Source organism: Pinus tabuliformis, chromosome 5_1, assembly GCF_031772625.1.
Source record: "Pinus tabuliformis cultivar Carrire ecotype Pingquan chromosome 5_1, CPIR1, whole genome shotgun sequence".
Lineage (NCBI taxonomy): Eukaryota > Viridiplantae > Streptophyta > Pinopsida > Pinales > Pinaceae > Pinus > Pinus tabuliformis.
In genome coordinates, this window is record NC_142305.1 from 83262343 (window position 1) to 83334431 (window position 72089).

Consider the following 72089-nt stretch of genomic DNA (forward strand, 5'->3'; position numbering starts at 1 on the left):
GGATCGAAGATCCTGAGGGATTCGCTAATCGTTCAGGTCTCTTGCGTTCTCCGTCACGGTATCCTGCGCTCTTTTCCTGGATTATTCGGCTCCAATTTTACTTGATCTTGTCCGCATCCGGTTCCCTGTCGACGGGGCAGCAGTTACTTTCCTTGCGCTTCTCGTTTTTACTCGATAATCCCCTATTTCTGCGTCCTTCTGCATAGAAAACATCGATTATTAGTGATTGAGCTTCGTTTGTCCATTTTCACATAATTTACCAAAACCCTTATGTTTTTAGGCTCAATATGCAGAAAAGTTTAGAAATAGTATTTGAAAAACCACTAGATTACTTATCAAAAAGCATACCTTCCAGGTGCTCCACACCCTCAACCCCAGGAACCCTTATTACTCCATTCCTCACCCTCAGAGCTCAATAGGGGAGAAGTGCATGCTAAGTATTCTCGATTGGTCAAGACCCTTACCCAAGAGGGGCATACCCATATGTCCAAGCTGAGCTCTAAAGACCAAGAACTTCCCTTTAGACAAACCTTAGTGAGTATATATGTTATCTGCTCATTAATTGAAATGTGATGGATTCGTACTGCTCCTATCTGCACCATATATTGAATATAACGATATCTAATCTCAATATGCGTGTACTTGTCATGAAATACAAGATTCTCTTCCAATCGGATCCCACTCTTGTTGTCGCAATATATCATGGTCATATCCAGGACCTACTCAAATAGTTCTCCAAAGAGCTTTCTCAACTAGACTGCCTCACAGCTAGCCATGCTAGCAACAATGTACTCCACCTCGGTCATGCTTAAAGCTATGTACTTTTGCTTCCTTCTCATCCAAGATATCATGGTGGAACCCAAATTAAAGTAGCACCTTAATGTTCTTTCATTCATCATAAAATGTATGTGTAAAGCGTTTTATAATGTTTCTTATGTTACTTTAATTTTCCAATCTTTCTTTGTATTACAACAAGTTTTCATATTTTCTATTTCTTCATATATGGTTTAGGGTTGTTTTAGCTCTATAATTCGTTTGATATTTTCAGCAGCAAGCAACACTTAATCACAGTTTTTATTTTTATAAGCATCTAAGTACTTTTTGAGTTGCGGTCTTATTGTGTTTGTGACTTCAAAAGATTTGAAATATTGCAACAACTATATATCTTGTAATTCTATCATGTTCTACATAAGAATTTTGATAGTCACTTAGGCTTAGATGTTTTAGCTAGCCTAGTAGAAGATAAAATAATTTAGGGTTTTATATTTCCTTGTATGCGCATATCATAACGTACTCCTATGGACAATATGAAGATAAATTTTATTAGAAGGAAAATACTTTTCATTTTCTTGGGTTGTAACATATATGCAAAGAGAAGTGTTGTCTCGGGTGAATTGGTACCCACACCTTTCCATATGTTATATCAGTAACATCTCTAATAGATTTAAAAATAAATTTCTTAAGTTTTTTAACAAATATTGAACACAACTGTTAAATATTAGGTTCCAAAAGATTTGATGTCATGGCTATTTACAACAATTTTCTCCATATCAAGATATTCCATTCCAAATTAATTAATGCCATGGATACTTGAGATTTTACAAGATTATATATTGTTATATTATGATTACAATTGGTTTGGATCCTTATGTTTAAGCAGTGTGAATTAAAATTTGAATCTTTATATTTACACGGTACAGAGTCAAATACAGATGAGTATGACCGCTACTATTTTTTTTCATATACACTGTTATTACACTTCACCTTATTATTTTTCCATTGTTCTATGTTGTTACAATCACTTTAGCCCAATTTTTATCTTCAATTAGCAATCATTAAAAACAATTCAATCTTCTAATGATTAATAGCAATTTTAGATAGAACAATAATTGCAAGGTACAATAGAAAGCAATCAAGAGCAATAACAAGAGATACCAAGATTGGTCAAAGACCAAGGAAAAACCCTACAAGCAGGAAAACCCTTTCGAATTTCTTCTTCTTATTAGATTGTCATAAAATGTTCAACTGAGAGAGTACATTGTCCCAATTCATAAATCAAGAGTCAAATTCAATCCTTTGACTATCCAAATAAACCAACCAAACAATACCCAAGTGATGAGCCCAATAGACAAATCTAATCAAATTAAAATTCTCCAAAAGTGATCAAAGTTTGTGGTCAATTGTCAACATAATTTTATGTCACTGTCGTTGGGACCTGGTGACAAAAAGTGTGGTTGTATCCCTCTAGCCACAGGGATCACCCTATCAAAGTAGTGGCTCGAGTCGAATTTTCTTCGATTAGACCCCTGACTCTAGCTTAAGTTCTTCTCCTCACACGTATGAGCTCGGATCCTACAATTTCGGACTTGTACAAACCAATCCAGAGAGAGAAGAAGATGATTGATGTGATTGGCCAAATGAGGTTGACTTGCCTTATATTTATATGCTTCCAAGTGGTGCCTAATTTTTCTTTAAAATCGACTTGTACCTTTGAGCACTTTTGGGTTTTCACATTAAAAATAATTTTTTCCTTGACCAAATTAAATTCTTTGAAGGGCTAGGAGGGGTATTTCTTGATGAGGAAGGTTGTCCAAAGGAGGGAATTTTCCCTTGAGATTCCAAATTGACACTCCCTCTCAACTAGAGATAAATTTCCAACTGCAACATATGTCCCATCTCAAATATCTCATCATTATCAAGTCAAATGTCGTCATTTATCATCTCTACTAAACACTCTCGAATCTAAAAGAAGAAGAGTTTGAAATCATAGGGGAGCTAAAGCTACCACCCTCTATCAATAGGCAAGATCTACTTACCATAAGGGAAATGATCACACTCTGTTCTATTGACCTAGGATAATAGGTGAGATATACTCAAGGATCACATTATATCTTATTGTCTAGTGATAATAGGCGAGATTGACTCGAGGATCACACTTTGTCCTATTGTCTGTTAATCCTCCATCGAGACCCTTAAGAGTCAAGTGGTAGAATACATGCATCGCATGACTTCAGTGAGAACGAATTACCTAGTCGGGTAAGGATCACCCCCTATTTGAAGTCACCTCAACCCATTGGCCAGATGGGGAGGATCAATCCCAACAATCCCAACTTATGGGTAGGATGCCAACTAGGGTATACTCTGTCAAAGCAATAATAGGTGAGATCGACTTACCAAAGGGGTAAGTATCACACCCTATCTTATTATCCATAGGTTACTCAACCCCAAGAGCCCTTACTACTCCATTCCTCACCCTTGGAGCTTAATAGAGGAGAAGAGCATGCTCAATGTTCTCAATTGGTCGAGACCCTTACCCAAGAGGCTCACATCCATTAGTCCAAGTTGAGCTCTAAAGACAAAGAACTTCCCTTTTCGTGAATCCTTGGTGAGTATATCTATTATCTACTCATTAATCAAAATGTGATGGAGCCTTACTACTCCTCTCTACACCATATCTCAATTATAGTGATATCTAATCTTAATATGCTTGGACTTGTCATGAAATACAAGATTCTCTGCCAAATGGATCCCACTTGTTGTCGCAATATATCACAATCATATCCAGGACCTGCTCAAATAGCTCTTCAAAGAGATTTCTCAACTATATTTCCTCACATCTATCCATGCTAGCAACAATGTACTCTACCTCAGTCATGCTTAAAGATATATACTTTCATTTCCTGTTCATCCAAGATATCATGATTGAACCCAAACTAAAGCAACACCCTGATGTTCTTTTCCTGTCAATAACATTTCCAACCCAGTCAACATTACTGTAACCATGAAGTCATACATATCTGACAGTATATATCATACCAAGTTTAATCATTCCATGCAAATATCTCAGTATGTTCTTGGTCGCAACCCAGTGTGCATGAAGCGGCTCAATCATGAATTGAATGTTCACTACAAAGCACATATCTGGATGGGTGTTCACAAGGAAAATCAATGACCCAATCAACTATCTGTACTCAGAAGGATTCACCAAATGAGTTCTAGTAGCATGTCATAACTTCTTGAAGTTCATCTCCATCATTATGGCTAGGGACTTTCATTTTACTATTCCAAATATTTCCAACAACTTCACGACATATTTTCCTTGGGAAAGGAAAATCTCACCGGTATTTTCCACACCACTAGTCCCATAAAGTAATGTATCATACCAAGATCCTTCATTTTAAACTCAAAGGCAATCTCCCTCTTATATTCGAGCATCAGGGGCTCACTACTTGTCAATAATACATCATCAACATATAAAACCAAAGTTAAATTCATACCTTAAACCACTTTGAAGTAGAGGTTTTGGTTAGCACTGATTCTTGTGAATCCAAGCTTCAACAAGTATTTTTTAATGCAAACATATTAGGATCTAGGGGCTTGCTTTAAACCATATAGTGCTTTCTTCAACCTGAAAACATGATCCTTATTGTCCTTCACTTCAAATCCCCGAGGCTATTCAACATATACTTCTTCCTATAGTATGCCATGAAGAAATGTCTCTTTTACACCCATCTGGTGAAGGGTCCATCCTTGACTAGTAGCAAGGGAAATAATTTATCTAATGGTAGTGTAGCAGGCAAGGAGAGAAAATATATTATCATAGTCTTCAACCTCTTTCTAAGAGAAACCTCAGGCCACGAATATTGCTTTATACTTTTCGATGCTTCCATAAACTCCATGCTTGATCTTGTATAACCATTTTGAAGTTACTACATACTTTCGTTTAGGTCTCGGAATAACATCCCATACATCATTCTTGATAATCAATTCGTACTCTTAGGCCATGGCATCCTTCCAAACCTGTTCTTTCACAGCTTCTTCAAAAGTAGGAGGTTCAACCTGAATGATAGTGATCATAGCTATAATTTATCCTTCGTAATGGCATGGCTTCTTGCTTTCTCTAATGGTCCCTTTGGTAGGAACATGACTCTCAATATCCTACAATGTATCACAAAGCCACAATGGTCTCTTCCTGTCTAGGGGATCACATGGAGGATGGTCCAAGGGGTCCATAGGATCCATGGGATCATCATAAACCTCTTTATCCATCTCAAGCATAGAGGGACCTTCTAGTAGGTTTATATCATCATCATTCTTCTCAGGAGGAGGCGGAGGAAGGTCCCTTACTTTTCCAAGGGAAACATCTTCATCAAAAGTTACATCCTTACTAAACTCAATCTTCCTTTGACCATATATATATATATATATATATATATATATATATATATATATATATATATATATATATATATATATATATATATATATATATATATATATATATATATATATATATATATATATATATATATATATTATAAATGCTTTAGAGTTTTCACATATTTAAAAAACATACCTTTCTTTCTAGAGGATTCCAACATGTTCATCTTGTCCTTCGGCACATGGAAATATATGAGGCAACTAAATATCCTGAGAAGTCCAATGTCAGGCTTCAATCCTATGAAAACTTCTTCGAGAGTGTTTTTATCCAAATCTTTATGAGGAACCATGTTTTGTACATAGATCGTTGTATTTGTAGCTTCTCCCAGAAGGAAATTATACAATTTTCGATCATGCAACATAGCTCATGAAGCTTCCACGATGGATTTGTTCTTTCTTTCAACCACTCCATTCTGCTTGGGATTATAAGGTATGATAGTTTCGTTCTTGATTTCATCCTAATTGCAAAAATCAATGAACTAATTTGACATATATTCTCCTCCATTAAAAGACCCGAAGGCCTTGATATTCTTCCCTATTTAATTGTCTATCAATGCCTTGAAGTCCTTTAACATATCAAAGGCCTCATATTTATGTTGAAGGTAAAATATCCATGTCCTCCTGGAGAAATAATCAATGAAGATTATGTAGTAGAGATGTCCACCAATAGAGTGCATTATCTTGGGTTTGCATAGGTCAGAATGAATGAGCCGAAGAATATCACTAGCCTTGTTCTTTCTAGAGGGGAATGGTCCCCTTTTCTTCTTTCCACTGGCACATCCCAGACATACTCCATCATGACTAGCTTGAACATCAGGCATCTCAGAGAGTACTTCAATTTTGGCAGGGCTTCATAATGTAGATGTGCCAACCTTTGGTGCCATAACTCACTTTGATGATTGATGTCATGGACCATTGTTAGTAGAGGTCTTTCATCAACTCCATAGAGTCATTCAACTCTAAATCCCAAGGTAAAAGCATCCCTCATGAAAGTTTCCATAGGCCAAGTGAGGAATTTCCCTCTTATGAAGGCTACTCTCATCCCTTTTTCTTCCAAGAAAATATAGATACCAAGTTCTTCTTTAGTCCCGGAACATACATCACATCATGAAGAAGAATATATTCACTAGAGTCCAAATGAAATCTGATTGAATGAAAACCCTTCATAGGATGAGTTGTGTTGTCTCCAAGGACGATTTTCAAATTTGTCTCCCTCTCAACTAGGTTTGAGAGGACTTCCCAGTATCCATAGAAATGTCTAGAAGCCCCACTATCTACCAACCAATTATCATATGATCTAGAGGAGAAGAACTAGAAAGAGTGGAAATAATGTTATATTCAGCATCATCTGGAGCATCTCTTCTTCTTCGATCATCTCCTCTTATTTGATCATTGAACCTATCGTTGTTGAAGCCTTGATTGTTTTTTTAGTTAGATCTTGAATCATTTCACATTTCCAGATAATCTCAATCATAATGACCATGCTTGTCGTAGTTGAAGAATTCAATTCTTCTTCCTCATCTATTAAAGTCCTTTGATTCAGGAGGAGGTCGACTTGAACCAAATGGTCTTCCTCTTTCTTTTCTCTTCTTATCTTGAGAAACAAATGCAGAGGGCTCTCCTTATTCATGCTTTTGAATCCTTCCTCTGGCAATCATCCTAGTCTCTTCTTGAGTGCATTTACCAACGAGCTCATCAAATGTCGAAAGAACATTATTGTTGCTTATAGTAGTAATGATGGTTTCCCAAATAGGAGGAAGACCTTGAAGGATCACCACCACCAGATCTCTGTCAAATATTTGTTCACCAACAAATTGCAATTGATCCCTTAGGTAGGATACTCTCATGATATTTGATTGCATGAATTCCCCCTTGTTCATCTTCATTTCTTTGAGTTGATTTTTTAAGGAGAGGATGTGATTCAAGTTGTTAACCTCATACATTCCAACCAACTTGTCATAAATATCCTTAGAATTATTCAAGCGACCAACATAAACAAGTAAATGATCTTGCAAACCATCAATGATAATTTTCTTGGCTTTGAGCCCACCTTTCTTATGCTTGGAGATGGCAACAACAGTAGCATTTTCTGGAGTGTTACACAATATTTTGTCACATCTCTTGCACTTCCCTGTGTCATACCCCGAAGAGCTCGAAACTTGGCAATCATGAAGTGTACCCATCCTGATATACAATTCAAATCCTCCTTGAAACCCTAATTTCAGGATCAACGCAAGTGTGACACTGAAAACTAGTGTTGGTCGCGATTTGCACTATACCGACCTTGCGCTGTCAGCATGATTTTTACTTGGATACTTGCGCTGATCCCTAAAAGACAAGTTTTACCAAAGAGGACAAGAAGCTTCATGATCTAGAGGCTTCTAGAATGATGAGATGGAGGTTGTTCAGTGTGGATGTGGTCGAATTCTCCCAATATTGCCTTTTAATCTTATCCCTATGAGCTACATCCTTGAGATGAGGACCTTCTCCTATCTTTGGAGAGATCCTAACTCCCATTCCCTGCCTATATATTCATCCTCTCCCATTCCTAAATGGTTGGTCTTTGGTTATTTTCACCCTTATTCTGAGATAGTGCCTACATGCTACTCATTTGGCTTGGAGAAGGAGTGCTTGGAGAGCTTAAGCTTGGACTTGGACATTCACTCAAGGAGAGCTTATTGAAATCAAGGCTTAGTTGTATGCTTCCTCCTTTATTTCATTAATATATACAACGGTTGGTTCACTTTCCATAAATGTTTGTGTTAATGCATCATTTATCTTAATGCTCCTTGATCTGTTAAGTGGATTACTTTCGATTATGCTTGTTGTACTTGTATGATTTGTTGTGTCTTTGATCTCTTGTGCAGGTATCCAAACGTTGTGAGTAGTAGAGTTGAGCCTGAGGTGCAAAAGTTTTGAGGTATTCAACAAAGGAGTACGTTATAGCATCAGAACAAGGTAGGCCATCTTCCTCTTCTCTCATTTCAATTGTAATTTAGGAAAGTTTCTTGTAGATTGTCACGTAGGTTACTAGTCCCACTCATTGGGCTAGAGGGATCGTCTCTGTCCGCAGAGAGGATTTTCTTAGACAACAAAATGGTGACTCCACTGGGGAAGTTATAATCCTTTCCCTCCATTCCTTTTATCATATTCTCTTATGAGTTTGACCAATCATTAGTTTCTTGGCTTGTGTGCACCATTGTAGCTATTTTCAATCACTGGTTATTCCCTGAGAATGTTTATCCTGGTCTGATCTTGAAGAGTTTTTATTTTTCTCGCCTAGCGTGTTTTCTACTCTAACAGAAGCACTAACAATGCTAATTTTCAAATTACAGTCGCGCTAATATGCCTTTCATTGCTCTTTTTCCTTTAACATGCACGTTGATCCTAGAGGATAGAAGAAAATTAGGGTTTCTTCTTGTTTTCAGTGTTTTTTTACCTCTGTCAATGATTTTCCAATGTTTCTACAGTGTGTTTGTCCTGATTTTCATCCTTGTGTGATTGCAATTTGTCTCTTGGATTTGTTGAAGTATTTTGAAGTTTGAGTGTTTTCTAGGGTTTCTAGGGTATCTAGGTCACCCTTCGCTCATTGCTTGGTCTGCCTCTCTAAGAATGATTGCTTCCATTCAAGATTCTTACTGCAGTCAGGACATCGTCCTCAACTTGCTTTCAGTGTGTGATTGTGAAGTTATTTTCATTAGTATTGAGTCATTTTGATGCTTTGATAATCACTTTTGTTCCATTTTCAAACATAGATTATAGTTGTTTGCTTTGGTAGGCTTGAAAGTGAAATATTGTTTTTATTTCTTTGTTTCGAAAATAAAAGTGAAAGATTTCGTTATTTAAGTATTTTTGAAACAATTTGCATTCAAAACCATAAGTGAATGGAATTTTCATTTTAGTTGTGTTAGATTGCATTTTTCCTTTTCTCATTGCATTAGTTTGCATTGTTGAGTAAAAGTGAAAAGAAAAGGAAAAAAAAGTTAGTGCATCTTGGTGAAAGGAAAGTGATTTTTGTTTCTCATAGGATTGCATCTTGGCATTTCATTTGTTTGTGAAAGTGAAAGATTAGATTTCATTTTTTCATTTTTCATTGGAAAGATAAAGATTTGCGTTTTGATGCATTTTGCTTGATTGATGCATTATTCGGTTGTCTCTCTTCCTTCATTATTTTAGCCTTCATCGAATGAAAATATTTCAATTTTATCATTTAGTTGCATCATAGGAATATAGGTGACATCGTTGAGCCATCAAATTGAAACTTAATTGAAGATAAACTTAAAATTTACCTCAATCAACCTAAGGAGCATTTGTAACCTAATGCAAATATCTAGAGGTCTAGGCTAGAGACGTGTTCCGATGTCTTTAAACATAGCAGTTGTCATTAACTGCCTGCATTGTATCCCGGGGGTGAAATCTTGTCCCAGTATGGAAGTATATCGAAGGTTCTCTAGTACTTTCAGGTATATAGGAGGCACTTCAGTATGGCAAGTATATAGGGATGCTCTCATCAAACGGTTATGCATTAGACAATGCTAACATGGACTTGTGATCCCTGTACTGTCGAGTATATATTGGGAGACCCCACTAGGTTGTTATCTTTTAGCCACAGGTAACCGAGTCAGCCGCCTTGTAAATGTGATACACCGAACACAGCATTCGGGGAGATCGGCCATCGTACGTCAAGTCCTTGGTTTTGGATAAGGTGTATATAACGGTTCACGGATACTTGGTAAACCCTCTTTCCTAGCATTACCTGTTTTGATTTATTTGTTGTTTCATGTCACAAAATTAACTGCCAATGATAACATGTCGAACGCATGAAGTTGCTTCTTAGTGTCACATTGAGTAAATTCCTTGTAAATTTTAATTTTAATCAACCCTCAACGAATCATCTCTTCTCTTTCTACTCTTGAGAGAAAGTCATCGTGGCTGAACCATTGAGTTCACCTCACAGTTCCCCTTCATTGTCTGATACTCAAGGGTCTTCATAAGGAGTTCATCCTGAACTTTCGTAGTCACTTGAAGCTCAATGCCTTGAACTTGGAATTGTCCCAAGTGTTCAAACCCTTGCTTCTCATCCTTCACCTCAAGATTCATCGTCATCTCAGGAGTCTGATCCATAAACCATTGATAGTCCACAGAGGTTTGTTTTGTACCCTCCGAATCTATTATTTGATCCATTTATAATATCTCCTTAATGTCATTATAGTCCATATGATCAATTGGGTGTTCCTTTGGAGTTATCTCCTCGTCCGTCTCGGATTCCTCCTCGCCAGCTATTTCCACCTATGGCTTTAGAAGGTGAGATTCCAACCTCTCCTCAAGGTCCTCTAGAAGTCTCTGCTACTCACACTCCTAATGTTGATAATGAGTCCGAATTTGACTTTCCTCCAAAAGGCTTTCCTTATGTAGGAAGAGTTCCATCTCAATCGCCTCTTGAAAATAGTGGGCCTATGCTTCCACATGGTTATACAACCTTAGCTCAATTAGTTTTAAGAACTCCCAGTGCTTCTTCATTATACCAAAATCCAATTTGGTCATCAAATGCTATGCCTACTTTTGGTCCGTTTATTCCTAACGTGACCTCTCAGATACCTGTGCAAACTGTCATCACTTCAGTTCCGATTCAACCAATGATTCCGTCACAACCGTTACCATCATTTCAACCTTCCATTCTAGTGCAACCGATAGTTTCATCTATAAGTTCCTCTGTCCCTCCCTCAAGTGGACAAATTGTACCACCACCTTATTCATAGCCTGGGGGGAAATCCCAACTTTCATATTGTGTTTGGTGGAACCCATGTGAGTGGATCACAACCTCACATGGTTGGAGTGAGTCAACCTAATCCTAGAGTTATTCCTAATCTCGTCGATCCATCCGAGGTAGGTGATTTCCAATATCAACAACCTTACATGGCCCAGATACCTCTCCAACAGTCTTATGTTCCATATGGTTCACAAGCACTGCAAAATCCACCTTACATTCCATAAGCTGGTCCTCATGTGCAACCTGGTCAAAATCCTATTCTGGGTGCATATGGTCAAATCCCAATTGGAACTTATCAATACCAACATGGGATCCCTCAAGGAACTATTCAACAATGTTAACAGCACCAAAGGAAACCTTTGTGGTAGCAACAGGGGAAACCTTTGTAACAATAGACACAATTTTTCTAACAACCCAACCAACCCTTGTATCTGCAAGACCATTGCAATAGCAAGGTCAACCCTTGCAGTGGCAAGCTCAACTTGTATATCAACAAGGTCAAAACTTGTAGACACAAGGTCAACCCATGCACCAACAGGGCCAACAGCTTTATTACTATGGTCAACACATGCAACAACTTTACAATCCATACGCAGCACATAATGTTTATCCTCCTTATGGTTATCAACGGCCTATTGCAGGTGAATATCAACCCTACCCTGGACAGAATCCACCTTATGGTTAGGTACCTCTCAGTGGGGGCAAAATCAAGCCCCTTATGGTCAAAATCCTCCACCTTGGGGGTAGAATCCTTACTAACAAGGTTGGAACCCGTAGACTGGGCCTTATCAAAGGCCTTATATTTCTTTTAACCCGCAATCACCATTTTTAGCGACGTTGGAACTATCTAATGTCTCAAGGCTTACTAATGATCCAATTCTTCATTTGTCTTATTGGCCTCCAATTCCCACTAAAATTCCAAGCGATTGCCCCAAATTTTAAGGAAAAGCTAAAGAGGACCCTCAAGCCCATGTGATGACATATCACTTATGGTGTTCTTCTAATTCCTACATTGACAATTTTGTTCGTCTCCACCTCTTTCAGCGAACCTTGACAGGTGCTGCCGCAAAGTGGTACATCGAGTTTCCTCGAGGTACCTATGTAGACTTCAACTCTTTGGCTATGGCCTTCCTCACCCACTTCCAGTTACCGGTTCGTTATGAAACTAGTACTCACTTGCTTACATCTCTAAAGTAGGATACTGTGACCCATATCTCCGATCACATCCATGAATGGAGACGTCAGTGTCGCCTCATCAAATTTGAAATCCCTGATGAGTTGTTGACCGAATGGTTTACCAAGTCATTCGTAAACAAAATCACTGCAGATATAGCAATGGGTGGTTGTGTTACTGAGGATCAGGCTATTACCTGTGCTGAATATTTGGATTGGGTTTATTCTCAATCTAGCACACTATATGAGATATTTCCTGATGCTCCAAGGCCATCTTCAGAGCCAACATCTTTGAAGTCTCCTGATGTGCCACCTGTTGATGGTGTCATTGGATCAGTATCTCAAAATTCCACTAAAGCTTCTTCGAAGCAAAAATCTATTTTGAATACTAGTTCCAGTCATCCTTAGAAAAACCCATCAAATCTTGGTAAAACCTCTGAGGTCAACGTCGTCCAGTCTACCGCGGCGAATAAAGCCTCGAAAGGTAAGAATAAGTGTAAGAGGAAAGCAAAATTCAATACCTCGAAATAGGATCCTCCTAAGCCATTTGTTGATGATGCCTCCAAACGAAAGCTGAAATATCCTTGCCTCATTTGTGAGGAAGATCATTACACCAAGGATTGTCCCCGACGTGCATAAGTTAGTCGTTTATTGAAAGGGACACTGACTGTATTGAAAGATCCATTCCCATCTCAACAGACTCAGTTAGTAGACCAACCACAATCCTCTGCCTCATCTGGTTCTCAAGTTTACATGATGATGGGTTTGTTACCTATCTTTGTAGCCACTCAATCAAAAGATTATCAAACCCCTCAAAAGAAGACGGTGGAAAAAGAAGCCACAGATATACCTTCTACTTCCACTCCACCCAGTTTTGGTCCTCTCCATATCGAGAGACCTAATAATGAATCTGTTATCTGACCACCTCCCAAAGGTGTGCTTCAGAAGTCATCCTATAACCCGAACGCTAGAGATGCTCAACATTACAGTATTGTCGAAGATTTAGCTCAAGCGCCTTCGACGATGTCTACTTTGGAAGTTCTCCAAACTTGTCCAACGCAGCAGAAATCATTATTGTCTTCTATTGGAGGCATTGATCCTACTGATTCGAGCTTGATTACTTTCGATCTTGAAAACCATGTTCCTCGTCTTCCTCATTAGATTTCCTTTTTGATTCAAGTCATTATAAAAGGAAAGATGATCCATCGGACTGTCATTGATGAAGGTGCTTCCACCTGCATCATGTTTGTTTCATGTTGGAAAGCTATTGGCTCTCCACCTCTCAAAAAGTCCCCGAATGCGTTGGAGGCCTTTGATGGCAGAGGCTCTCGTTCTTATGGTATTCTCACAAGTTTTCCTATCACTTTGTAAGGGAAGATTTTTAAGTTAGAAGTGGAAGTTGTAGATGCAAATTTGAATTACAACCTTCTACTTGGGCGAAGTTGGACCCATGCCATGCTTTGTGTGGTTTCCTCTTTTTTTCGGGTTCTCTGCTTTCCTCATGAAGGAAAAATTTCCATCGTCGATCAATTGTCCTTGTTCTATTCCCCTGCCTCAAATGGCAATGTCCCATATGTGGGAAATACCGATATTCCATATGAAAGCGTGGGGGCATGTCTTTTCAAAGATTTTTCTTTAATGGGAACTTTTTCTCTCCCACCTTTGCATGGTGCCTCGATCAACATGATCTCTATCTCTACTGATCCATGGGTCATTCCTTATCCGGATCAGCTTGATTCGTTTAGTGACATTATGCCGCTAAGTCCCTTACAACAAGCTTATCATGAAATTGTCTTGGCTTCAATGGCTTCTTCAGAAAGTCATGTTGTTCTCAGTATGTACCTAGATACCTATTCACAATCTCCTTGGCTTGGTTCTTGGGATTCTCCGAATCCCTTGAACGAGATATTATCCACTAAAGAGAGTATTGTTGAGGTTATGTCTCTTGAAAAAAATCCTTGGAATGATGCCCATCATTGTTACTTGTTTCTTCCAAGCCTAAGTGATATTCATTTGTGTCTTGAAGCTTTTGTTTCTCATAACCTGACGCACCCACTTCAAACACCTGTTCTGGTGCATGAAGTTTTGTCTGAAGGTAATATGGGAAATATTACTGCAACCATGCCAATCGACATTTCCATTAAACCTGGAATTGTTGAGAACATTCACATTGGGGTTTCCTGTTCTCCTGATGAGATACATTGACCTTTTCAAATAATTTCGCAATGTCTTCACTTGGTCGTATGAGGAAATTCCTGGTATTGATCCAGCTATTGTGGTGCATGAAATACCCACGTATCCTGATGCAAAGCCTGTTCGCCAATGGCTTCATCCTGTGCATCCTAAGAAGGCCGCTGCTATTAAGGGAGAAGTTGAAAAACTTCTAAAGGTTGGTTTTATTTACCCTATCCCATTGACAAATTAGGTCTCTAATATCGTACCTGTTACTAAAAAGCAGGGAACAATCCAACTTTGTGTTGATTACCACGACATCAACCACACATGCCTTAAAGATAACTATCCTACTCCCTTTATCAATAAAATCATTGATGAGTGCATTGGGAGTGAGATCTTCTCTTTTATGGATGGTTTTTCTAGTTACAACCAGATTAACATATTACCCGCTAATCAACACAAGACGACTTTCATCTGTCCATGGGGGACTTTTGCTTATAAGAAGCTCCCTTTTGGTCTTAAAAACACTGGTGCTACCTTCCAGAGAGCAATTTCATATGCCTTTCATGATATTAAACACATTGTTCAACCTTATCTAGACGACTTAGCAGCTCATTCTGCTAAGTGTCGTGACCATCCAGACCACGTTAGAGTAATATTTTTGTGTTGTCGACACTATAATATCCATCTTTATTTGCATAAATGTGTCTTCTGCATAGAATTTGGTCGACTCTTGGGTTTTGTTGTGTCCAAAGAAGGTATCCGAATATATCCTCTAAAAGTTGAGGCTATTGTAAATCTACCCCCTCCTTCATCACTGCACCAATTGCAGAGTTTGCAAGGAAAGGCTAATTTTCTTCGTCGCTTTGTCCCTAATTACACTGAGCTTGCCAAGGGATTTACTCGCTTGCTCAAAAAGGGGATCCCATTCATTTGGGATGAAATTTCCCAAAAATATTTCGATGCTCTAAAGAAAACACTCATTAATGCTCCTTTATTGCATCCCCCTAACTATCATCGTGATTATTTCCTATACTTGGTTGCGACTAACAATACCATTGCTATGGTGCTGGTCCAGGATGATGACAATGGAAATGAACATGTGGTTTATTATTTGAGTCAAAATCTTATTGACACTGAAACTCGATATGCTCATGTCAAGAAACTTGCCTTGGCAGTAGTCCATAGTGTTCAACGATTTCGCCATTACATTCTTCTATGGAAGACCATGGTGATTTTTTACTGTAACCCCATGAGTTATATTATGACTTGTCAATTGCTTGGGGTAAAATACTCTAAATGGATTGTTATCCTGCAAGAGTTTAATTTGGAGTTCACTGTCGTCAAATCAAAGAAATCACTCATTTTTGCCGAATTTTTCTGCACCCTTCCTTCCGCAAATACCTCCACTGATTTTACGTAGAAGATTCCTAATGAAACTTTGTTTCTCATCAACACTCTCGATTTGTGGTACAAAGATATCATTGTTTATCTTCAAACCCAAACTTTCTGATCTGAGTTGTCTCGATCCGACCGACACCTCATCCGGCATTAGTCTCAACCTTATTGGAATATTGGTGATACATTATACCGAGTCGGTGTTGATTTTGTTCTTCGCAAATGTCTAACACTTTTAGAGGCGGAACGAGTCTTGAATGACTGCCACTCTAGGGCATGTGGTGGTCACATGTCAGGCTATGCCATTGCTCAGAAGATCCTTCGCGCCAGTTATTTTTGGCCTTCTATCTTCAAAGATTGTATTCTGACCGTTCAAAAGTGCCATGAATGTCAGATTTATAATTGTAAACAGCGCGCCCCACCAGAACCCTTACACCCTGTCATTACCATTAGCCCATTTGCTAAATGGGACATAGATTTAATGACATATAGCCCTCACTCAGCCAGGGGGCATGGCTATATCATCGTCGCCATCGACTATTTTACTAAATGGGCCGAGGCGATGGCCACATATAATGCTGATGGTATCACTACTGTTTAGTTCCTCTTTAACCATGTCATAGTCTGTCTTGGCGTCCCTCAAGCCATTATCACTGATCACAGATCACATTTTCATCAGTACATGATGGAAGAGTTGACTGCTTAGTTGGGTCTTCACCATGATAGCTCAACTCCTTACTACCCATAGGCCAATGGCCAAGTTGAAGCAATTAACAAAGTCTTGATTACTATGCTTCAACAAACCATTGGGAAGCATAAAAAGGATTGGCATCTCATGCTATTATCGACTCTTTGGGCTTACCAAACATCAGCGAAGGCAACCACTGGTTTCACTCCATTGCATTTGGTTTATGGTTTAGAGGCGACACTCCCGATCGAGTGTGAAATTCCTTCGTTAAAATTAGCTATCGAGCTACTCCCTGATACCTCACCTGAAGAGGAGCGGTTACTTTATCTCGAGAGACTTGATGAGACCCATCGTATTGTTGTGGTGGTGATCGAAGCACAGAGAAAACAAGTTAAAGCTCATTTTGACCAAATTGTTTCTCCACACATTTTCGCTGAAGATGACTTGGTCTTGATGTATGACCAAGCCAACGATAAGTTGGGAGTTAAGAAGTTCGAACCTATGTGGCATGGGCCATATATCGTTAAACATGTCTTGCAAAAAGGCGCCTATGACCTGGTTGAATACGAAGGTAATGCATTATGACACCCCTGCAATGGTTTTTATTCTGAAATAGTATTATGTGTGAATTTCGTATAATTACTTTTGTACATTAATGTGTGAGTTTATTGGTGTGTAGTTTTGATTTTTTGGTGTGATTGTTTTCTTTGCAGACATGTTCCTTGGTCTTACCTTATGTTTCACTCGGTTTGTAGATGTTGTCAAACCATTATGTTGGTTATGCTGATGGTGCTTGTCGTAGCACTCAGAACTTATATTCCGCATCTTGGGCACTCTTTGCCCCAGATGGCGAGTTGATCGCTTTACAAGGTATTTTCCTGGGACGAACAACTAATAATATTTCCGAGTACAGTGCAGTTAATAAACTGTTATAAGAAGCGATTTCTCTTGGCATTAGAAATTTAGTTGTTAAGTTAGATTCACAACTCATTGTGTTATAATTGAATAGTCATTACTCAGTAAGAAATCCACAAATTTTGCGTATGTATCTACATGTTCGATTACTGGAAAGAAATTTAGATTATATCACATATCAAAACATTCCACAGAATTTGAATACACTAACATATGCTTTAGTGAATTATGTTCTTGATAGACATTTGTGTAAGTTATAAAACTAATCACATCATCATGATACACGAGCATATATATATATATATATATATATATATATATATATATATATATATATCTATATATATATATATATATATATATATATATATATATATATATATATATATATATATATATATATATATATATATATATATATATCGCGTCTATCAAAGTTTGTTCATCAAAATTTCAAAAAATAAGTGTTCTAGGACACATGGTTTTCAAAGCTTACAATAGTGTAAAAAACATGACTAGAAAAAGCTATTCGCCCACATGATGTTCACGATAGCATGAGACCACTCTAATCACTCGACCCAACAACCAACGCAGTCTCGCAGACACTCCTACTATATGCCTCTGGTATCGCAGTGGCACGTCATCTATAATTGCATATTCTGGAATCCCTTGGGTAATCACTTCCATATTTTGTTCCATCTCTACCATAAGATTTGCTCCTTCCTCGTATGGAGTATCTTCTATCTGGAGCATCTTCTATCTGACGTGCTACCCGTCGTGCTATTGGAAACATGCTAGGAGGCCTCTCTGGTCCTACATCTGCATATTTATCACAAATAAACCCTCATATACACTTTAACAAAAAAACTCATAAAACCTGCAAATTCCAAAAACAAGTTTTACCTGCATCAGTCCACTATTCACCATAGAAAATTTTAGGGGCGAATGTTTGCCCTTCGGCGAAATTAAGGAGTTTTAAATTTTTAGTGGGGAATATTTTGTATGATAGTACATTTTTACAAATCACCTCAAATAGCCCACCTTATTTTAAGGGAGAGGGTAAAAAAGGTAAATTTAGCCCTTGAAATTAGGAGTTACAACCTTCCATTCGCCCATTTTCAAGAATAGGTTTTATTTAAGTGAATCCATTCGCGCCCATTTTCAAGAATAGGTTTTATTTAAGTGAATACTATGGGCCAAATACCATATTTATAAGAGAGGTATGGTAAATTAATAAAAATATAAATAAATGAAAGGTATGGTAAATAAATAAAACATTTTTTATATTTACTCCATAAGTCACCTTATATACATGCAAGGGTGTAAACAAATAAAAATATAAGTAAAGTGGAGGTATGGTAAATAAATAAAACGTCTTTTTATACTTACTCAAAAGGTATGGTAAATAAATAAAAATATAAATAAACTAGACGTATGGTAAATAAATAAAACCTCTTTTTATATTTAGTCCATAACCCTCGTTCTATTTATGAAGGCTCAAGAAAGAGGTTTTATTTAAGTGAATCCTATGGGCCAAATACCATATTTGTAAAAGAGGTATGGTAAATTAATAAAATATAAATAAACGAGAGGTATGGTAAACAAATAAAACATTTTTTTATATTTACTCCATAAGTCACTTTATATTTACGAACACTCAAAAAATGCCTTATATTTAGGTGAAACCTATGGGAAAAATACTATGGGACAAATACCATGGACTAGATTGTTATTAATACCATGCAAAAAAACATTATTAACCCTAATATTAGTATTAATAAAAATAAAAATGGCACATGGTATTGACCCATGGTATTCACCAAAATGGCACATGGTATTGACCCATGGTATTCACCTGGAATGTAGCCTATTTAAATGGGGGAATTAAACCAACATAGATCCATCTTTACTCTGGATCTAATAACCCCCGAGAGGTATCAAATATCGTGATTTGGTAGATCAAGAGTAAAGATGGATGTTGTAATTTAATGTATGTTAAACATTTTAGCTTGGTTAAAATAAAAAATAAAATAAAAATCAACTATTAATTTTATTAATTTTTATAAATTACTAATAGTAGTTTTTAAGCTCCAGGTTTATGATAACCCATGGTAATACCAAGATCTTACAAGATTTTATAATTGAGTAAAATATTCGCCATGCTTGGTGAGAGATTCACCAAAAAATTATATACACATATTATATTATTGATAAAATCGCCTTCCATTTTTCTTATATACCATGGAGATTCGCCCATTTATTATAAATATAAATTTAGGGGTGGTTCTTAAAATTTTCCCTGCTATTCACCTGGTGGTAAAGGTAGATTTGGATCCCCTCTGAAGTCTGTGCTTGCATAGACATAGTCATCCAAAACGATCAGTTGTCTACATAGCCAACCGAAGAACGACGGAGGGAAATGCATCCGCTAACCCCCTCCTCCACGAGGCATGATCTCACTCCATCTGAGTAGCCTCAGATCTTGTGGAGTAGGATCTGGTACCTCTGTCCACTGATACTGAAATAGGGGCATACGCTCCAAAAAGAAAGTGACCAAAATTGAACCAAAGTCGAACTACTTCAAGTTTCCCAACTTGCCTTTGGTCAGTTGCCTCTTCATGTTGGCCAGCAGTCCCTTGCACCAGTTGAACACTGTTGGAGTAAGGCAATCCATTGCATACTAGAATTGTGATTTTGAGACCTTGTGCAAAGCCTGCAACCCAACTATATGAGCCATGGTGTGTAGAATTGTCCTCAAGGGAAGATTTTCGATGGTCAGTATCTTCACCTTCCCGCTCACAGTTGTCTCTACACTCGGGAAATGCCTTCTGATTAAGGCATTGGTGCTCTCACCTCCACCATGGGATCCAAAGAGTTGGACTCTTTCCCCTCTTCTAGATAATCTAGTAATGAAGTAGATATCAACTACTTCCAGCTCTAGTTCTTGGTCTCCAATGATGAATATTTTCTGATCAACATCCCATAGACTAATCAGATAGTGTAGCAGCTCATTTTGAGCTCTGAGTCCTAGGGTTCGGAAGAATTTCAATAACCCACAGTTCCTCAAAGTGTTGACACATTCAGCATTTTGGGCAGCCTGGTGATCTTCTGCCTCATGGCCCCTTTCCTTCCATTCGATGACCATGTTGTCGAAATCTCCTGCAAAACAACCATTTACATTTATTAAATGCCTTTTCATGGATCAAAAACTCAAAAATTTCGCTCAAGAGAGAAGATTTCTCTTCATTTTTCCGCCCTGCGGCTAGCACGACTGTTTTAATTGTTTCCACGATGGAAGCATGATAGCCTTTTGGGCTTAGGGGCTATCAATGCAGATCCGATGAATAGACTCGCGCTGATCGCTCTTGATTTTAAAATTCGAAATCCTCCCTTTTAACAAGCAAAATTCCTTAGAAAATGGCATAAAAGTAGAATGAAAAGTAAGAGAAAAGGAAGAGCTCTTACCTGTAGCTGACAATTCATGAAATGGTGCCCTGGATCTCTCACACTACTTGCCTAAAGAATCAAGGGAAATATGATAAAATGCACTCTCCAATTTACTCCAAGTGAAATGGCAAAAATGTTTTTACTTTTTGTGACTCTATTTATAAGTTTTTAAACACATTTTTACCAATATTTTGTTATTTTCCTCGATATTAGTAATGTGTGGTTGTCTTTGTGTAGTTACAGGTTCTTTTTGGTGGTTACAATGATCATTTTTTACTAATTCAATGAGTTTTTTTTTATCTCTTTTTCAAACTTGTTAAAAACAAATGAAAAAGGAACCCCCCTTGAGTCATCTTTAAGCTCTTTTCTGACTCTCTAAATATGAAAAGATTTTCGAGTGCTTGTCTTTTCGAACTCATTAAAATAAATGAATTGACATTGTCTTAGTATACATTTACCCCTTTTTGGGCTGGGATTGACTATTTACGAAAAAGGTACACCTTGGTCGACATAGTCAAGAGGTTCTCTCGAATATCATTTTCTACCTTTTCAGATTCGAGAGACAAATTACCAAAAGGGACATGATGGAGTTTTCTTTTTCATGTCTTTTTCAAACTCTCTAAATATGAAAAAGATACCGAGTTATTCTTCCGTCGGACTAGTTAAAAATTTAACGGCGAAAGACTTGTCACCATGACGAGATCATGTTTCTCCTTCCTAGGACTCGTAAAAATTATTAGGATAGATTCATTCGAAGAATGAACTTATACGACAAGCAGATGTTATCCCCTTCAAGCTTGTGATAAAAAATAATTGGGGTACTCGCTAGAAATAGTGGGGAAAACTGAAAGTGAAACATCTTTTATATAGGGAGCATGTCGCTCTTGAACATGACACTCATCTATTTTCTCGTATCGGGTTTGGGATATCCTCGCCTGGTCACTTGTATTTCCGAGTTTGGGTGATCCATTTTGCCTCTCATCTCACTATTCCATTTCGTCACCATGACCCAAGGTCCTATGTTGAGTCAAATGATGCCACACTTTGGAGTCGTATCGCCGATGTTGAAGAGAAGTCCTATCTGCAATTTGTTACCTATACATTGTCTAACCTTTTGCTATAGTCTTGGATCATACTCATTCATTTCACTTTATTCCTTGTTTCGTGTCGATGATGGGGGAATCATCATGGCCCTCCTTCAATGGTCACTCTTGTTGACTTCGGCTCATTATCCAGGAAGATGACTTAGGAAATCCCTTTTAGTACCTTAGATCTTTCATGCCTTAATGGCAAGTTCTTTACATCTAACGACATGTTTTCATCATTGGCCTTCGATCAGATGATTTCATGAGTGTTCGACTTCAGCTTCAATTTCACATTCACAGATTACACTGTTGTACCTTGAGCACCATCGTAATTATTGGTGGTTTCTCTTGTGCTTATTAACGATCCACATCATTGGCCAGTAATCAAGTAGTTTTCTAGCATGTTCGACTTCGACACATTCATTCGCATGTTAGAATTCGTACTTTGATTAGGTTAGGGATGGAGCACAAGACCCTGAGTTTTGTTTGATATAACTCAGGTTGCGAGGAGTTATGTATTATTCATAATTGTATACATTTTTCCTCTATACATATGGTTGTGACCATACCATGGGACTTTATATTTATGATGATAATCCTTCTATATCAAGTGGTTGCGTCCATACCTTGGATCTTAGACTTATAGATAATCCTTTTCATTTGGATGGTTGCGCCCATGCCGTGGATCCTTTCATATAGTCCTTTCTATTCGGATGGTTGTGTCCACACGATGGATTCGTGTTTTGGTATCAGATATGTATATGTATATGCCTCCTTGATTTGTAGGTCTCCTGACAGTGTGTGTTCTCGTCCTTGCGAAAGCTCGTAAAGCATCTCAGCCATCACTCCCTATTTTGCCTTCATGCTTCAGGGGGCATCTATTACATAATATTTTTTCACGCCTACTGCACTTCCTTGTGTCATACCTTGAAGTGCCTGAAACTTGGAAATCATGCTGTGTACCCATCTTGATATACAGTTCAGATCATCCCTGAAACACTGACGGAAACATGCCTTGAGCCTTCCCTGAAGAAGTAGGTTCTAAAACCCTAATTTCAAGATCAGTGTGAATGTGACACTGGCAACTAGTGCTAGTCGCGAGTTGCACTATACTAGCCTCGTGCTGCTAGCATGCTTTTTACTTGGATACTCACGCTGATCCCTAAAAGGAAAGTTTTCCCAAAGAGGACAAGAAGCTTCATGATCTAGAGGCTTCTAGAACGATGAGATGGAGGTTGTTTGGTGTGGATGTGGTTGAATTCTCCCAATATTTCCTTTTGATCTTATCCCTATGAGCTACCTCCTTGAGATGAGGGCCTTCTCCTATCTTTGGAGAGATCTTAACTCCCTTTCCCTGCCTATATATTCATCCTCTCCCATTCCCAAATGGTTGGTCTTTGGTTATTTGCACCCTTATGCTGAGATAGTGCCTACATGCTACTCATTTGGCTTGGAGAAGGAGTGATTGGAGAGCTTGAGATTGGACTTAGACATTCACTCAAGGAGAGCTTATTGACATCAAGGCTTGGTTGTATGCTTCCTCCTTTATTTCATTAATATATACAATTGTTGGTTCACTTTCCATAAATGTTTGTGTTAATGCATCATTTATCTTAATGCTCCTTGATCTATTAAGTGGATTACTTTTGATTATGCTTGTTGTACTTGTATGCTTTGTTGTGTCTTTGATCTCTTGTGCAGGTATCCAAATGCTGTGAGCAGTAGAGCTGAGCCTGAGGCACAAGCGATTCGAGGTCTTCAACAAAGGAGTACATTATAGCATCAGAATGAGGTAGGCCATCTTCCTCTTCTCTCATTTCGATTGTAATTTAGGAAAGTGTCTTGTAGATTGTCACATAGGTTGTTAGTCCCACTCATTGGGCTAGAGGGATCGTCTCTATTTGCAAAGAGGATTTTCCTAGACAACATAGAGGTACATGAATTTTTCCTTTCACGTATTCCAAGATCATTTTCATCCAATATCACTTCCAACCTAATCTTCTAACCAAAAAAAAATGATGAGTCACCTAGCTTCTCAAAATCCTTGACGTAACAGGTAGACATCTTGACCAAATCAAATAGGCTCCTTCAACTTCTTCCAAAGAAAATTTCTACCGTCTCTTGTTTCCTTGGGATTTTCTTCACCTTGGCTCTGATACCATGTTAATTTTCCACTGTTCCATGCTGTTACAATCACTTTAGCCCAATTTTTATCTTTAATTAGAAATATTTCAAAACAATTTAATCTTCCAATGATTAATAGCAATTTTAGATAGAATAGTAAATGAAATGTATATTAGAAGACAATCAAGAGAAATAACAAGAGACACCATGATCGGTTAAAGACCAGGGAAAAACCCACAAGGGGGAAAACCCTTTCAAATTTCTTCTTCTTATTAGATTTTCATAAAATGTTCAACAAAGAGAATACAATGTTCCAATACATCAATCAAGAGTCAAAGTCATTCCTTTGACCATCTAACAAAACTAACCAAACAATATTCAAGAGATGAGCCTAATAGACAAATTTGATTAAAGTCAAAGTCTCCAAAACTGATCAAATTATGTGGTCAATGGTCAATAAAATTTTAGGTCACTGAAGTTGGGACCTAGTGATAGATAGTGTGGCTATATCCCTCCAACCGTAGGGAGCACCCTATCAACGTAGTAGCTAGAGAAAAAACTTCTTGAATTGGACCCTACAGCTCTATATTAATTTTTTTCTCCTCGCACATGTGAGCTCGAACCCTGCAATTTTCAGACCTATACAAAACAATCCAAAGAAGAGAGGGAAGAGTATGCTTGATGTGATGTCCAAATGAGGTTGACTTGTCTTGAATTTATATGCTTCCAAGGGGTGCCCAATTTTTCTATAAAGTTGACCTGTGCCTTTGTGCACTTTTGGGTTTTCACATTAAAAAGAAATTCCTTGACCAAATTAAATTGATCCAAGGGATAGGAGGGGTCTTTCTTGATGAGGAAGATTGTCCAAATGAAGGAATTTACCCCTGGACTGCCAAATTAACATACCTGTGTCAATGTTGGTTCAAACCCAATGCAATATGCTTTTTACAAAATAATACAAGACCAAATTAGAAGCCCTAGTTGAAACAAATTTTTCTTTTAAAATAAAGAACTACCAAGGCAAATAATATTGGAAAATGAAAACAATTTATTTTGCATGAAAGCTCAAGCTACACAACCATGAAGTCAATCTAAGAATCTTTGGGAGATATATATTCCTGAAATAAACCAATTGGATTTAAGGACAATAACCATCGAGTTAAAAAAACATGATCTACAAAAATATTCCTGAATCAAAATAATACCTAAATTAGTATAAGTCACCACTAGTATTCATTTCTGTATGGACATTTTGAAAAAGTTATAATAGAGCAAGGGAAAATTTTTACCCTAAATATTTTTTTTCCTATTTTAGTGTTCACAATGACATTAACTTCTGTCTCACGACCGTCTTATCCAATCATGGGAAACTGTAAGGAAAACAGTGGTCCATGTCTTTTGTATAATTGTGGCATGGAAATAGATGGCGCTATTGATCAGAATGATCCTAGCTTGCTCCTCCTAAGACCGAGTTAACCATATTACACTTTCTCATATTTATATTTACCTTCTCATCTCCAGGTGCTCATGGTCATCATGGATGGATATCATCCTTCATATTTATATTTACCTTCTCATCTCTAGGTCCTCATGGTCACCACCGATGGATATCATCCTTTTGTTGTTGCCATGATCTTTAAATATTTGTGCAATGATTTTTCATTGTTAAGCTTTATAGGAAAACCATCTAAAATTAAAATCCTTGAAAATAGCTCATACTCATGTAAATAACCTACCATAATTTTAGTATTTGCATAAAAAATGAATAGAGACAAGATGGAAATAAATATACCTACTAAGAGTAAAAGTGTAGATTTGCAAACTTAGTAGTGGTTATTACCTTCCAAATATTTATATAAAGACTTATTCTTTAGCAAACAATTAACTTTTCCACTTAATATATTAATTTGCAATTTTTCTAAAAACATAACATCCACTTAAATTATCTTATCACATTTGTTAATATTAATTTGTAAATTGTGCATACCACAAACACACAATGTATAAAAAATTAAAAACCTTAACGAGCGTTTTATCCAAACCACCTCATTTTCCACCAGAGAAATTGGAAATTCTAACTACCTCATTATGTAAATAAACATAGACATGTTTAAGGGTGATAAGAATTATTCCTCATTTTCCACCAGAGAAATTGGAAATTCTAACTACCTCATTATGTAAATAAACATAGACATGTTTAAGGGTGATAAGAATTTGTAATAATTATGAAGAAGATTGAGATTTTCGTAATACATAGGTATTCTCTTTGTTTTACTGATATGGAATTCTTGTAAAATTTTAATATATATATATATATATATATATATATATATATATATTTAATTTATATATAGATTTAATCAATGAAAATAAATGTTTATCCATGTTAACCACCTCATTGTTGTGCACCAAATAAATTGGAAAATTTAACTACCTCATTATGTAAGTAGACATAGAGATGTTTAATGGCGATAAAATTTTGTAATTGGTGAGAAAACTTATCCTAATTTAGTAGTCAAATGGGAAAACCTATTTTAATTCAGTTGTCAAATCAACAGTGAGGACAACTATCTCTAGCTTGGTATGCAGGTTGACTTATCATCGTTATTCAAAAGATATGCTTATGCACGCTGACTCATCACCCTTATTCAAGGATCTCTCCTAATTCAGTGGTCAAATGGGAAAATCTATTCTTCTTATTCAAAAAATATGCTTATGCAGGTTGACTCATCATCCTTATTCAAGGAAAATCACGCCACCTGAAATAACCGCTGGTGGTTCATAAGGGGCCGCTGGTGGTTCATAAGGGGCAGGGTTTCACTCTTGCTAGATGCATCGTTATTCAAAAAATGTGCATATGCAGGCTGACTCATCACCCTTATTCAAGGAAAATCATGCCAAAATGTGCATATGCACGCTGACTCATCACCCTTATTCAAGGAAAATCATGCCACCTGAAATAACCGTTGATGGTTCGTAAGGGGGTAGGTTTTCACTCCTACTAGGAAAATCATGCCACCTGAAATAACTGCTGGTGATTCGTAAGGGGTTGGTTTTCGCTCGTGCTAGATGCCTCTGAGTCTTGGGCTATTAACCTGTTTCGTTATGTCCAAAGAAGAGTCTTGGACCATTAACCTGTTTCCTCATTTTAGAGGAAGACGAGGTCTTAGCCAAACAAAAATAGGGCCATTACCCTGTGGTCTTAGCCAAACAAAAATAGGGCCATTAACCTGTTTCGTTACATCCGAGAAAAAGTCTTAAACCATTACCCTGTTTCCTTACATTCTTGGAAGACGAGCTGTAGCCAAACAAAAATAATTTTATGAGTATACTCCAATCCCAACCACATTAACTTATTAAATTAGAATAAATTTTCAGTGTCCCATTAATTTTTATTTAATTTTAATCTTATTTGATTTCTTATTCTTATACTTATCTTATCTGATCCCGTAGCGTAGCGGCCATTTAATTCCAATTTATTTTTAATGTTATGTTTATCTGATCTCGTAGCGGCCATTTAATTCCAATTTATTTTTAATATTATGTTTATTTATCTGATTTCTTATTCTTATATTTAATTTATTTAATTTTAATCTTATGTGATTTCTTATTCTTATACTTTTCTTATCTGATCTTGCAGCGGCCATTTAATTCTAATTTTTTTTAATGTTATATTTATTTATCTGATTTCCTATTCTTATATTTTTAGGCCGATAGGCCTTACTTTTGAATCGAATCAGTCGACGTCTGGTTTCCTATTCTTATATTTTTAGGCCGATAGGCCTTACTTTTGAATCGAATCAGTCGACGTCTGGTTTTCGTCTACACTTATGCTCTGTTACTGAGTCTGGTTTTCGTCTACACTTTTGCCATGTTTCTGACATCTGTGCACATATTTTTAATGCACTCCTCTGCTCTCCGGCTTGACATCTGTGTGTGCACCATTTTTACGCTAGAGTTCTCGGAGTGTTTGTTTGAATTCTTAGCTGGAGGAGAGTTTATGGCACTGAACAATGGAGGACACCAGAGTGCTCGCAAAATCAAAATTGCTGCGAGAAGAACTCAGAGCAATGTGGCGCCAGCGGCAGAGACGGGCTTGGATGCCCTTTGCGATTTTAAGCAGTTGCAGTGCTTCAACGCACCAATGTCGGAATTCTCTCTGCGATTTTAAGCAGTTGCAGTGCTTCAACGCACCAATGTCGGAATGCGAGAACCATCATTCGCGCAGCAGAAACAGCGGCCCAAGGTCACTGGGAGCACTAGAGGCCAGGGTAGGAAGCGGGGCAGGCCCCGGGCTGCGGTGTTGCAGAGCTTCAAACCACCAATGTCGGAATGCGAGAAACATCAATTGCAGCAGCAACAGCAGTCCAAGGCCACTGCGAGCATCAGAGGCCAGGGTAGGAAGCGGGGCAGGCCCCGGGCTGTGCAGTTGCAGTGCTTCAACCCACCAGTGTCAGAATGTGAGAAACATCAATTGGAGCAGCAACACCAGTCCAACGCCACTGCGAGCATCAGAGGCCAGGGTAGGAAGCGGGGCAGGCCCAGGGCTGGGGAGTTGCAGTGCTTCAACCTACCAATGTCCGAAATGCAAGAAACATCAATTGCGGCAGCCGCCGCCCAAGGCCACTGGGAGCTCCAGAGGCCACGGCAGGAAGCCCCAGACTTCCTGCCCCCAGACCGTGGAATTGCAGTGCTTAAACCCACCAATGTGGGAATGCAAGAAACACACCAATGTCGGAATGCGAGAAACGTCAATTGCAGCAACAACAAGAGTCCAAGGCCACTGCAAGCACCAGAGGCCAGGGTAAGAAGCGGTCAGGAAGCCCCGGACCGTGTTACAGGAAGCCCCGGACCGTGTTACATGAGGGCATTGAGGGTGGTGAGGGCATTGAGGGTGGTGAGAAGAAGAGAGGGCGGAAACGCAAGGTCAAAGAGGAGCAAGAAGAAATTGGGGCAGAATTTGGGGTTTTGAAATTAATGAATACATGTAACGAAATGATGTTAATGAGGATGATCGCAATAAGGAAGCAACAAATGGCTTTCTGAAGTACAGTGCACCGATTTCGAACACAGAGCCTAAATGGCCTGCGCCACTGAATTTACGAGGGGTTGAAACTGAATTTACGAGGGTTGAAGATTACAACTCCTGATGTTTCCAAGATTAAGAATACCAAGAAATTTGTCAGAAAACTGCAGATGGGGATGGATCCTGATACTGGAGTCCGTGATTTTTCTCGGTATATTCCAGCAGAGGAGAATAAATTGAAGGCAACATCACAGAACACTGCGAATACGAAGTGCCATCAGTGTAAAATAAAATCAAGGCAACATCACAGAACACTGCGAATACGAATTGCCATCAGTTTAAAAGAAATGACAAAGGCAGGGTGGTCTATTGTTCCAAATGTCCAAAGAAGTACGGTCTTATCTGCATTCGAAAATGAACCCTTCGCGAACGGAAGAGGAAATTGCACAGGTCTGTCCTTTTTGTCGGGGGCACTGTAATTGCAAAGCTTGTTTAGGGCGAACTCCGGAGGTTAGAGTGCAGACATTGGGGGTAGCTGATAGGGTCCATTTTCTCCAGAATGTAAGTTGCAGCGGCCTCCCCGTGGTCACTTAGATTCATCTTGAGCAAATGCTAGAACTCGAGGCAGAGGCCAGGATTCAGAGTAAACCAGTAGAAGCCCTGGAGATTCCCGAGGCTAATGGCGAGGAAGAAAATGAGCGTCATTATTGTGACAACTGCAATACATCTTTAGTAAGTTTCCACAGAAGCTGCGAAGTCTGTAAGTATGATCTTTGTCTGTCTTATTGTCGTGAGCTTCGGGAAGGGTCACAGCCTGGAGGTGATTTAGGAAAGGGATCAGTTGAGAATGCCGAGGCAGAAAATGAGGAGGATGCTGAACAAAAAGAAATGACAGGTCAGCTGGAATCTGCACCATTGCCTGATTTTAAAGTTAATTCTGATCTTTCAATCCCATGTCCACGTTGTTGTTGTGCAAAGAAATTGTTAGAATCAAAGTGCACGCAGTCTGGGCCAAATTGGGTTGCAAACATAGAGAAAAAAGCACAAAAAGTTGCCAGGAATTGTCAATTTCCAATGGAATTAAGAGATTCACATCCATGTTCTGTGTGCTTCAGTGACTAAGTTGCACTGTGACATTTCTGATGCTATCAATGTCATAATGCATACTGCCCAGGTCAACTTCTCAGATTCCCACCAAAATCAGATAGAGAAATTGAGACAAAAGTACAGGTAAATTGATGGGCTGCCAGAGATTTCAGAGAAGATGGAAAACCTGAACTCGGGATTTGGAGGTGCTCTATGGGAAGGTGCCATCGTAATCACTGGCCTGAGATGCTGAAGTTGAAGGATTGGCCTTCTGCAGATTTATTCGAAAAGCATCTACTACGACATGGTGCATCTACCACGACATGGTGCGGCTACTCCTTACCTTTCAAGGAGTACACCCATCCTAAAATTGGGATTCTAAATCTCGCCACAAAACTTCCACCGCACTGCTTGAAGCCTGATTTAGGTCCCAAAACATACATAGCTTATGGCACCAGGGAAGAACTTATTAGAGGGGATTCAGTGACTAAGTTGCACTGTGACATTTCTGATGCTATCAATGTCATAATGCATACTGCTCAGGTCAACTTCTCAGATTCCCACCAAAATCAGATAGAGAAATTGAGACAAAAGTACAGGCAAATTGATGGGCTGCCAGAGATTTCAGAGAAGATGGAAAACCTGAACTCGGAATTTGGAGGTGCTCTATGGGATATTTTTCGGAGAGAGGATGTACCCAAATTGTGTGCTTATTTGGAGAAACACAAAAGAGAATTCAGGCACATTAACAATCAGTGTCTTGAAGAGGTTATTCATCCAATTCATGATCAGACTTTTTACCTGAACGCTGAGCATAAGAGGAAGCTGAAAGAGGAATATGGAGTAGAGGCATGGAAATTTGAACAACATCTTGGCGAGGCAGTCTTTATTCCAGCTGGGTGTCCTCATCAAGTTCGAAACCTCAAGTCATGTATTAAAGTTTCCCTTGATTTTGTATCACCTGAGAATTTGCAGGAATGTATTCGGTTGACTGAGGAGTTCCGCTTGCTTCCCAAGGGCCACAGGGCGAAAGAAGACAAGTTGGAGGTGAAGAAGATGGTTCTCCATGCAATGGAATCTGCCATGAAGGAGCTCGACAGCTTGACCATGGTTACTGAAGAATCAAACAAGGGAAAGGGTACAGGGTCGTAGAAAATGTGGATTCAAGCTGTTGCTGGTACGTTTTTGAGTACCCCACTTATTTTGATGACGTTTTTTTGGTTTTGTCCAGATATTTTTCCATGAACAGGATAAAAAGTTGCTATATTTTTTTTTAAAGATTTGTTAAATAAAATGCTATAGTACTCTATGCACCTGCTATGCACCTCAGTTTTTTAAAATGATTTGTTTCTTTATGGTAAGTAGTCCCTGCGAAGATAAAAAGAAACAAACAAAAATAGAAATAAATCAATTTTTGCAAATCATTGGTAAACTAACTTGGACTTGGATGTAACAGGCTGTAAATCAGAATTGGAAGACAAAGGATATTGTGTGAAAAAGTTGAAATACAGAGAAACAAAAATAGAAGTAAATCAATTTTTCAAATTATTTGTAAGAGAACATATTGCGTTAAGAAGTTGCAATACAGATAACAAAAATAAAAATAAATCAATATTGCAAATTGTAAAAGATTTTTTACTAAGATGTGAAAATACAAATCCAACATAACTAGAAGGAAGGGAAGGGCTCATTTGCAGAAGAAGGATTTTCATAGCAGCTTGTCAAAAGGAAAAATGAACCTGCTGAACAGGAAATCACAGAAAATCTCCTTCAGGTTGACCTCAGATCCATTTAGAAGACTCCAAATACTACCCATAAGTAAAGCCATCATAGTCCACCTCTCTTTAAAATTCCATCCAAATATCTCAAACAACCAACAGTGTTTTACAACAATCAGCAACTACAGAAAAAAGATAAAAATGACTCATTTCCCCTCTCTTTTAGCCCCTTTCCACCTAATAGAAAAACATAAATTTGAAAGTTGAAAACCAAAGAAGTTTGTGCAACATTTTTGACATAAATGCGTATTTAAGATATATTTAAGGTCATTTTTAGAAAGCTCGTATGAAATTTTGCCAAATCTTACGCAGAATGCTGTGAAATATGGTGATATTTTTTGAATTGGAAGGTAAGATTTTAAATATGGAAAAACAGAACCAGAATATGTTGTGCATCTTAGATGAGTCGGGATTCTGAAACATGAAATTTGTACATCATGTCACGTCTTCATGTGTTTGGTAGCTAGGCTACAGATTGGATTCCGTGAGGAAATGGCAGAAGGAATTTTTGAGCATACTGTTGGAGCATCTACAGAATGCAGTTGGAGAAAAAACAAGAGATCATTGTAGCAAATTCCTACCCTTATCTATAGAAACATTTTCCAACATAACTCACAATCACACTAGCGATCAAATACTGGAGTAGTATGCTATATCCATGGTTACAGTTGCTACTTATACCGATTGCAAGGCAAGGAAAATCATATCCACTTCCAGTGTCAGAACCCCTTATATATCCCTGTGTAGTTGGAAGGAGTCATTCTGCAACTGCCTTGAGATCTTCGGAACTCTATCAGGATTGAATAACAATGGTGCTTGAGACCTCTATATTTTGCAGAAGGCTTTGCTGTTGGCAACTGAACTGCGTGTACTCCTTTGTAAGTCATAAAACAAGCTATGAATCTAGCCATTTTGGTTAAAAATGTGCTTCAAGTAATGTTAAGAATCACGGTGTTAAGAAAGTTTAATATGTATCTCTCTGGAATGATGGTCCTGTGGGAAATGTAACTGCAAGTGAAGAGCTTATAAAGGTACGTGGCATATAAGCGGCCCCTAAATAATTTGGTAAGGATGAAGGAACACATGCAAACAATCAGAAGAGCAAAATGATATCAATTCCAAGAATTGTACGGAATTCAGGAGTCAGTGTGATCATATGACAGATCAATGCTTGTCATTGACTTAATCATGACAAACGCCACAACTTCAGTTCACATGTATATTCCAAATTTTAGACAGCTGAAGAACCTGCAAACCTGTTATTCATTCTCCAAGTTCTAGGAGTTGATTGATTCTTGATGTCTAACTTACCTAGAGTAATTTGCTAAATGACAAAACTCATGACTCCTATAGATATTGCATCAAGCAAACTTCAAATTCAATTTGGGTAATGCAACTTTCATATATGACCAAGCGGGCTTCTATGGTTTAGCATTGTTACTTTTCATAAGGCTCACTAACTCGTTTATACGGTTTTCTCAATAATTATGCTTTAAAGGCAACACCAAGGGAATTAAGAGAGCAAAACAGAAAAACACATTGTTTTCATTCAAACGTACAACTACTGAAAAACAATTTAAAAAATGTAGAGACTCTTTAAGGCACGTAAAATCCCTCAAGAATCTCAGCGATACATATCTTGACGCACATGATGGGCGAAGCACATTAAACATGGGAAATGTTATGGTGTATGATATATTAGAGCTGCAGAAATATTAATTATGTTTTGATTTATCAAACTTTGATTAGATTCCTGGTGAATGGATTTGTTTTAGGGCGGTTTCTAGTCTATTTTATTAGATTCCAACTTTCTGGAATCCTGTTGAATAATTTTTTTTTTGCAAGTATTAACAATTTATATGTTTCTACCTGAAGTCTTGGTTGGTCTATCACGTGCTGATAAATAAGTTTTATTTGCCATTTTGTCTTAGATGTTTGGGTTCTGGGATTTTGATTGTAAGGAGGATGTTTTCATTTGTTTTGCCTGGAAATGAAAAATTAGAAAGGGAGTTTCTTGAAGAGTTTCATGATTTGATTTTCTCAATCAGTGGTGTAGGCTTCTCTAAATCTATGGATGTCATTTTTGGTGCAGTCAATTTTATGGAAAGACCATGCAAAGTTCACAGCATTTGCTTAAGAAGTACTGCCCAACTGTATGAATTATACAGTTTGTCAGACCTACATAGTGACAATGGTCTGGACTCTGCACTGTCCATTGTGAAAATGCTACAGGGATTTAAAAGGGCCGGCCTCATGAATAGGTGCTTCAACAGTTCTGCAAGTTCAATGGAAGAAGATAGAACTCAGGTATTTGAAGAGGTCAAGGAACCTTACATAGAATCAGTTGACACGCAGAATTTGGCAATATTTGACAAGCTGAAAGATGGGATCCCACATAACACGTTGCAGAGGGATCTGAATGAGTTTCCAAAAGATATTACTAAAGGTGAGTCTCCCAGCAGTGATGAGTCTCCCAGCAGTGATGAGGATAGTTGGGTTGATGTAAAGCTTTCTGATTCCCTTGGTTTGGATTCTTCTTGTGAGGCTAGAGCTGCATCTTGTCTTGAAATATTGAATGATAGGAGAAATATTGAAGGTGCAATGAACCAGAAACCAGCAATATCAGTTAATGAGGATCGTTGGAAGATCAAAGATCTTAATGATAGGACAGGGCATGAACATCCTACTAGTAACATATATTTTCAAGTGCATTCTCTAGAAGAGAACATGGGAACAGTAAGCACATCTGAATGTTCAAAAGAAAACAAACGGGTTGAAGAAGCTAGACAAGAGGATAATTCAATCCCTCCTTTTTTCGCAAACAATTTAAGGCCGGAAAAGACATTCTACAAGGCAAAAATTGAGATAGTAAATGCTAAGCCGTGAATGTCTCTGACTATTCGGCTGCCATCTGCTCAAGACAAACATTTTGTTGAAGTTGAAGAAATCTGTATCCATGCCATCCCTGTTGCAGCAGTCATGGAAGGAATGGAACACATGGGTTTCAGCAGTCATTTCAATCCTTTTGGTAGCTCAGTTGGAGGCTCTTTACTGGCAATGCTTGTTCCAAGTATTTTACAGGTGTCAACGGGTGGGTTTGGTCAAAGACAAGAAATGTGTTTTTTAGGTCCATTCAATGGCAGCGAAGCGAGTGATTCGTCAGAATGTGAATCTTATCTGTGATGACTTCAGCTACCTCCCAGTCTTCCATGACAGAATCACCAGTTTCAACCGGAGAACATGCATCTTATGGTACGTATCCGGATGAAAGATATTTAACCAATTTACTTTTATATCAAGACTAGGTTATTTCTAGTGACAAGGTGCTGATAGAAGCACATTGAGAAGTGTCTATGTGATTTGGAGAATCACTCCAATTCCGGGCACTGCTTGAGGAAAACTTTAAGGTCAAAGTGGCTAGTGCATATCCAAGGAGGTTTGCTAGAGTGTTGGCAACTAAAAATTATGGGACGTATGTTTGAAACTTTGAAGGTTGTTCTCACCAATTTAAACTGTTTTTTAAGATAGATGTTTATTTAACCAAATTGGAGGTTATCAAGGCCGGCTCTCTAATTTGTTTGATTCAAAGCTCATTAGTGTTGAAATTAGTAACAAAACATTTTTGTAGTGTTAAAATTTTGGGAAATGTTTAAAAAACATATGCAAAATTTAAATGGGAAACGCAGAAAATTTGTTTGGTATTTTTTTTTAAATCAAAATGTTGGAGTGTTTGAATGGTGGAAATGGATTTAGCACCATCAAGAACCTTTGGGGCACCCAAAACCCTGAAGTTTGATAGCTTTAACTTAAATTTTCAAAAGAATTCTACAGGATTTTGTCATAATCTTGCCAGAATTTCCATTATTTTCCGAGCTAATTTGTGGGCTTTTTAGACTAAGTGTTGGTGGAAAAGTTTTGTTACGATTTTACCAATCTTGTTCAGTTTTGTGGATTGGTTAGATATTCCTTTTGCAAACTATTCAAGGGCTTAATTTTCAACTTTTCCAAGTAATTATCAATTTTTGACAAACTCTATTGTTGCCATTTGCAGTTTTCTTGTATGCCACAGTTTAAGATAATCTATGTGTTTTATGCCATTGGAAAAAATGTATGGCCTTTGTATGCCTTTATTTATCCAACGTTTAATCTTCATTACAAAGTTTCATTATTCTGTATTTTAATTTGGATTATATATGAAATTGAAATATCACCACTTAACATTCATATGTAAACTAAAATAAACTGTAAATAAATTTTTATTAATTTCTAGAAAAAGATATTAATTAATAATATAAGTTAGAGTGTCGATTTTATAATCCAATCATTTTAATTGAGCTCTAGAATATATATATATATATATATATATATATATATTTTTATAATTTAAAGAATTATATATAAATATCATCTTTTATAGTATTTATATAAAATTTAAATTTGCCAATACATATGGTATATGGCCTCTCTTTCCTTATACCATTTTTCCTATTTTCAATTTTCATACTATTTTTCATTGGCCTCTCTTTGCATTTTTTGGCGCTTTCCAATTTAAAAAACCTATTAGCCTCTTTTTTGCACCTTTTGGAATAATTGCTAGTTATACTTTTCTAAAAAATGTATTGGCCTCTCTTTGCATCTTTTGGAGCAATTGCTAGTATAATTTTGTGAGACTTTCCAATTTAAAAAACCTATTGGCCTCTCTTTGCACCTTTTGTTGCTATTGCAAGTTATACTTCTTCTAAAAAACGTATTGGCCTCTCTTTGCACCTTTTGGAGCAACTGCTAGTTATACTGTTCTTCTCTGATTTCTTAGATTTGCACTTTTTGGAGCAATGGCTAGTTATTTTGTTTTCTTAGATTTACACCTTTCTCTGATTTCTTAGATTTGCACCTTTTAGAGCAATTACTAGTTATTTTGTTTTCTTAGATTTACACCTTTCTCTGATTTCTTAGATTTGCACCTTTTGGAGCAATTACTAGTTATTTTGTTTTCTTAGATTTACACCTTTCTCTGATTTCTTAGATTTGCACCTTTTGGAGCAATTACTAGTTATTTTGTTTTCTTAGATTTACACCTTTTGGAGAAATTACTAGTTATTTTGTTTTCTTAGATTTACACCTTTTGGAGCAATCTTATTTGATTTCTTAGATTTTCACTTTCTGGAACAGTTGAATTGCTAATTATACTGTTCGTATCTGATTTGATTTCTTAGCTGTTCTTATCTGCCACTGTTCGTATCTGATTTGATTTCTTAGCTGTTCTTATCTGATTTGATTTCTTAGCTGTTCTTATCTGATTTGATTTCCTAGCTGTTCTTAAGAGCCATTTAATTCTTGAATTGAGACTTCTGTGATCCATATCAATTTGTTGAGGAATCTTCGGCAAAAATCACATAGAAAAACTTTTGTCGACGCGTTTTGAACCAGCCAGTGTGGTTCATCGTCAGGACAAGTTGAATGAGCAGATCTTATTAAGCACTGCTTAGTAAGATCTACTCATTCAATTTGTCCTGACGATAAGCCATTTAATTCATTTAATTCTTATTTCATGATCTGCTCATTCAACTTGTCCTGACCATAAGCCATTTAATTCATTTAATTCTTATTTCATTTCAATGTTATGTTTATTTAATTTAAATGTTATATGTTGTTTATTTAATTTAAATGTTATATGTGATTTTTTATAGTTATCCATTTAGAAGAAAACCTTAGCAAAGAGCCCCAAGAAGCAAAAGAGAGAACACGTCGGTAAAGAGAGCGTACTTCTTCTTGCTGCGATGAGCAAGGAGCAGCAAGAAGCAAAAGAGAACACCTAGCAAGGAAGAAGAAAAAGGACGAGTATGACCCCACCCCAATGCCATATCAGATTTGCTGCGAACAGTAAACGACCCCCACACCCCAATGCCATATCAAGATTGCTGCGAACAGCAAAAGACCACCCGACCACCCACAAGAGAGTGCATTCTGAAAAGTAACTGTGCCACCCACAAGAAGAGTGCATTCTGAAAAGTAACTGTGTCTGGTTTAGAAGAATCTCTAGCTGAGAGTGCATTTGTAAAGCGTTGATTTTAATTCCATGTGCCTTATCTGTATCTCTAGCTGAGAGTGCGTTTGTAAACCTTTGTTTTTAATTCCATGTGCCTTATCTTTATCCATGTCCCTTATCATTATCTCTAGCTGAGAGTGCCTTTGTAAAGCTTTGTTTAATTCCATGTACCTTGTATTTTCCCTCTTCCTAAATGAAGTTCTTGCAGCTTTTTCCCTTTTCTTTTTGCTTTTTGCTTCTTTCCCTCCCTGTTTTTTCCCTCTTCCTAAATGTAGTTCTTGCAGTTTTTCCCCTTCTTAACTCCATGTTCTTTCAGTTTATTGAAGTATTTGAATCAACAGTGTTCAGATTTTCTAAAACACCAATATGATCACTTAACATGCAGTTCTGAACATAAAAGTGAATAGCAGTACTTTAAATCACATCAGTAACATGATCTGTTGGGCGGTTAGGGATCAGGTTGAAAAGCAGAAATTGTATGTCGTTGCTGTTCAATTTCAGTGTATTTCTTCAAATAATTGTTAAGTCTTTATTTAAGAAAACAATCAAGATTGTTGATTGTAGGGTTCAATACCTTTATTTTACAAAAATAGATTGAAACAATAAATTGTAAATTGCAGATGCTTGTTTATAGTCATTGTATTGTATTATTTTGGAAAACATGCTCTAATTTATTCTCATTCCATTGCCACATCTATTTAGCAGGAGGCTTTAATTTATTCTCATTCCATTGCCACATCTATTTAGCAGGAGGCTTTACCAATTTGGAAGCTTGCCTAATCATCTCTCCTCTTGAACAAATGAGGAATTGAAATATATTATAATTCACCAAGAGTACAGTCCCTTTCCCTTTTGAAATAAGAAAGAGACTAATAAATGAGTGGGGCTAATTCTTCAATAAAACATATTTCAGATCATTGATATCATTTTTAACTTAAAGAACTAAAACGCAAAGGAATTGACTAATATATAGATTAGGAAGAAGCCATTAAAAGCTAGTTTCAGATTAAACAAACAGAGAACTTTAAAGTTCAAAAGAGAGCCAAAACAGAACTCTGGATTATTTGAGGAATCGATGGGCAAAGAAGTCCACATTTCTTTGCACAGAGTGATTAACAAGATGAAAATACCGATACCATATACAGCTACAAATAGGAATCACTGTTAAACAGAGATAGATCTGTTTGTGGATATGCTCACACTAACACTCCCTGTTATTCGCTAATGAGACTCACTGTAACCAGAGCAGAAATTGCTCTGAAGATATCAATGATAAATATCTGTGAAGGGGACTTGTTTAGAGCTCCCCTGCAGTCTGTTTGATCTTCTGCCCTATTTTCTGTGCAGCCTGGCCTGCATTGTCTATAACATCTTGGGTTGCCTTCTTTCCAATTTCATAGCCCTTGGTTGCTGTTTCCTTCACTGTTTCAGCTGTACCATGAGAATCACTGTCAACAATATCAACAGATGATCAGTTACTCTTGCAATCAAATTAATCAATCCCACAGTGTACATTGTTAACATGAATTTGTGCATTTAAATGAAATTAAACATGACCATATAAAATTTCTATTCTAGGTCTTACTGGGAAGCCGGCTCTGCCGTGTTCTTGAAATTGAAGGATTTAGGCAATTTCTCAGACGCCACGTTGGCCCAAATTTTGACTGTATCCCACGATGCTGTACCTGCGCCTTCGACTGCCTTCTCACTGGTTTCCATAGCCTCTCCGGCCTTCTCCTTTACATATCCAATCTTGCTGTTTTCTGCTAATTTATCGGCCTTGTTCTGATCGGACTCTACTGAAGTGGCCTGCCATATGGTCATGGGAAAACCCGCCAAGATAACCAACACCACCACATTAATAACTCCCCATCTCAGATATGCAGCCATATTCAAATTACCAGTCATTATTTCACTGTATCAATACAGTTGAATTCACCAAGGCTAAGCACGGTTTATCTTCCTGTATTCCCTAATATTTTCTGAAGTTGAGGGATGAATTCTGCAAGTAATGAGCAGATGATGGATTCATAGAAAAATAACACGGTGGGAAGTCACGTGATGAATCTCCATGTTGATCCTTCTTCTCTCACACTCTGTTTCTCATCGACACGTTTATAACACTTGTCAGATAGGTTACCGTCGTGCCACTTTACGCTACATACGTAGGCTGTTTAAATTAGAGTTCCATTGGATTGAAATGACAGAAGGCAGAGCTCCATAGGATTGAAATGACAGAAGGCAGCTCTAGGACCGTTCCATATTTACATGATAATATATTTGAGGCTCTATACTGGCAATGCTTGTTCCAAGTATTTTACAGATGTCAACAGGTGGGATTTTACAGATGTCAACAGGTGGGTTTGGTCGAAGAGACCAGAAATGTGTTTTTGTAGGTCCATTCAATGGCAGCGAAGCGAGTGATTCGTCAGAATGTGAATCTTATCTGTGATGACTTCAGCTACCTCCCAGTCTTCCATGACAGAATCACCAGTTTCAACCGGAGAACATGCATCTTATGATACGTATCCGGATGAAAGATATTTAACCAATTTACTTTAATATCAAGACTAGGTTATTTCTAGTGACAATGTGCTGATAGAAGCACATTGAGAAGTGTCTATGTCCAATTCCGGGCACCGCTTGAGGAAAACTCTAAGGTCAAAGTGGCTGGTGCATATCCAAGGAGGAGGTTTGCTAGAGTGTTGGCAACTAAAAATTATGGGACGTATGTTTGAAGGTTGTTCTCACCAATTTAAACTATTTTTTAAGATAGATGTCTTTTTAACCAAATGGGAGGTTATCAAGGCCGGCTCTCTGATTTGTTTGATTCAAAGCTCATTAGTGTTGAAATTAGTAACAAAACATTTTTGTAGTGTTAAAATTTTGGGAAATGTTTAAAAAATATATGCAAAATTTAAATGGGAAATGCAGCAAATTTGTTTGGTATTTTTTTTAAAAATCAAAATGTTGGAGTGTTTGAATGGTGGAAACGGATTTAGCACCATCAAGAACCCTTGGGGCACCCAAAACCCTGAAGTTTGATAGCTTTAACTTAAATTTTCAAAAAAATTCAATGTTCCACCAAGACTCCGGTGCGGGGAGACGCGGGTGCGGGGAGACGCACAGGGGGGACATGTGGGAGTACCCTCAAATTTTAGGGAAATTTCGGGGGTGCGGGGAGTCGTCAAGGTATATATATATATATATATATATATATATATAATTCAAGTTCATATTCATTGTCCACTGTTCAATAATGAAAGCATAAAAATATTAAATAGACAATTGAAATTTGAATCATTGATCCATCCTCATCATTCATTTTGATACATACATCATTCATATGACATACTCAAGTGACAAGTCTCATTATTGAATTAATTATTATTCATACATACCATGAGATTCAAAAAACAAAAATAAAAATCAATAATAAAATATTCAAATACATTGATCGATATCATTCATCATTCAATGGTTCATCATTCTACAACAATGACTCGGCTCACCGTCCCTCAGCTTAGCGTCTCAACGTTCAGGCAAACAGCGGGCTGGAGCAATGCAAGGCGACTGGCTCAGAGTCTTGGCTCAGCAGCGGCGGCAGGGAGGTTGGCTGGGCGTGTTCACTGTTCACGCTTTCAACTGTGCGTGGAAATGGTATTTCAGCGCTGTCTGGAAATGCCTCTGCGTGGAAATGGAAATGACTTTGGATTGAAATGAAATGAGCTTTTAACTTTAAGTTTTGCCTTTCATGACTTTTAGGTTTAGGCTTTTAAGTTTTAGTTATTTAGTTTTAATTTTAATTTTTTTTTGTAGACTTTTAAGTTTTAGTTATTTAGTTTTAATTTTAGTTAAAAAAAAAATTAATGGTTTTGATTTTTGAATTTTTGATTTTTAATTTTTAAGTCTTATTAGACAAATTTAAAGGGGGACGCCCAGGCGCACCCTTTTTGGGGAGTCTAGACTCCCACACTGAAGGGGGACGCCCAGAAGCACCCTTTTTGGGGAGTCTAGACTCCCACACTGGGGAAACGCACCCCCTTGCGTCTCCCCGAGACTCCCCAAAAAGGGTGCGTGGGGAAACGCACCCCCAAGAGACTCCCCGTCCCGGGTGCGTGGGGTGCGAGGGGTGCGCGCACCCGACCCTGGGGGACGTGTTCCCGTGGAACACTGAAAAAATTCTACAGGATTTTGTCATAATCTTGCCAGAATTTCCATTATTTTCCAAGCTAATTTGTGGGCTCTTTAGACTAAGTGTCGGTGGAAAAGTTTTGTTATGATTTTACCAATCTTGTTCAGTTTTGTGGATTGGTTGGATATTCCTTTTGCAAACTATAATAGGGCTTAATTTTCAACTTTTCCAAGTAATTATCAATTTTTGACTAACTCGATTGTTGCCATTTGTGGTTTTCTTGTATGCCACAATTTAAGATAATCTATGTGTTTTATGCCATTGGAAAAAATGTACACAAAATTGCCTTTTGAAAAGCTTTTTTATGACCTTTGTATGCCTTTATTCATCCAAGGTTTAATTTTCATTACAAAATTTCATTATTCTGTATTTTAATTTGGATTATATCTGAAATTGAAATATCTATGTAAATTAAAATAAACTGTAAATATTTTTTTTTTCTCAATCTGTCTACTTCTATTATTATACAAAAAGATTCAAAAAGTTACAGCAAGGCCGTAGCCTTGAAAATCTTGCCATGAGATTGACAATTAGCCCAGATGAACACATTCCAAAATTGGTGGACTTCCTTCTGTTGCGTCTTCTCCTAAGACTCGAAACATTGCGAAACAGGGACAAGCTGAGACAAACAACCATTGCGCTGCTGTACAGCGCTAAACAAGGACTTTCAGACATACAGACCCAAACAGTCGACACAGAGACATATAGACACATACTATGACCTGACACAGGCAGAATTGCGAGTTTCAAAAACAGAGTAATGCGCCTACTTCTTAGGCTGCCGAGAGCAGAATGCCATACAAGATCAGTCATCATCCGTAGTGTAGGGTTCCTCCACTACCCTGCACCCAAATTGCAAAGAGTCTTTTGAGTCTGAGCGAAGGACCACTGAGCCGGTTGGGACTCCCTGAGCAGGCTTGCTTGGACCAGCAGGGGCAGCTTGAGTCGCCAAGGAGCTTCCCATGACCGGGCGTTGAATATCAATTGGAGGCGCTATCCCTTGTTCTGGCGGAATTGCCAGATGTGCTGCTGCCTGGCTGCTGAGATTTTCACAATTTTCTATAGTAACAGAAACTAAGAAAGTGGAATTGGCAAGAGTGCAGGGGATACGATAACGGACTGTTGGATGCGCCGCATGCTCACATTCAACCATCCTTCCACGCCCGTGACCTCTGCCTCTTCCAGCTCTGGTAACATGAGGGCGGTTTTGCTCAGGTGCCAACTCGACTGAGGAAGAGGGGGAGATGGGGGCAGACCTCTGAGTGGTGGCACGTCCACGGGAGCCTCCACGTCTGCTTCCCATTCTAGGACGCTCTCTCGGCATTGCAATATACAGAGGATTAACAAGCGCGCAAATACACGGAGGGGAGTGACTAACCAGAACGTGAGCCCTTTGAACTTGAGCGCATTGCCTATGAAACACTCTCGAGCCTGAAACAGAGACGAAATTGGGCACTGAGAGTGAATGCCCCTGAGCTACCAACAGCACCGCAGAGGAGTGCGAAGAGGCTACAGAGGAATGCGAAGAGGCCGCAGAGGAATGCCAAGAGACCGCAGAGGAATGCGAGGAGGCCGCGGGAGCACAAAGATTTTGAAGCGCCATTGCACAATTTACCAGGAGGCAGATGGAGGAGTAAAAGAACCGCATTAAAAACCCTGCGTGAGACCAGCTCACTCGTCCTGCAAGGTACCTCGTGGCGTGCATGGGCTGACACCTGCCCATGTGAAACGCTACCTTTGTACCATCATACCAATTGAACACCCGCATCCGGGAGTAAATAAATTTTTATTAATTTCTAGAAAAAAATATTAATTAATAATATAATTTAGAGTGTAGATTTTATAATCCAATCATTTTAATTGAATTTAAATGGTGATTTCCAACCGCGGTTATTCTCTATTTTTAATATTTTGTTAGGAGTATATCTAGTGTTTTTAGTTTTAGCTCTAGAATATATATATAATTTAAAGAATTATATATAAATATCATCTTTTACAATATTTATATAAAATTTAAATTTGTCAATACATATGGTATATGGCCTCTCTTTCCTTATACCATTTTTCCAATTTCAATTTTCATACTATTTTTCATTGGCCTCTCTTTGCATTTTTTGGGGCTTTCCAATTTAAAAAACTTATTGGCCTCTTTTTGCACCTTTTGGGACAATTGCTAGTTATACTTTTCTAAAAAATGTATTGGCCTCTCTTTGCACCTTTTGGAGCAATTGCTAGTATAATTTTGTGAGGCTTTCCAATTTAAAAAACCTATTGGCCTCTCTTTGCACCTTTTGGAGCAATTTCTAGTTAGACTGTTCTTCTCTGATTTCTTAGATTTGCACTTTTTAGAGCAATTGCTAGTTATTTTGTTTTCTTAGATCTACACCTTTTGGAGCAATTGCTAATTATTTTGTTCTTATATGATTTTTTAGATGACTCTGATTTCTTAGATTTGCACCTTTTGTGCTAATTATTTTGTTTTCTGAGATCTACACCTTTTGGAGCAATTGCTAACTATTTTGTTCTTATCTGATTTCATAGATGATTTCTTAGATGATTTGCACCTTTTGGAGCAATTAAATTGCTAGTTGTTATTTTGTTCTTATCTGATTTCTTAGATTTTCACTTTTTGGAGCAATTGAATTGCTAATTATACTGTTCGTATCTGATTTGATTTCTTAGCTGTTCTTATCTGCCACTGTTCGTATCTTTCTTAGCTGTTCTTATCTGCCACTGTTCGTATCTAATTTGATTTCTTAGCTGTTCGTATCTAATTTGATTTCCTAGCTGTTCTTATCTGCTACTGTTCGCATCTGATTTGATTTCTTAGCTGTTCTTATCTGTTCTTAAGAGCCATTTAATTCATTTAATTCTTATCTGTTCTTAAGAGCCATTTAATTCTTATTTCATTTCAATGTCATGTTTATTTAATTTAAATGTTATGTGATTTTTTATAGTTATCCATTTAGAAGCCATTAGCAAAAGAAAAGAAATGTTATGTGATTTTTTATAGTTATCCATTTAGAAGCCATTAGCAAAAGAAAAGAAATGTTATGTGATTTTTTATAGTTATCCATTTAGAAGCCATTAGCAAAAGAAAAGGAAACCCTTAGCAAGGAGCAACAAGAAGCGAAAGAGAGAACACCTGTTCGTATCTGATTTGATTTCTTAGCTGTTCTTATCTGTTCTTAAGAGCCATTTAATTCTTATTTCATTTCAATGTCATGTTTATTTAATTTAAATGTTATGTGATTTTTTATAGTTATCCATTTAGAAGCCATTAGCAAAAAAAAAGGAAAACCTTAGCAAGGAGCAACAAGAAGCGAAAGAGAGAACACCTCGCTAAAGAGAGCGTACTTCTTGCTGCGATGAGCAAGGAGCAACAAGAAGCAAAAGAGAACACCTAGCAAGGAAGAAGAAAAAGGACGAGTATGACCCCACCCCAATGTCATATCAGATTTGCTGCGAACAGTAAACGACCCCCGCACCCCAATGCCATATCAAGATTGCTGCGAACAGCAAAAGACCACCCGACCACCCACAAGAGAGTGCATTCTGAAAAGTAACTGTGTCTGGTTTAGAAGAATCTCTAGCTGAGAGTGCATTTGTAAAGCTTTGTTTTTAATTCCATGTGCCTTATCTGTATCTCTAGCTGAGAGTGCGTTTGTAAACCTTTGTTTTTATTTCCATGTGCCTTATTATCTTTATCTCTAGCTGAGAGTGCCTTTGTAAAGCTTTGTTTAATTCCATGTACCTTGTCTTTTCCCTCCCTGTTTTTTCCCTGTTCCTACTGCAGTTTTTTCCCTTTTGCTAAATGTAGTTCTTGCTGTTTTTCCCCTTCTTAATTCCATGTTCTTTCAGTTTATTGAAGTATTTTTCCTACTGCAGTTTTTTCCCTCTTCCTAAATGTAGTTCTTGCAGTTTTTCCCCTTCTTAATTCCATGTTCTTTCAGTTTATTGAAGTATTTGAATCAACAGTGTTCAGATTTTCTAAAACATCAATATGATCACTTAACATGCAGTTCTGAACATAAGATTTTCTAAAACACCAATATGATCACTTAACATGCAGTTCTGAACATAGAAGTGAATAGCAGTACTTTAAATCACATCAGTAACATGATCTGTTGGGCGATTAGGGATCAGGTTGAAAAGCAGAAATTGTATGTCGTTGCTGTTCAATTTCAGTGTCTTTCTTCAAATAATTGTTAAAAGTCTTTATTTAAGAAAACAATCAAGATTGTTGATTGTAGGGTTCAATACCTTTATTTTACAAAAATAGATTGAAACAATAAATTGTAAATTGCAGATACTTGTTTATAGCCATTGTATTGTATTATTTTGGAAAACATGCTCTAATTTATTCTCATTCCATTGCCACATTTATTTAGCAGGAGGCCTTACCAATTTGGAAGCTTGCCTAAAATATATTATAATTCACCAAGAGTACAGTCCCTTTCCTTTTGGAAATAAGAAAGAGACTAATAAATGAGTAGGGCTAATTCTTCAATAAAACATATTTCAGATCATTGATATCATTTTTAACTTCAAGAACTAAAACGCAAAGGAATTGACTTATATATAGATTAGGAAGAAGCCATTAAAAGCTAGTTTCAGATTAAACAAACAGAGAACTTTAAAGTTCAAAAGAGAAACCCAAAACAGAACTCTGGATTATTTGAGGAATCGATGGGCAAAGAAGTCCACATTTCTTTGCACAGAGTGATTAACAAGATAAAAATACCGATACTATATACAGCTACAAATAGGAATCACTGTTAAACAGAGATAGATCTGTTTGTGGGTATGCTCACACTAACACTCCCTGTTATTCGCTAATGAGACTCACTGTAACCAGAGCAGAAATTGCTCTGAAGATATCAATTATAAATATCTATGAAGGGGACTTGTTTAGAGCTCCCCTGCAGTCTGTTTGATCTTCTGCCCTATTTTCTGTGCAGCCTGGCCTGCATTGTCTATAACATCTTGGGTTGCCTTCTTTCCAATTTCATAGCCCTTGGTTGCTGTTTCCTTCACTGTTTCAGATGTACCATGAGAATCACTGTCAACAATATCAACAGATGATCAGTTACTCTTGCAATCAAATTAATCAATCCCACAGTGTACATTGTTAACATGAATTTGTGCATTTAAATGAAATTAAACATGACCATATAAAATTTCTATTCTAGGTTATAAAATTTCTATTCTAGGTCTTACTGGTAAAATTTCTATTCTAGGTCTTACTGGGAAGCCGGCTCTGCCGTGTTCTTGAAACTGAAGGATTTAGGCAATTTCTCAGAGGCCACGTTGGCCCAAGTTTTCACTGTATCCCACGATGCTGTACCTGCCCCTTCGACTGCCTTCTCACTGGTTTCCATAGCCTCTCCGGCCTTCTCCTTTACATATCCAATCTTGCTGTTTTCTGCTAATTTGTCCGCCTTGTTCTGATCGGACTCTACAGAAGTCACCTGCCGTATGGTCATGGGAAAACCCGCCAAGATAACCAACACCACCACATTAATAACTCCCCATCTCAGATCTGCCGCCATATTCAAATTACCAGTGATTATTTCACTGTATCAATACAGTTGAATTCACCAAGGCTAAGCACCGTTTATCTTCCTGTATTCCCTAATTTTTTCGGAAGTTGAGGGATGAATGCTGCAAGTAATGAGCAGAGGATGGATTCATAGAAAAATAACACGGTGGGAAGTCACGTCACGAATTTCCATGTTGATCCTTCTTCTCTCCCACTCTGTTTCTCATCAGACACGTTTACAACACTTGTCAGATAGGTTACCGTCGTGCCACTTTACGCTACATACGTAGGCTATTTAAATTAGAGCTCCATTGGATTGAAATGACAGAAGGCAGAGCTCCATAGGATTGGACCGTTCCATATTTACATGATAATATATTTGAAAAATTAGAATTTGATGACAGAACTTTATAATTAAACAAACATTTTTATTTTATATTAGAATTTGATTGAGAGAACTTTATAATTAAACAATCTTTTTTATTTTATAGTATGTTGTAGCATACAGGGATAATTGTTGAAGTTTTCGGAACCATTTCCTTTTTCTATAGGTGGAAATAACGTTATTCAAACTTTTGAAAACCATTTTCTCTCTATATATGGGAGGCAGCAGAAAATAATGTTGTTCTCTGTAGTAGAATGATGGAGTTTACACTTAAAAAGAGTGAAGAAATGCAAGTGTATAATTTTAATTATGTGATTTTCCCTCATTATATATTTTCTTTCGATGTTAATGAGTTGGTGCTGGATACATTCTAAGATAGTAAAGTTGGTTGTGGTTACCTTCCAATACTTTCATTGGGCATGTGTATGACACGCAGTGGAGCTAAGAGTTACTAATTATTTATGCAAGTGAGCATGATCTATTATGCTAACCAGTTAAATAATACCCACAATATTTAACTATTTGAGGAGGGGATATAAGAAATAATACCTACAAGATTTAACTATTTCAGGAGGGGATATAAGGAAGTGAGTGGATTGGGTTTTCAATGCATTGCTAAATTGGATTGGGTGCCCTGAGGTAGGTTTAGTTCTGTCACTAATGTGGAATGTGGAATGGAACCTTTTGTTTACTCATGACCCATACTTGTTTTCTATCATTCCCTTGTCCCCTAAATACCCAAGTCTCCAATTAAAGTGCTAATACAGAAAATAAGAACCGGATATTTATCCCATTCAAGGAATCCACATTGCCGACTTTATTATCGACAAACCCATTTTATTTATGGGTCAAATCCACTTATTCTACCCAATGCACTAGTAGCATGCATACACGGCGAATATGGCATATAACTATATACAGTCTCAAAATTTTATTGACCTCTATCTATATATGAATTATGTTTCAGAATACCTTGCAAAGATTATTTCATTTGAAATGGGTATCTAGGAATGAACTATAACTCCCATTTCTTAATTTAATAATCATTTTTTTTATCATTTTGATTTAAATCAATATTTGTATTTGAAATGCGTATCAAGTAAATACAAAAATAGAATATTCGGATCTTGAGAGTGTTAAGAGAATTGAACTAGTCGCTTCTCAATAGTAAAGTGCTTTATCAAGCAGATACAAAGACGTAATATTTGGACCGTGAGAGTGTTAAGAAAATTGAACTCATCACCTCTCAATATAGCAAAGTGCTTTATGAACTCGTGGCCTCTCAATAGCAAAGTGCTTTATGAACTTGTGGCCTCTCAATAGAAAAGTGCTTTAACAATGGAGACTCGACCAATTGAGCTAGCCCTAGGGCCCCTCCTATTATCATTGTTAAGAAAAAATAAGTATTAATTTACAATGTTAATGAGTAATATATGAAGTTACAATTTGTTTATGTTTACATGCCACGAATAATAGGCACTTATCTGTAAAGGCCTATAAATTTAAAATGGTGTTATTTTGTCAATGTTCTTAGATGTGTTTCTTTAATGAAGGTTCTTGAGGGTCATGTGAGGACAAAAAAGGAGACCCAATGTAATTTAACAATAGGCTAAAAATAATAAAATACATTTTTGGTGCATGTTGATTCAAATTCACATGAGTTAAATCAACTATCCCAGATTTGGATGGGAAACCTCTACCTTCCTATGTGATGGTGACGAGATTTTGGGCGAACCCAAAATCCCATTTCCCCAATAAAATCTTTCTTGAGGCCTGTGGGTTATGGGCCCACAAAGCCTATCCGCAACTTCACCCTGATCTCACTTGCCTTATTTAGAATATTGAAGGCCCTCGCCAGAACAGACCAGGTGACAACGCATGATGACGTTGTCATCGTTCTTCATCCGCCCACGCTCTTGACTACCACGAGGACTTGATCTCTGTCTTTCACAGTTTGTGTATCCACCAAGTGTTCCAGAAATTATTCGGATGTTGGATTAAAATTGAAGTCCTTCTTCGGTTTGGGCTTGAGGAAGTCCATCTTCATTGCCAATATGCGGGAAACTTCGTAGGCCATGGCCGTTGCCGTGCCACTATGGAGCAAATGGTCCACTGGGGTCTTCAATCCCGCATCGTTTACCGTGTATTTGCCCGTTCCTTCATATCTGATATCTTGTTTCTCCAAATTTCTAAGAGCATCTAGACTGATTTCCACACAAGTTTCTTCGGATTGTTCAATGTACCCTTCTAGGTTGCCAGATTCAGTATTCTGGACATGAAAGCTTTGAACCTGTGCTTTCAAATATTCATTCTGAAATTTGAGATCATAAATAGTTTTGACAAACGACTCCCTGTCATGAGCACCTGCATGAGATGATTCTCTCTAGACATCTGATAAGAATGCCATGGTTCCAAAAAAAAAAAACCGCTGGCAAACAATTCAGGCAAAAACATACACAGACACAAGTTCACATAAAACACATTTTTATTATGTACAAACTCAGATTACAATTTTAAGGCATCTCAGCCTTAATCAAAACTCTCCAACAACTACATTTTTCCCTCTCACATACGCACAGGGTTTTCTCCTCTCTTTTCTTGATGCACTCATGAATTCTTAAATTCTTGTTATACATACATTCAGTTTTAACCAGTGTTGTTAAAAGCGCGATTAAATCGCGCTTTTTTCCCTAAGCCGATTTAATCGCGTGTTTTATGGGAAAAAAGCGGCTAAAATTTTTTTGCCGATTTTTTTCAAAAAAAAGCGTGCTTTTTTGAAAAAAGCGCGTTTTTTTTTCGAAAAAAGCGCTGGGTTTCCAGGACAACATGATTTTATAAAAAAAAAATTGGTTTTTCATTTGGTCATTTGGGTTTTTTCATGCAATTTTTTTGGAAAGAAACAAATAATTTTTGAGTGGGGCAGCTTAATGATCAATTCTAGGCCCTAGTATGGATATGCTATTCATGGTAATGTTTTAAAGTAAAAGTGACATTCTCCTTAATCTTCATTTTCATCCTTTTACTTAAATTTTTAACATTACCATGAAATGACTCAGGATGTTTGAGAGTGGTTCCAGCCTCATTGGATTTCATATGGAGAAAGTAGAATTTTAGATTTCATTTAAAATCCAGCAGACTTATCAGTTTTTCAGGGTTTCAGGATTGGGAGATTGTAATGTTTCCAGGTGACACCACCTGCTCGGGCTACCCCTGCCACCAGTAGAGAACGTGGTCTACCTCCTATAGCTCCTACTTCTAGTTCTTCAGCTTCTAGAGCACATCAGACTCCACTGCCATCTCCACCAGCACAGGCACCAGCATGATAGCATCTATATCTAGAGGGAAAGGGAAAGCTGTGGCATTTTCTCGCAAGAGGGGCAGAGGAAATCAATAGGATTAGACCTCATTTTATTGTATATGACATTATGACATGATGAGATACATTATCATATTTTTTGTTGATATTTTGAGGCTGAGTTGGGACTCAGGAGTCGGGAGTTACTATTCAGGACATGATTCAATGTTATGTGTGATTTTAGTGCTAGAAATGATATTAAACATCTTATATATTAGTTTTTTTATCATATTTATGTGTCAATGTATTTATTTTATGTTGTAGATGGTTTAAATATTAAAAAAATTGAAAAAAAATGAAAAAAAATGAATATTTTTGTACCAAACGCTTTTTTCCCGGTTTTTTCCGCTTTTTTTCCGCTTTTTCCGATTTTTTCCGCTTTATTTCCGGCGCCGATTTAATCCCGCTCGCGCTTTTCACAACATTGGTTTTAACTGATTTTTTAACTAAAATTAGTTCATTAACCGAATCTTGTTCAAGGTTGGCCTAGCTGTCCATGTGGTTGTCCACGTGTCTTTTTTATCTAATTTTTTTTCCACTGAGGTGTCTGGATGCTCCTGCATCAGACGCTCGAGGTACAAAAATTATGACCTCCTGGTCATATACTCCCGAGGTACCAAAATTATGACCTCCTGGTCATATGCGTTTCCTTAGCAATTCTACCCACTGTTTCACTTCTTCAGTGGAACTGCCTTTTGTGAGCTGCAACCAAACCTCTGCAATAGCAAGTCCTCCCTGCTACCAGATGCCTTACCAAGCTTCTCTCCTGAGCTTAGTCCTCTCAACATCGCCGTGGTTCTCTCCTCTCGAACCAATTGACCACTCCTACTCCAGGTTTGCTGCAATCTTCTCACCTTCACAAAATAAATTTAAAAAAATTACAAGCTTACAAATCTTTAGCAAACTATACTTCTTCTTTCTTCGCATGCAAAAACTCCACTCCACAGGAAATCTTTTCCCACTTTGATACCACTTGATGAGGACTAGATTCTGGGGTGAACCAAAATCTCATTTCCTCAATAAAAATCATCTGGAGGCCTGTGGGTTATGGGCCCACGAAGCCTTTCAGAAACTTCTCACAGTCTCAATTACCTTATTTAGAATATTGAATGCCCTCGTCAAAACAAACCAGAATAGACCTGGTGACAATGCATGATGACGTTGTCATCATTCTTCATCCTCCCACGCTCTTGACTACCACGAGGACTTGATCTCTGTCTTTCACAGTTTATGTATCCACCAAGTGTTCTAGAAATTCTTCAGACACTGGATTAAAATTGAAGCCCTTCTTCGGTTCGGGCTTGAGGAAGCCCGTCTTCATTGCCAATATGCGGGAAACTTCGTAGGCCACGGCCGCTACCGTGCCACTATGGAACAAATGGTCCACCGGGGTCTTCAATCCTGCAGCCTTTACCGTGTATTCGTCCGTTCCTTCATATCTGTATCTTGTTTCTCCAAATTTCTAAGAGCATCTAGACTGATTTCCACACAAGTTTCTTTGGATTGTTCAATGTACCTTTCTAGGCTGCCAGATTCAGTATTTTGGACATGAAAGCTTTGAACCTATGCTTTCAAATATTCATTCTGAAATTTGAGATCATAAATAGTTTTAACAAACGACTCCCTGTCATGAGCACCTGCATGAGATGATTCTCTTTGGCCATTTGATAAGAACGCCATGGTTCCAGAAAAAAACAAAACGCTGGCAAACAATTCAAGGAAAAACATACACAGACACAAGTTCACATAAAACACATTTTTATTATGTACAAACTCAGAGTATAATTTTAAGGCATCTCAGCCTTAATCAAAACTCTCCAGCAACTACATTTTTCCCTTTCACATACGCACAGGTTCTTCTCCTCTCTTTTCTTGATTCACTCTTGAATTCTTAAATTCTTGTTATACATACATTCAATTTTAACTGATTTTTTAACTAAAATTAGTTCATTAACCGAATCTTGTTCAAGGTTGGCCTGGCTGTCCATGTGATTGTCCACGTGTCTTCTTTATCTAATTTTTTTTCCACTAAGGTGTCCGGATGCTCCTGCATCACTATGTTATCTCTACAAATGCCCCTTGCAACCACATTCTAGTATCACGAATATTCCATCCACTTAGCCTTATTTTGGAAATGGTGGGTTACGAAAAATCCAAGACGACCTTTCTCTAGGTTATCAATTGGCCACATTGTCAAAAAGAGCCACAATTGTTGGTCCTTCCCCTATTACTATTCTACATTTTTTTTTTCAACATGGAAAATCTATTGAAGATAAATCCTCATTACTTAAATTACCTTTTACTAAAAAAAGGAAAGCATTTTCTTGAGCCATCATTAACCTTTGAAACCTTTCAATTCTCTCAACCTGTCTCACCCCACTCAAGAATAAATAAAAAAGATAGTAAAGGAGATAGCAAAAAGAGAAATATCTTATCAAATATGTATTCATAAATTTATCAATATTAATGGTTTTTTAACCTTAGTATATATGTTTTGTTTTCATGTACTTTAACTTTGCTTAATGAGAAAACATTTTTTTTTACTATATGCGATTAGCATAGCCATATAAATTAAATGGATGGTAAAGAGTCACACATATCATAATAAGCATCGAAACATTTACTACTAAAAGAAATATATAATGAGGAGATTGTTGAAAAAAAGGAACGAGGATTCAAATTGGGTGGGGGGTATTCTAGAACCTTGTGAGTACATCATCACATTTTAATTCAAACCCATAATTTTTTTTTCCAGTGAATTTAATGGTTTTTTAAAATCAAGGATTTCTCTAAAATTATAGGAAAAAGTAGAGAGGAAGCAAGATATAGTTTTCTTATAAAATGATTTATTATTTTATTTATTTTTGTTCTATTTAAAAGTTTTGAAATATTCAGTGCTAACCAATGACATACCCTATAAACACTAAACTATTGGGCATCACATCTTTTTGAGTTGTCAAGGAAAGTCATTTTTTGTTTTTCCATTTTCTAGTATTCAGGTATCCTTACATGCTTTACATTACAACTCAGACGATCCAAGTTATTACAAAGAGATTTGAAGAATTGTTATGTTGAGGACAATTCTATGGGCCATTTTAATAATAAAAGGAAAATTTGTAATTCATTTATTTTATATTGTGTGTACAAAATAACTCGAAATTTGCAGTTGCTAATGAATTTAGACTAAAAACAATAGACACAAATTTCCTCTAGTCAATCTACGGAAAAGAAAACATATAATAGAAACACATGCAATCATTCAATCACAATGAACACATTATTTTTACTGGGGAGACCAATTGGGAAAAACCCCTCTTATGTTTATATTTGTTGACACCTAATCATCAGGATTGGGTGAATAAATGAAATTGATATAAATAAATAATAGAGAATATGAATAGTCACCGGGAGATGAAATGAACAGTCTCTCCTTCATGTATATAATAAAGACCAACCTGAATGAATATCAACGAATTGTTTTTGAGGAGTTACTGCCTGGTCTGACATGGTATCAGAGCCAGCGCCATTTTTGGCTTCCCTCTGCTTTGTAACTCCCTATTCTAACACTGAATCCTATGCAGACTGGCTAGCCTGGCAGCTCTGACGCTTCCACTAGGCCTGCTATGTTGCTCCTGTCCTTGCTCCATCTGCTATTTACCATTATTCTCTGCTTCGTCGGCTAACTTTGTTTTTTACGCTGCTCCTACAAAACGCTCACCAAAAGATGGTTAGGTTTGGGTAACAATATTCACTGAATAGGCCCTAATTGACATTCATTCTGTGCTCGCTCGAGAGGAGGCCCTGCTCCCATCTGCGCTGTTCTTGGTTAATCGTTGTGCGCTATTCTTGAAGTCTTGAATATCTGGCTACTGAGGTTCTGGAAATTGCTGGTAATGCTGCCCGAGATGGTGTTGGTGGCGACGGAAACGGTGGTGGAGACCCCTGATATCAGTGCGGTGACTTGGTAAACGCTAGTGTGTTTCATATATAAAAACTGTTATATATATATATGCTGTTTCACATATATCAGTGCAGTGACTTGGTAAACGCTGGTGTGTTTCATACATAAATGCTGTTGAATACTATGCGTTGTTTTCATATTTAGCTGCTCTCTCCACGCTAGTATAACAACGCTCCATCCATACGCTGGTATATCACGCTGCTCCCTCCGTACGCTGCTGCTCTCTCCACACTGGTATAACATCGCTCCCTCAATACGCTGGTATATCACGCTGCTCTCTCCATTGCCAGACCTGCTTTCACATAAGTCCACTCGCTGGTCTTGATTTGCGTCCCAGAAGACTTGCTCGAAAGTCCAGAAGCTGAGTTTGAAACGAGAGGGGTCTGTCATTATACATGTGCACAGCGCAAGGTTCTTGCCAGCCCGTACACACCCAAAATGTGTGTTCGCTGTACAGCGGAACTGAGACTGGATGCATTTTTTTAATTAGAGCATCAGGCATCATTGAAGACTGAGAGACAGAAAAAGAAAGAGATGTATTTTCAATGAGAAAGTATGCAGTAAAGGTGTAAAGCATAGGATTTGAGCATAGGGATGATATTGCCTATTATATTTCCGTCCAAGTTTTTGGAAAATTTCGATTTGCATCAGAATTCCGATTCGCTTTTGAGCAGTTGATATTGTTTATCTTTTATTTCTCTTGAATCACAACCATATTCTAATGCAAAATAAAAAAAAATGGTGATGGTTCTGATCTTTGTATATTAAATCAATTTTTTACCTAATCAAGAAGGAAGAATAACGCTGTATTATTTTGAAGCACATTTTTCCAGCAGAAGTATTTTTTTACAGTACACAGATTTTAAAGTACACAGATTTTTTTTGCCAGCAGAAGTATTTTTTTTACAGTATGCATTCAATCATATCTACTGTGAGAATAGTTTTCACTGGTAAGGAGAACTATCTTGAGTGGTCCTGGATGATAAAACACACTCATTTTCAATGAGTTGTGGAAAGGAATGTGTATTGGAAAAAGAGACAAAGAGCTAGAACAACTTACCTCAGACAAAGAGTTTGCCATTTGGGAAAATAAGAATAGCAAACCCTATGCATGAATTGCAGCATTTGTAAGTGAAGAGGTGAGTCACCATATTTCGCCATTTTCCACTATTTTCAAAGCCTTACAAAAGCTGAAAGAACTCTATGACTCACATTCTGCACTTGAAGTTGTTCAACTCATGATTAAACTCTTCACTCTTGAATTACAAAATAATGATCCTTTTGCTCTTGCATTCGAAGTAAAATATATAATGCATGATATCAAAGCCACTAAGGTTGAATTGGATATTCCTCTTATCGCTTTTCTCAAAGCACTTTATCTTACTCACTCCAATTATCTTGAGTCTTTGCAAGCAAATGGAAATCTCAAAGATATTACCTTTGACTCTCTTGTGAAAAAAATCACTGAAAGGGAGAAAGCTTTTGGAAAGAAGACAGCCCCTGAATCTTCTGAAGATGCTCTGTGCCTTGCTCATAAAGAAAAGAATCTTGCCCAAGATTCTTTCAAAGGAAGAGGTGGTCGAAGAGGAAGAGGAAGATATTTCAGAGGCAGGGGGGGCAGACACTCTCAAGGAGAAAAGTCAGATTTGCATTGCATACGCTGCAAAAGAAATGGATCACATGATGCCTCTACATGAAAGTTACTTTGGGACAAAATTGAGCAGCAAAGAAATCAATCCAAAGGTAAAACTAATGACACAGACAAAGGTAAAGCACCTGAATCCACTCATTATGTTGTGGCACAATGTAATATCGGAGTAAATGAAGACTTATTTAATGTTTCACTTGCTTTTTGGAAAAATGATTGGTTTCTTGATTCAGGAGCAACTTTCCACATGACTCATAGAAAAGATTTTTTTGAAGAATTTAATGACAATGTTGATGGGGCAATATACTTTGCAGACTAATCAAAAATCAAGCCATCAAGGCTTGACACAATTAGGCTCAAATTGCCTGGTCTTCCAGACTTCCTTTTGCATCATGTTCTATATCTCCCACAGCTGACGAGAAACTTGTTGTCCTTGGTCCACATCCGTCAGCAAGGTCGCTCCATTCATATGTTTGATGGCAAGCTTGAGGTGAGAAAAGAATCTGACCACTCACTTGTCATGAGGGGAATAGAAGAAGAAAGGCTTCTCAAGCCGCAAGGTACCTCTACTCATGCACAACATTTCTCATACAATTCTCATTATGAAGAAGGTACACTTCCATCAAGTTTATTATGGCATGCTAGATTTGGACATTTGAACTATGACAACCTTCGCTTGTTGAAGAAAAATGGTGTTGTTGGTTTGCCTACAATTCCTAGGAAACTTAAGCAATGTGATGCTTGCATTCTAGGAAAGTATAGAAAACAACCTTTTCATGATTTACATTCAAGAGCACATAGAAAACTTGAACTCATTCATTCAGATTTATGTGGTCCAATGCCTGTTCCTTCTGCAAATAGAAATAAATATATGATGACATTTATTGATGACTACACCAGAATGTGTTGGGTTTATTTATTGAAGAACAAATTTGATGCTTTTCAAACATTCAAGAACTTTCATACATGGATTGAAAATGATGCACAATCTCATATTGGCTCTATTCGCACTGATAATGGAAAAAATATACTTCAAATGAATTTGAAAACTATCTTCTCCAACATGGGATCAAACATCAAACAGTTGTATTTTATAATCCCCAACAAAACCGTGTAGCTGAAAGAATGAATAGGACAATCTTAAATATGGTGCGCTTCATGATGTTTTTCAAAAATGTAAAGTTGATGTTTTGGGCTAATGCAGTTCTATGTGCTGTATATATAAAGAATAGATGTCCATCTAATGCTATTAGAAACAAGACTCAATATGAAATGTGGTATGGGCACATTCCTTCTGTAAAGCATCTCAGGGTCTTTGGTTCCACTTGTTATGCCTTGATACCAAAGGTACATAGAAACAAACTTGGTGTAAGAAGTCATAAGTGTATCTTCCTGGGGTACTCAAACACCTCCAAAGCATACCATCTCTATGATGAAGTCAATAAAAAGTTTGTTGTATCTATAGATGTAATCTTTTTTGAATCATCCAAAACTGACAACGTTGTTGAACGGAAACTTGATCGCTTGAATAGATTCGCAAATGCAAAATCATTTCAAGAATTTGATAATCAGATTCCACATCTTAAAGGGGGGATTCCTATACTAGATCAACATGTGGAATCTTCTTCTGAAGCACTCTCTCCCCTGCATGAAACTCCAACAACAGATGATGCTTTAAGTGATGTGATTGATAGAATTGGGAGACTTAATCTTGATTCAATCCCAACTCAATCAACGGAGTAGCCTGGACCATCTGAGAAAGGTCCCCAAAGTCGCTGTTAAAGACACTTGAAAGTGTTCATCCTGATGAGGTTGGAAAGACAAGAACTAGAAATTCAAACCGGCAAAATGGAGGTGATGTAGATGACTCTGATTCATCTGTTGATATGGATGTTTCTTATGATTGTGAATTGAATTTGTCTACAGATTTTGAATCAACTTCCTTCAAAGAAGCTACTTCTCATGATTAATGGAAAGAAGCGATGCAAAAGGAGTATGATGCCTTGATAAAGAATGGCACTTGGACGCTGGTTGATCCTCCATTAGGAACCAAACCAATTGGCTGCAAGTGGGTCTACAAGAACAAGTATAAAGTTGATGGCTCACTTGACAAGCACAAAGCTAGGCTTGTGGAAAAAGGTTTTGCACAGAAGGAAGGGGTCGATTATGAGGAGACTTTTCCCCCACAGCAAAATGGGCTACCATCCGGACACTCTTTGCCCTAGTAGCTCAGAACGGTTGGAAAGTCCATCAAATGGATGTAAAAACTGCTTTCTTGAATGGAGATGTAAAAGAGAATGTTTTTATGTCCCAGCATGAAGGATTTGCTTTGAAAGGACATGAACATAAAGTATGCAAACTTGTGAAATACTTGTATGGCCTCAAACAAACACTGCGAGCCTGGTATGAAAAACTAACTGAGCATCTTCTGAAACTCAATTTCAAACATTATGATCTTGATGACGCAACTTTATTTGTCAAGAAAGTTGGTAAAACAGTTGTATATCTTGTCGTATATGTAGATGATCTTTTGATGACAGAGAACAATGAAAGCTACATTGCATCCATAAAGAAGGAATTGAGGAAAGGTTTTGAAATGACTGATTTGGGCTATGTTCATTACTATCTTGGTATTGAAGTAACTCAACATTCGAAGTCCATATTTCTTTCTCAAAAGAAGTACATTGGAGATCTGTTGAACAAGTTTGGCATGACAGAATGCAATCCTCTTACTACTCTAATGGAACAAAACTTAAAGCTCACATCCATTGAAGGAAAAGAATTTGAGGATGCAACAAAGTATAGACAGCTTGTAGGAAGTCTCAACTACCTAACTACTACTAGACCAGACATTTCGTTTGTTGTTGGAATCCTCTCTAGGTTTATGCAAAAGCCTTGTGAGGGACATTGGTCTACTGCAAAAAGAGTTCTAAGGTACTTGAAGGGAACTCGAGACCTTGGAATCAAGTATACACAGGTGGATGACTTTAGCTTGATTGGATACTCTGATTCAGACTTCGATGGAGACAAAGAAACTGGGGTATCTACTTCAAGTTATGCTATGAGTCTTGGATCAGGAGCTACCTCCTGGAGATCAAGCAAACAATCAGTTCCAACAGATTCCACAACAGAAGCAGAATATGTGGCAACAACTGAGGCAACAGAAGAAATTGTGTGGCTCAGGAAAATTCTTGAAGATTTGCAGGTAAAACAAGAACAATCGACTCCACTCATGATTGACAATACCTCGGCAATAAAGTTGGCAAAGAACCCAAAGTTCCATGATCGAACGAAGCACATCAATATTAAATATCATCTGATTCGACATCATGTTGAGGCCAAAACAATCCATCTCCACCATTGTTCCACTAATGAGCAAACTGCAAACATCTTCACCAAAGCGCTTGGAAGAGAAAAGCTTGAACAATTCAAAACGATGCTTGGACTCACCAACATCCCTTCAGATTAAGGGGGGGAATGTTGACACCTAATCATCAAGATTGGGTGAATAACTGAAATTGATGTAAATAAATAATAGAGAATATGCATAGTCACCGGGAGATGAAATGAACAGTCTCTCCCTCATGTATATAATAAAGACCAACGTGAATGAATATCAACGAATTATTTTTGAGGAGTTACTGCTTGATCTGACAATATTAAATCAAATGAGAATAATGATCTATTGCAATGAAAACTTCAATCCTTGAAGCTCAACCTACACTGCAATATTGATCTCCTTCTTTTGGGTCTGCTCTGGAAAATACATATCCAATCTAGGCCTCCTGCCCCTCTTATTTCTTTGCGCAATTCAACTCTTAAAGAATAGGAATAACTCTTATTTCCTTTCACAAATCCCAAGAGAATGAGCTCACCTGCTACATGCAAACTCTGTACATTCACTAGTATACATTGATGCATTTTTCCTCCACTCAACTAGGCCATTTGAATTGCAAGCATGACTATGGATATTTTTAGTAAATTGACTAGTTAACTGAGAGATCAGTGAGTTAATAACACTTACAATTACTCAAATAAACTCATATTGTCTCTATTCATGACTAGAGCTCAGATAACTAAATTTCACTAACTATAACTCCACTAGATTGCGAGATCTTAGTAATCAACTCATGTACAACTCTACTTCTTGCCACAAACTCGAATTGACTGAATTAAGTAAATGACTTGGTCATGTCACTTTTGCTGACTGTAGCTCAACTCATCCTGATGATGTGGAATTTCGAATTTCTCCATTTGAATAAGGCACAAATCAAATGAATCCTTTTCTTGCTACAATTTAACACTCCCTATTAGCAAGAAAAGGGTTTTGCACAAACCCAATCTTGCTCCTCTATAGGAATGTATTGTAACACAATTAACACTCCCTCTCATTGTTATTGTTTCTACTGCAACAACTGCAACTGCGAAGCATCCATAATATTGAATCAAATGTGTCTTTGAGCTGCAACTGTCTCCTGAGTCTATGACTGCTACTAGCCTCTACAATTATCACTCAGGATCTGATTACATCAACTGACATTGATCCTTCTGCTACTGAATATTGTGGGCCCCTATAAGAAGGGTAACGATCCATGAGAAGGGTATACTGCAACTGTTGTTGCTCTCCTACGGAACCTGCCCAAATATTTGCAACTTTGGGACTAAGGCTCTACATCGCCCCACCTCACTCTTAGAGGTAAAGTTGCATGCATGGTGAGATCTACCTCTAGCTTATAAATATTTTTAACTCAAACACCAATTTTCTTTACTTGTCCAGTAGCAACATGCTTTAGATAAGCTTTTCCCTTACTGAACACTACATCATATCCTCTGTCCTCAAGGACAACTATAGAAACTAGATTTTTTTTTTTCAGTTGAGGCACATACATTACCTCCTTTAGGTGAAGATGGGAGCTTGATTCCCTCTTAAAGGTGACAGTCCCAATCCCTTTGGTACTATACCTTACATCATCTCCAATCTCTATATGTAGTTGTAGGTATTTATCCTCTAAGTTGTTGAAGAACTTTTTATTTCATGTAATATGATATGAAGCACCAGAGTCTAGGTGCCACTGACTCCCTCTTACTATGATTGCCATGCAAGAATGAGGGTGAAATATAACTCGAAATGTGATGTGAGAGTATCTCCTCCTGTTGTTGCTGCGGGCTCCTTACTAGATTGCATAGTGTCCATATTCATGGCAGTGAAAGCATTTAATTTTACTTAGGTCTTTCTTTTTGCCATGGTTTTGGCTAGATTCTACCTTGCCTTGGGAATTCTTACCTTTGACATTCTTTCTTTTATCAACTAGAGCACAACCTTCTTCCTCATTAGATATGGGCGAGACTCCATCTCTGTTGTTTCTCCTAATCTCCTCTTGCACCAAGTCAAACCAAAGTCTCTCCAAATTTGGGAGCTTGTCTATTCCATTAATTGAATCTTGATAGTTGTGCCAAGACTTCGAAAGACCAATGAATGTTAAGCTCACAAGATCAGATGGTGGCACAGTCTCTCCTACTACTCCAAGTTCATCCCTTACTTGAGTGAATCTGGATAGGTACTGAACAATGGTTTCATTTTTTTGTAATAGAATGTTCTTGAGATTATTTTTCAATGCCAAATTCCTGGCATCACTGTTGTTTTCGAATGGATCTATGAGGGTTTTCCACATTGCATAATAAGTCTCTTTTCCATGAAAATTTTAAACTACATGGTCTTTGACTCCCTCTGAAGTAATCCTCCTGGATTTTATTGTGTCTTTCTTCCACTGAGCCATTTGTTGTGCAACTGATATTGCTGGTTTTGGAATATCAGTTTGTGTGTACTCCATCGTCATCTAGCCAACCTCCATTCTGTCTTTCCAAGCTATGAAATTCGAAGTTCCCTCAAATGCATACTCAAGCCTCAATCCATAGAAGGACATTGTTCCTGCACCGAATAAAATCTGCACCACAAAACTCTGTTATTCAAAATTTCTCTGAGAGAGAATCAGGACCCTGGTTTCTATATAGTTTACAATAGCTCTGATAACATACACAAATAGCTCAAAATTTGCAACTGCTAATGAATTCATACTAAAAACAATAGACACAAATTTCTTCTACTCAATCTGTGAAAGGGAAAACATACAATATAAACACATGCAATCATTCGATCACAATGAACATAGTATTTTTACTGGGGAACCCAACTAGGAAAAACCCATCCTTTGTTTGTATTAAATCAGATGAGAAAAATGATCTATTACAATGACAACTTCAAAAATTGAAGCTCAACCTGCACTGCAATTCCGATCTCCTTCTGATGAGTCCGTTGTGGAAAATAGTTAGCCCATATAAGTCTCCCACTTCTCCTATTTCCTTATGCAATTCAAATCCTCAAGAATAGGAAAAGCTCCTATTTCCTTCTGCAAATCCCAAGAGAATGAGATCACCTACTACATGCAAAATCTGTACACTCACTAGTGTACAATAATGATTACATTGATGCCTTTTTCCTCCACTCAACTAGTCAATTTGAATTGCATGCATGGCTAGGGCTATTTTTTTGTAAATTGACTAGTTAAGTGAGAGATCAATGAGTCAACAACAATTACAACTACTCTACTGAACTCATACTGACTATATTCATGACTAGAGCTTAGATAATCAAGTTTCACTAACTTTAACTCCACTAGATTACTAGATCTTACCAATCAACTTGTGCACAACTCTATCTCTTCCCACAAACTCGAATTGACTGACTTAACTAAGTGAACTGGCCATGTCACTCTTCCTAATTGAAACTCAAGCCATCATGCTGATGTGTAAATTCAAACTTCTCCATTTGACTAAGGCACAAATCAAATGAAGCATTTTCTTGCTACAATTTAACATTGTGTTTTCCCTCTCTACTCAAATGAGTAATGCTTTAATTTCAATAAAATCCAAAACATTTATTATCTTTTCTTCTCAACAACTTTCATATTACATCTTTATTGTTAAATCTTTATCTTTCTAGGTTAATTTTGTTTATTTTATTATGCATGAATAAGAATAATAAAGGGTCCAAATATTAATCATTGGATGATTGTGCGTTTCACTTTCTCATTAATTTGTTGATTTTCTTTTTTCTTTTTTCATTATATATATATATATATATATATATAATCTTCCTATAAAATTGAATATTTACAAAATTAGAAATTTTATGATATAATCTTCCTATAAAATTAAATATTTACAAAATTAGAAATTTTAGGAGATTTCATATTAAGACTTTGTTATAAACAAAATATTTGATCCTTTGGTTGAGGGTATAGACCTAGGGTAATATTCCCATTTTACTTCATCTAGATTCACGGAGTCAAAGTGTTAATCAATGAAACATTACAATTTCAACATCAACATATTTTTGCAATCATATTGGGGACACACATCAATTTCATTAATTGTATTACCATTTCTATGGAAATTTAATTGAGTTTTCAATCAACCCTTCATAACCTTTCTACTACGTCACATCCTGACATTTTGGTGCAATTCCCCAATTAAACCACTTTAACTTGTTTGTTCAATCGTATCCTGGAGATTTCCACTACTTGTGAACAACTCAAATGTAGTTGGAATGTTATTTCTTGAGATGTTGAGTTCCAAAGTGACATTGTTGAAAGATATATTTGTAACTATCCACTCAACCTTGAATTGTTTCATGACCACACCCCTTTTATGGACCAACTCACAAAAGATAGAAAAGATAGACCAACGACTTCAAAATCAGCCTCTTCGAGGGGACAACCTCCTTTACATTACACAAATGAACAATTTTTGGATAATAAAAATGACTAAACCTCCGTTCTATATATAGGAGTCTAAGGGGTCACAATATAATCAAAGCTGACATAACAATAATAATATAAGGGCACAACAATAAAAATAGTGGGATTCTATGGGGCACACTAATAACAATATGGGGACAATAGAGGCACAATAATAACAATAAGGGCTACAATGACAACAATAATGGGTGAATCACTAGTATTATAGGGACCTAACATGCCCCTCTCATTCAAAAAAGTGTTGTCCTCAATGCTTGAGTAGTTCTGGATGCTTCTGTATAAAATTATCATCCTCCCATGTGGAATATTTAGCAGATAGGTTCTTCCACTTAATGAGATACTCCGAAATTGATCGATTCCATAGCTGTCGAGTTCTTGTTTCTGTGACTGCTTTAGGTTCCAATATGATTTTTCCTTCCTCGTCAAGTTCTAGCAATATTGTTTGAACTGGGAGTTTGTCACTTATAACCTTTTTTAAACATGAAACATGGAAAACTGGGTGCACTCGGGAAGCTGCAGGAAGCTCTAATTTGTATGCCATAGTACCAAAATTTTGCAACACCTTGTATGGCCCATAATACTTTGGTGATAATTTATTATCCTTCTTAGCTTGCTTGAGGGACATTTGTTTATATGGTTGTAGTCGTAGGAATACCAAGTCACCTACATCAAAACTTCTTTTGTTGCGATGTTGATCTGCGTTTTGTTTCATTCTATTCTGTGCCAAAGTGAGGTTACCCTTTAAGAGTTGGAGAAATTGTTGTTGATGCTCGATGTGATCTTCCACTGCTTGAACCTTAGAATTTTCTCTTAAATATGATGTGAAGGATGGTGGATGATATCCATAAAGTGCCATAAATGGGGTCATTTTTGCTGCAGTATGGAAGGAAGTGTTATACCACCATTCGGCCAGAGGAAACCATTTGACCCATTGTGTATGTTTATCAAAGACAAAGCAACGAAGATATCCTTCCAAACATTTGTGTACTTCTTAGTTTTCCCATCAGATTGAGGATGATAAGATGAGCTATGATCTAACTGAGTACCGAGACAAGAAAATAATTATGTCAAAAAATTTTCAGTGAAAATGGGATCTCTGTTGCTTACAATAATCTTTGGGTTTCCATGTAGCTTTTGAATTGTTTCCATAAATGCAGTAGAAACTGTACTGGCTTTAAATGGATGAGATAATGCACAAAAGTGTGCATACTTAGTAAGTCTGTCAACTACCACCATGATGACACTCTTTCCTTCGGACTTGGGTAAACATGTGATAAAATCCATTGAAACCTCCTCCCAATGTTGGCTTGGAATGGATAAAGGTTGTAATAGACACGAGGTTTTAATTGTTTCAACATTATTTTGTTGGCAAACCAAACATTCCGCCACAAACTTTTGAATATCCAATTTAGGGCCATCCCAAAAAAATTCCTTCTTAACCCTGTGGTAAGTTTTTAAAAATCCCGAGTGCCCTTTTAAGGGAGAAGTGTGCAATCCCATAAGAATCTTTTGTTTGAGTTGGGAATTCTTACATAGGTATAAGCAATCTTTGTACCATAATGAATCATTTTTGCAGCTAAATGTATCAGATGTACTGGGATCTTGTTGTAATGTTTGAATGAGTGCCCACACTTCTTCGTCATTCTTCCATTCATCCCTTGCTTCGTTTATCCAATTTGGTTGGATAATAGAAATGGCGCAAAGCAATGCTTCCACATCCTCATCCTTTCTTGAGAGTGCATCTGCCACAACATTTTTCTTCCCTTTTTTGTAGATGATTTCAAAGTCATAACCCAACATCTTTGTGACCCATTTTTGCTGCTCTTATAAAGATAATCTTTGTTCTAAAAAGTATTTAAGATTGTCATGATCCGTTTTTACCTTGAAGTGTCTTCCCGTTAGGTAGGGTCGCCATTTATTAAGTGCATGTAGTATTGCCAACATTTCCTTCTCATAAATAGCTTTGTGTAAAGATTTTTGTGAAGTCCGACGTAGCTAAGGCCGGTGCTTGGCACATTGCCTCTTTAAGATGGTCAAAGGCCTTGGTTGCTTCTGAAGTCCATGAAAATGCATATTTCTTCAATAATGTTGTTAGAGGTGCTGCTATTCTCCTATAATTCTTAACAAACTTGTGATAATACCCTGTGAACCCGAGAAATCCTCGCAGATGCTTTATGGATGTGAGGATTTTCCATTCCTTAATGGATTTAATTTTTCTAGGGTCTACCTTAACACCTTCATGAGATACAATATGACCCAGATATTCCACCTCTTGTACTCCAAAGAAACATTTGGAGCTTTTTGCATATAATTGTTTCTCCTCCAATAGTTTGAACACCCTGTCAACATGTTGAACATGATCCTTCCAAGACTTGTTGTAGATTAGTATATCATCAAAAAATACTATCACAAATTTTATAAAGAAGAGTTTGAAAATGGAATTCAACAAACCTTGAAATGTAGAAGGTGCATTGGTAAGGCCAAAAGGCATGACCAAAAATTCATAATGACCCTCATGAGTTCTAAATGCTGTTTTCAGAATGTCTTCAGTCTTCATTATGATTTGATGATATCCTGAACGAAGATCCAACTTGGTGAAGTAAATTGATCCATGTAATTCATCCAATAATTCATTAATGCCAGGAATGGGAAATTTATTTTTAATAGTGAGCTTGTTGAGCTCCCTATAATCCAGACACATGCGCCATGATCCATCCTTCTTGTGCACCAATACTACTGGAGCAGAGAAAGAACTTTGACTAGGTTGAATTATACTAGCCTCTAGAATTTCTGCAACCATACGTTCAATTTCATTATTTTGGGCATATGGATATCTGTAAGGCCTGATTTTTGGAGGAACACTTCCTGGAATCAAATGAATAGCATGATCATAATCATGTTATAAAACCAGCTCACAAAAAGATAGAAAAGATAGATCAATGCCTTAAAATTCAGCCTCTTCGAGGGGGCAACCTCCTATACATTACTCAAATGAACAATTCTTAGATGATACAAATGAAAAGACCTCCTTTCTATATATAGGAGTCTAAGGGGTCATAATATAATCAAAGCCGACATAACAATAATAATGTAAGGGCACAATAATAACAATAGTGGACTTCTATGAGGCACAATAGTAACAATATGGGGACTACATGGGTACAACAATATAATAAGGGGGTTGTACTAATAACAATAGGGAGTTACACTAGTAGTATAAGGGCCTAACATGCCCCTCTCCTTCAAAAAGTGTTGTCCTCAACGCTTGAGTAGTTCTTGATGCTTCTGTATAAAATTCTTGTCCTCCCATGTGGAATCTTCAGCGAGTAAGTTCTTCCACTTGATGAGATACTCTGAAATTGATCGATTTCGTAGCTGTCGGGTTCTTGTTTCTGTGACTTCTCCAAGTTCCAATATGATTTTTCCTTCCTTTTCAAGTTCTGGCAATATTGTTTGAATTGGGATCTTCTGCAACTTTTGAATGAGTGGCCATACTTCTTCGTCCTTCTTCCATTCATCCCTTGCTTCGTTTATCCAATCTGGTTGGATAATAGAAATAGCACAAAACAATGCTTCCATATCCTCATCCTTTCTTGAGAGTGCATCTGCAACAAAATTTTGCTTCCCTTTTCTATAGATGATGTCAAAGTCATAACCCAACATATTTGTGACCCATTTTTTCTGTTCTTCTAAAGATAATAGTTGTTCTAAAAAGTATTTAAGACTATCATGATCCATTTTTACCTTGAAGTGTCTTCCAATTTGGTAAGGTCACAATTTCTTAAGTGCATGTAGTATTGCCAACATTTCTTTCTCATAAATAGCTTGCTTGAGATGTAGCAGTAAAAATACCCAATCACCCACATCAAAACATTTTTCACTACGATGTTGATCTACCTGTTGTTTCATTCGATTTTGCACCAAAGTGGTGTTATCCTTTAAAAGTTGGAGAACTTGTTGTTGATGCTCGATGTGATCTTTCACTGCTTGAACCTTTTTCTTCTTGATATGCCCTTCTATATTGAGAGTTTGAGGAGTGGTAATTTCTTCCATTTCTTTACAAGACATGGTCGGATTCATTTCTTAATGCTCGATGTGAGCTTTCACTTTTTAAACATTTTTTTTCTTGATATGTCCTTCTATTTGGATAGTTTGAGGAGTGGTAATTCCGGCCAATGCATTACAAGATATGGTTGGATTCATTTCTTCTTTCTTGATGTGATGTTTCACTTCTTGATATGTCTTTCTATCTTGAGAGTTTGAGGAGTGGTAATTCTTGCCAATGCTTTACAAGATATGGTCAGATTCATTTCTTCTTTTTCTGGGGTTGGGTCCTGGCATATATCATCTTCTTTTGATGTTTCTTGATCCTTTTCTTCCCCCTCTTCATACTCTATGTTAAATAATTTCTTCTCAGCACACTTATGACCTTTAGTGCATTTGCTATCACAATTGTAACAAAGCCCCTTTTCTCTTTTTTCTTCCAATTGTTGTGGTGTAACTCTTGTAGGTTGTGGAAGGCTAGAAGAAACAACACTTCCATCTTTATAGTTGTGAGGGGTAGAATTCCTTGTTGCCATAATTTTGCTTTCCACTTTGTAACAAAGCCCTTTTTCTCTTTTCTCTTCCAATTTTTGTGGTGTTTCTCTAAAGAAGGTGTTGCTCTTTGTATTCTCATAACGTGCTATAATTTCCTCCGTGAAAATTGACCACGTAACAAGTTGTTTACGAGAACAAAGCCCTTTATACCATAAAAATTGATCTTGTTCTAAATATGAAGATGCAATACATACCTTTTGTAATAGTGGTACACCATGTAGATCAAAATATTTCTCCATATGTAGTATCCAATTTACCGGATTCTTGCCATCAAACTTCCTCATCTCGCTTTTTCTTAATTTTAGGAGTTCGATCTTGAAACGACTGTAACTTTGTACTTTCGGATCTTTAAGTTCTGAAATTGCAACCTGCAGTAGCCCTCTGCGTCCTCTTTCTAATGCCACCAGTGTGATCGAATTTATATTCTCCAAGAAAGAGTTATGCACAATCTCCCCAGATGACCTTATTATATGCCTTTTCAAAGAGCGAACTTGTATGAAGTGCCACATGTCACTGTTTTGAACTTAAGATCTACAAAATATACACAGGAAACTATAGTCCTTCCTCTTTCTATAACTTCTTACGAAATTTCAATCTGATGCTTAAAACAAAATTTATGACTATTTTCCCCAGGTCACCTGTTTGGAATGTAATTCGGGAGTCTGCAAAAAGGCCAACTTCCTTAGATCATATCTCCACAATATAGCACGAAAAGGTCTGAAATAAGGACCCGAGGTTCAGAATGATTTCAGACCAAATGGGTTTTGTTTTTAGTGTCTGAAACGGTGCAGGAAAAAAGTTATAGCGAAAATGCCACGATGACCTGTTTGGAGCAGCGAAACCCTAGAATCCAAAGCTCTGATACCAAATGTTATGAAACTAGCTCACAAAAAGATAGAAAAGATAGATCAACGCCTTAGAATTCAACCTCTTTAAGGGGGAAACCTCCTTTACATTACACAAATGAACAATTCTTGGATGATACAAATGAAAAGACCTCCTTTCTATATACATGAGTCTAAGGGGTCATAATATAATCAGAGCCGACATAACAATAATAATGTAAGGGCACAATAATAACAATAGTGGGCTTCTATGGAGCACAATAGTAACAATATGGGGACTACTGTTGGAAATAATACTAAGAGGGGGGGGGGTGAATCAGTATTATCAGATCAATAAAACTTTTTCATTTTCATACTTCAGAATCATATACGCTACTTCAGTTAAGTATACCAGCATATATACACTACTGTGTCTATTGCAACTAGCGTATAACCATTAAACTCATGATTCATTTATGTGATCTTCAATGGATGCATCAGAACATTATTAGCCATATTAACAGTCAACAGTAGCAGTAAAACAGATAGATCAACACACATAAGCAACACACATGAACACCATGATATAAGGTGGAAACCCAATGTGGGTGAAAACCACCTGCTGCAATTTGTTTCTATCTTCCTTTATTAAGAAACTTCTTTTACAGTGTACTGGTGCAGTCCTTTACCAGCACGCAGGCTACAACCTGCAGAAGGCTACAACATTCTCTCGTTCTCCAGACTCTCTTGGAAGGGAGTTCCAACCCCTTTTGCTCTTGTACTAGCTAAGATACTAGTACGTAGGTGCCGACCTACAATCTTCTCTCCTCCAGGTACCACGTTTCATACATTTTCAGACTGGATACTCCTGAAGCACAACACTACAATCTGAAGTGCACGTTTCATCAAATTTTCATACTGGACCCATAAATATCATTGAAGCACAAAACAATCAATACTAGCATTATCAATCTTTGAATCACTGAAACACTGAAACCCTGTCAACAACACAGTCACCAGAACACAGAGCAGAACTCTGCAATAACGATCAGACCCGACTGTACCATCAAAATCATGCATCAGAGTGCATACGCTACTTGGAAGTAACGACCCTGCGTGTATACGCAACTTCATCAAGATGAACCAGCGTATATGTCATTAATCACTTATTCATAACATTGCTGCACTTCATGACTTCATACATAACCAGATCATGACATATACAAAGATAATATATGTGTTAGCACCCAGATCTAGTCCATCAGATCTCATAAATATGAGTCATTATGATCCTGATCCAATACTAGTTCTCATCCATCAATACTGAAGCTAAACACAAACATCCAAACAAGATATGCAGAATACTGACACATTTAAGTTGTCATCAGAACACTTCAACAACCAGAACCACCTGTAACTTCAAATATCATAGCTCAAAAGGTATACGCTACTATAATGAACTCAACCTGCGTACATACGCACTTACACCAAATCCAACCCGCGTACAGATTTAAAAATATTTTCTTATAACTTTCCAGTTGTACCAGACATCAGTCATACTCATAACATTCATATTACATGCGTCAGTATGCAGATCTAGAATAAGCATAATCAACCATATAAAGATAGTTCATTTCAAACCATTTGATCCGGATCTCTCCTTAGATCTTATTCTCCATCACTCGGTGAGATCCCTCCTTAGCTCAGATCAAGCAATGCATCATCAACCCATAACCTGCACATTGGATCTCATACTTCATCAGATATTCAAGACTTTCTTGATGCACTTGCCTAATGATCTTCTTCTCCTTTTATAGTCTTAGGCCTCGCTC

The 72089-nt window shown here is 37.3% G+C and overlaps 3 protein-coding genes and 1 pseudogene across 4 annotated transcripts; 2 read left to right on the plus strand and 2 right to left on the minus strand.

The window, feature by feature from the left end:
- The first annotated feature begins 16526 nt into the window (after positions 1-16526).
- On the plus strand, positions 16527-28166 carry LOC149163555 (uncharacterized). The gene is made up of 2 exons (XM_089429167.1): positions 16527-16995; positions 27982-28166. The coding sequence occupies exons 1-2, from the start codon at positions 16527-16529 to the stop codon at positions 28164-28166; spliced, it is 654 nt and encodes a 217-aa protein (XP_089285293.1).
- A 1144-nt stretch (positions 28167-29310) lies between these two features.
- On the plus strand, positions 29311-34114 carry LOC149163556 (lysine-specific demethylase JMJ26 pseudogene; annotated as a pseudogene). Its single transcript, XR_016260041.1, has 3 exons — positions 29311-30140; positions 30261-31284; positions 33978-34114. The product of XR_016260041.1 is annotated as a lysine-specific demethylase JMJ26 pseudogene (transcript).
- A 4905-nt stretch (positions 34115-39019) lies between these two features.
- On the minus strand, positions 39020-40047 carry LOC149163557 (uncharacterized). The gene is made up of 2 exons (XM_089430768.1): positions 39517-40047; positions 39020-39379 (listed from the first exon to the last, which is right to left on the minus strand). Exons 1-2 carry the CDS (start codon positions 39837-39839, stop codon positions 39229-39231), a joined length of 474 nt encoding a protein of 157 aa, XP_089286894.1. The 5' UTR covers positions 39840-40047; the 3' UTR covers positions 39020-39228.
- Positions 40048-46902: 6855 nt separating this feature from the next.
- On the minus strand, positions 46903-47937 carry LOC149163558 (uncharacterized). The gene is made up of 2 exons (XM_089431777.1): positions 47374-47937; positions 46903-47188 (listed from the first exon to the last, which is right to left on the minus strand). Exons 1-2 carry the CDS (start codon positions 47676-47678, stop codon positions 47038-47040), a joined length of 456 nt encoding a protein of 151 aa, XP_089287903.1. The 5' UTR covers positions 47679-47937; the 3' UTR covers positions 46903-47037.
- Between the last annotated feature and the right edge of the window lie 24152 nt (positions 47938-72089).

What these genes read in the sequence shown, in the direction of transcription:
- LOC149163555 (XM_089429167.1), top strand. Translation starts at nt 16,527, where the DNA reads ATGCTTCAACAAACCATTGGGAAGCATAAAAAGGATTGGCATCTCATG. An exon ending in TGACCTGGTTGAATACGAAG is followed by an intron (nt 16,996 to 27,981) that starts GTAATGCATTAT and finishes TTGAATTCTTAG; the next exon opens with CTGGAGGAGAGTTTATGGCA.
- LOC149163558 (XM_089431777.1), bottom strand. Translation starts at nt 47,678, where the DNA reads ATGGCGGCAGATCTGAGATGGGGAGTTATTAATGTGGTGGTGTTGGTT. An exon ending in ACGGCAGAGCCGGCTTCCCA is followed by an intron (nt 47,189 to 47,373) that starts GTAAGACCTAGA and finishes TATTGTTGACAG; the next exon opens with TGATTCTCATGGTACATCTG.
- LOC149163557 (XM_089430768.1), bottom strand. Translation starts at nt 39,839, where the DNA reads ATGACTGGTAATTTGAATATGGCTGCATATCTGAGATGGGGAGTTATT. An exon ending in ACGGCAGAGCCGGCTTCCCA is followed by an intron (nt 39,380 to 39,516) that starts GTAAGACCTAGA and finishes TATTGTTGACAG; the next exon opens with TGATTCTCATGGTACAGCTG.